Below are 72,089 nucleotides of genomic sequence, written 5' to 3' on the forward strand. Positions count from 1 at the left end.
ATGCAAGAGCGAGAGAGATAGCGCGAGATGACGCGAAGGAGAGCGCGAGAGCTGATGCAGCGAAGGAGAGCGCGAGGTGCACGCGAGAGAGATATCACAAGAGCGAGAGAGAGATGTTGCGAGACGATGCGGTGATGGAGAGCGCGAGAGCTGATGCAGCGAACGAGAGCGCGAGAGGCGGACGCGAGAGAGACTTTTTTTTTTTAATAATATTTTTTTTTTAAATTAATATTTTTAGGATGAGGAAGGGGAGAAGATCTAATCTAAAATAAACTATATATTTTTAATATTTAAAATAATTTTTATTATATAACTATGTGTGTGTGTGTATATTTTACAAAATGTTTGTGTGTGTTTGTGTGCGTTTGTGTGTGTGTGTGTGTGTGTGTGTGTGTGTGTGTGTGTGTGTGTGAATTTAAAATTTAAAATATAATAATATATAAAATATAAAATATAATATAAAATATAATATAAAATATAAAATATAATATAAAATATAATATAATCATAAAATCTAAAATATAATACAATAATATAAAATATAATATTTACGACAGCAACACATGGTTGAGCAATGCCTGTCTGAACGAGAGTGTCTGGATATGTTGAGGCGGCCAAATGTTTGATGCTGCGCGAATCGGCGGGGACTGCTGGGCGGGGACTCCTGCATAACAGAAATTTGTTATTAATTAATTTATAATTAATAGATAATTTGATTTATATTTAATTTAATTTAATTTATAACTTACATGATAATCTCAGCCTTTTGACGTCAGATTTATTGGACGCGTAAATATTAGTCCACCCAATGGAACATCTTCCAAAAAACGCCATGATGAAGCTTGCGCTTTTTTGGAGAACAATATAGGGGATATGTCATAAAACACGAATGCTTGCAAGAACAGGCATTCAATGTTTCCTTTTCACGATCTCGTAAAAACTGATGCAACGATTTTGCATTAGGACTTCGTTGACCAATTTCACGATTTTTTAACAACTTCACTACCGAAGTTACTGGCTCAACTTTATATCTTAATGCCTTTTCACGCTCCATTTCAACGTCTGATATATCATCAACGTTTGATATATCATCAATCACTATCATCTTATCATCATTCACCACATCATCATCATACACCACATCTTCTCTATCCATCACAACTTCTCTAACCATTTTACATTCAAGACTATCAGAAACTTTATGATGGGACACATATTATAATGTTGCTCCCCTCTTGATTTTAATTCTACATCTCTCTTCATCTCTCTGTTCTAACTGGAGTATCATCTAACTCATCATTTTTTGAAGAGTTTTGCTGATAATGCATGTGCACATCATACTATTCATAGACATACTATTCATATACATATAGAACAGGGGCGGGAAAGAAATAATTAAACACACAGTTTAACAGTAAAATAATTTATTTGTTGCAAGCATTATAAATAATTTCATTTATAGCACAAGTTATCAATTCACAATCTATAAGTGATTCGCTATTAAACATATTACTATCACGTATCGCCTTTGCGGCATTGCTCACATCGCGGATATTATCACATTGTAAAATATTTACAAATTGTTTAAATTTTTCATTAACACTATGAGTATTCTCACACAGCCAGGAATACATATGATCAATACATTTGTCGAAATCGAATAAATGTAGTAACGTTGATGGTTTCATGTACAAAGAATTATCAGATGAAGTAATTTTTATAATTTTTGAAGTATACATGTTAACCGCTTCGAGTGTCAGATCACTAATCCATAGCGGAGTTTCAGTTAGCTGCTCAACGTCTGCTCGTTTCCGCATTAGAGATTTCCATGTTTCAATGGGTAATATTATTTGATTGCCTCGATTATCACCGAGAGCCAATTCCACATAGGATATTATTCCGACGCTGATTCCTATTTCCAAATATTTGTATGATGTTGGGGTTAAGACGTATCTTCTTCCAAGTATACGAGCCGCACGATGAATGCTATAAAAATTTTATTGAAAATAATTATTTAACAACAAAAAAAAAGTTGTTTATTGAAAAATTCATTTAACAGATAATATTGAAACTTACTTGTCACATTTCTTCTTGTACAAAACATTGCTCTCTTGTACTGGAACGTAATAATTCATGCTGGCGGAGTACATTTTTAAAAGAACCTTTCACATAAGTGATTGATACAATACTAAATCATTATTACAAGTTTTTATTGATACAAAGCAATGGGGTGGGGATTATTGCTGACACAAAATTATTTTTAACCAATCAAAGCGCCGATGCACGGCTGCTATGACATCATCCTCAATGAAATATTAAATGTAAAATAATGCAACATATCCAAAATTTCAAGCATCAATGCACGACTGCTATGACATCATCCTCAATGAAATATTAAATGTAAAATAATGCAACATATCCAAAATTTCAAGCGTCAATGTACGACTGCTATGACATCATCCTCAATGAAATATTATATGTAAAATAATGCAACATATTCAAAATTTCAAGCGCCGATGCACGGCTGCTATGACATCATCCTCAATAAAATATTAAATGTAAAATAATGCAACATATCCAAAATTTCAAGCGCCGATGCACGGCTGCTATGACATCATCCTCAATAAAATATTAAATGTAAAATAATGCAACATGTCCAAAATTTCAAGCGTCAATGTACGACTGCTATGACATCATCCTCAATGAAATATTAAATGTAAAATAATGCAACATATTCAAAATTTCAAGCGCCGATGCACGGCTGCTATGACATCATCCTCAATGAAATATTAAATGTAAAATAATGCAACATATCCAAAATTTCAAGCGTCAATGTACGACTGCTATGACATCATCCTCGATGAAATATTAAATGTAAAATAATGCAACATATTCAAAATTTTCAAGCGCCGATGCGCGGCTGCTATGACATCATCCTCAAATGAAATGTTAGAATTATTGTCAAGGTCAAAATGTGCAAAATGTAACATATTCAAATGCCAATGCACCGGCTGCTGTCATCCCCCAGGTGTTCAAAATGTGTAAAATTGCAATTTTCAAGCGCCGATGCACGGCTGCTATGACATCATCCTTAATGAAATATTAGAATTATTGTCAAGGTTAAATGTGCAACATACTCGAGTGCCAATGATCTCTACGATTAAATAAAAAGGATGGTAAAGAGGCATACCATGTTAGTATCATTGTCAGAGGTTCAGCAAGAGCATCTCAAAAATGGCACAATTGGAAGCAAGTTTGTTGGAGCAAGCTGCAAGGGTGAATTCGGTGGAAGAATATATTGTGTGGGAGCAGCAATGTGACGAATACATCGAATCACTGGAAGAACAAAGTCGAATAAAACGTCCACGATTACCGATCGGAGTTCGACAATCGCTTGTCTCCCAAATCGCACGTCTCGAAGGGTTGAAGAATTCGGTACGCAGACGTTTTGTACAGGCAGGTGCCGGAAGCAGTTCGCGAGACATCGGATTCATATGGCGAAAGATTGATACGGCGTTCGAGAGCCGCATCTTGACTGGTGCGGTGATAAACAGCAATCACATCGAACCTCGTCAATTTCTAGAGGATGCCAAAGACGTTGTGGTTGAACATGTGCAAAAAGTGTTGCAAAAACACACTAGTGTAAAAGTGAACACTATATTTAATGATGAGTTTGTGTCAGGCGATAAGCGCGCTAATAAAAGTGTCAACACTAAAAACTTTGAAATCTTTCACACCTCCGATTTACATGATTGGTACAAACGCCGCGTTATCGAGCCCACACTAGCATCGCTAGAAGAATTTCAAGAACGTGATAGTGGTTGGGCATTATCGCGAATAAACAATTTAACTGTAAATATAAACAAATACAATCCAATGCGTGCGGGATGCCATGTTAAATTGCCGCGAGAAATAATGAACAAAAGAGCTGTAGTGAACGTGCAATCTAAAGACAATGCATGTTTCGCGTGGGCGGTGGTCGCTGCTCCGCATCCAGTTGCAAAATATAGTGAGAGAACGTCGTCATATCCCCATTATTCGACAGTGCTGAATCTCCAAGACATTGAGTTTCCAGTGACTGTGAATCAAATTAAGAAATTTGAACTATCAAACATTTCGATAAATGTGTCGTTCGATAACTGTATCGAAGAAAAGAACATTGTCCCAATGCGTCTCAGCGAGCAGAAGAAAGTCAGACACGTCAACTTGCTGTACGTGGAAGACATCAACAACATTGGACATTTCACATGCATTAAGAATCTCTCCCGGCTCGTGAGCTCGCAATTGAGCAAACATGGTCACAAGACATATATCTGCGATCGGTATGTATATTTATTACAAATTATATTTATTGTAAATTATATATGTATATAAAATAAAATTATTTATAATTGTAATTTTACAGATGTATGCATTATTTCGGGTCTGAGGACAAGTTGCAGTCACATACGGTAGATTGCGGAGAGATGAATGACTGCGCTATCCGGTTACCGAGCGATAAGGACAAGTGGCTCGCGTTCACCAACTATACCAGGAAAGAACGGCTTCCTTTTGTCGTATACGCTGACCTCGAATGTGTACTGACAAAGACGGAAGAAGAAAAAAACTTTCAACATCACCAAGTATTTAGTATAGCATATTATGTACATTGCTCATATGACGATTCATTATCCGAGTATTATTCTCGTCGTAGTGTAGATTGCGTTTCGTGGTTTTCCGAACAACTACAAAATTTAGCGATACGCGTAAAGAATATTTTGGCAACTAACGTCCCCATGGTAAATTTAACATCAGACGAGTGGGAAAAATTTCATAGCGCGACACATTGTCATATATGTGAGAAACCATTCACGCAAGATGACGATACACGCGTACGCGATCATTGTCATCTGATCGGGCGGTACAGAGGTCCAGCACACTCAAATTGCAACTTAAATTATAAAAACTCTTTTTGTATTCCAATAGTATTTCATAATTTATCCGGTTACGACTCACATTTCATAATTAAGGAAATAGCTACAGCGTTCGAAGGGGGAATCGAATTACTTCCAATAACTAAAGAAAAATATATATCATTTACAAAAAATGTTCAAATTGCCGAAGACAAATCCAGAAATATTTAATTACGTTTTATCGATTCATATAAATTTCTCAATACTAGTCTCGATAAATTGGCATCATTTCTAAGTAAAGATAAACTCAAAAATTTACAATTGAAATTTCAAAATTTATCCACTCACAATTTCGAATTATTGACGCGAAAAGGTGTCTTTCCGTACGAGTACATTGACTGCGTGGACAAGCTGCAGGACACGCGTTTACCGCCGCGCGAATCGTTTTATAGTTCCTTGACCGGTGACACTGTATCAGAGAGCGATTACGCGCACGCTGAGAACGTCTGGAATCGATTCTCCCTTCGAACTCTAGGCGAATATAGCGACTTATATTTAAAAACTGATGTCTTGTTATTAGCAGATATTTTTGAAAATTTCCGCGACACTTGCATCGAGAGTTATGGGCTCGACCCTGCGTATTATTATACTCTCCCCGGGTATACGTGGGATGCGATGCTAAAACATACAAATATTACGTTCGAATTGCTTACCGATATCGACATGGTTATGTTTATAGAACGGGGTATACGCGGTGGTCCAAGTCAATGTTCAAACAGATATGCACACGCTAATAACAAGTACATGCAGTCATATGATTCATCGAAACCATCGTCATACCTTATGTACTTCGATGTAAATAATTTGTATGTGTTAAAGATAACAAAAAAAAGGCTTTGTATTAAATTTAATATTGTTAACTCTCTGTATCAATTTATATCGTCTTTCGTCCGGTTGTTATTATCTCCGTAATTATTTCTGTTTCTATGCTTTCTCATATGACCTTTCGGTCGTCGCGTCATGTATTGTTTAATTCTTCCGAGCGAGCCTTCGACAACGAAAAGATCACAAATCTATCGAACCATCGTTTGTCATTTCCAGTATTCTGACTTATACCTATCGCGGGTTATTATTGTTTTGGTCTCGCAACGGTAGTCTAAATTTAAACCATATATGTAGTGTATTGCGCAGACCACGGAATCCCCGGCTCGATTCTGAGAAGCTTCCAGAAACTCGACAATATATATAAACACGCGAAATGCCCGGCGACTTTGAGACTTGCTTATTTTGTCTGGCTGTTCACGAGAGTCAGTTCAAGCATTTAATCGAGCGAGACGATCAGTTACTTCAATCATTTTAAGAAATTTCCGATAACGAGTTGCGAGTCTAGCGATTCATCGCTCAGTGTATATCTTTTAACGGCGATCATTAAAGATCTCATCAAATCTTCCAAAATTACTTGGTAACAATTTTCACTTCTTCTTTCATTGACATTGATCCTTGTTCATTTCCGATCTCCTTCGTTCGATTCCCATCTCGCTTTCTCGCTCTCTTTCAGTTTACTGCTTCTTTCGTTCTTTCACTCTAGTTTTTCCTCTCTCTCACTCTCTCGCTATCACACGCTCTCCATTCTTTCCCTCTTCCTCTCGCTCTCTCGGAGCAAGCCGGCATCCTCGATTTACACGCGACAAAATTTCGTTCGTGCGTAAACATAATTTGGTCCTTCGAGCCGGATTCTACTGAGGTAATCTGTACGGAATCAAAGCGGAGTGCCGTGTGACCAAAGTGACAGTCTAATCAGCAGAAATGGACGAACTGTACCAACATCAATCATCGCTATTCCATACGGTATCACGTTCGCTCGACAATTTCAAAAAGATCGGAAAGAAAAATTACACGGCCGCTAAAATCCGATCGCGAGTGACCTCGTTGAAGGAGACCTGGACGCAATGTACTCAGAATCACGCTGCTCTTCTGCATGGCATCTCACGGGATAAACGCGACACGATGGCATATTTCCGAGATCAATTGTTCGACGAACACGAGGACGTCTACCAAGAGACGCTGGACTACATGGCCGAGTGTCTCGAGGATATCGAACCACCTGGGGACCCCCTTCAGTCGTCCAGTCGAATATCCAGCCATGGTGAATGTACCTCTTCATTTTCTTTATCGCATTTGCCGCCAATTAAAATTCCCCCATTTTGCGGAAACTACGACGAATGGGAAAGTTTTCGCGATCGATTCACGTCGTTAATTATTGCAAACAAGGATCTCACTTCGTTCGCACGTATGCATTTCTTAGCGTCCAGTTTAACCGGCCGCGCTCTTGAGTCAATTAAAACAATACCTATTACCGCTGATAATTTTGAAATCGCTTGGAAAACGCTAGTTTCGCGCTATGAAAATAAGCGGCGATTAATTGAAGTGCACGTCTGTGCCCTTCAGAATTTACCAAGCGTTTCACGCGAAAACGCAGTTGAACTCAACGAGCTACGTGATAAAGCAAATCGCGCGATAGCGTCTCTCAAAAATTTAGGCCGATCTGCGGACGAAATTCTAAATGATGTATTAATTTACCGGGTGTCTCAGCAATTGGATCATGCGACGCGAAAAGCATGGAAATTAAAAGGATGCGATGATGCGAAAATTCCGACATATGCAGAATTCGATAGCTTCCTAGCGTCACGCGCTCGCGCTCTCGAAGAATTAACCTCTTCCAACGGGAAAGCTGTTCGCTCGACAAAGGTCTCGAGTACCACTGTATCTACGAACAATATTACATGTCCGTTGTGCAAAGCACCTCATTTTATAAATAAATGCGCTAAATTCGTAAAGAAAAGTCCGAGTCAGCGATTAGAAATAATCAAACAAGCGAATCGGTGTTTAAATTGTCTCAGTTCGAAACACGCGGTGCAATCGTGCATAAGTAAATATTCGTGCAGAATATGTCAGAAAAAACATCATTCTATGTTGCATCTCGACTTGACTTCAGCGTCTACCGGAAGTCTTACTGCAACGATGTCGAGCTCTCCGTCGGAAGCGTCCGATACTAAAGCTGTTACTTCGCTCTGTTCAACCGTTCCGTCGCGACCTTCCGTTTTGTTAGCAACGGCTCGCGTCAAGGTCAGCTCATCCGAGGGTCGCACACTCGTCGTTAGAGCGCTGCTCGACCAAGGGTCAGAAATGACCTTTATCACCGCGAGACTCAGCCACGCTTTGAAACTGCAGCGCATTAAAATGCCCATCGAGATCTCTGGCGTCGGCGGCATCGATGCAGGAACTTGTCGTTGGGCGGCGCACATTAAACTCTCGCCGTTCAATAAATCGCGTCCCGTTTTTACGACTACCGCGTCTATTCTAACATCACTGACTAAATATTCACCGGCGCTTACCAGATCGAATATCGCATGGACGCATCTCGCCGATCTCACTCTCGCCGATCCCGATCCGTTAAGTTCCGAAGCGATTGATGTTCTTATCGGAGCCGACTTATACGGTGAATTGCTTCTTGATGGAATACGAAGAAGCACAAGCGGTCAACCGATCGCACAAAAAACAATTCTTGGTTGGGTCCTCTCAGGCCCTACATCGATTCTGTCGCCGTCGCGTCAAACTATCACGGTTCAGCATAGCGCAACTTCTTTAGCGATCGATCAAGAACTTCGCCGATTTTGGGAGATCGAAGAAGTCCCTCGGGTAACCTTGCTTACTCCAGAGGAGCAACAGTGCGAAAATCATTTTCGTTCAACCTATTCGCGCGACGACGACGGGCGTTATATCGTTCGCCTCCCTTTTAAAAAAGGACCTCCGATTGATATAGGCGAATCTTATAATCTCGCGGAAAAAATGCTTAAAACATTACTACGGCGGTTCACTACAAACCCCGCGCTCAAAGCCGAATACACCGATTTTCTAAATGAGTACGAAAAATTAGGACATATGAAAAAGGTAACGCATACATTAGGAGAATCTCAATGCATTTACATTCCTCATCATCCAATAATTCGGGACCACAGTCTCACGACTCATTTAAGAGTTGTATTCAACGCGTCGAGTCGTACAACAAACGCGACTTCTCTAAACGATCACTTATTGATCGGCCCGAAATTACAAACTGATTTAGCGGCGGTGATTCTTCGGTGGCGACAGTATCGATACGTATATTCGGCAGACATCACGAAAATGTATCGTCAGATTAAAGTCGACTCTCGCGATGACGACTACCAGCGTATATTGTGGATCGAGGATAACACAAAATCAATACAAGCATATCAGCTGTTAACGGTTACATACGGTACAGCGTCAGCGCCGTACTTAGCCTTGCGCGTCCTCCACCAACTTGTCGCGGACGAAGGGGACGAATTTCCCATGGCGTCTCACATTCTGCAACATCACATATACGTCGACGATGTGTTGTTCGGTGCCGACGATATTCCTCTTCTACGCCAAGCTCGCAATCAGGTGTGCGCGTTGCTGCATCGCGGTAAATTTGAACTCCGCAAATGGTCAAGTAATTCGTCTAAATTGCTCGAGGACATCGCGGTCGAAAATCATGGTTTAGCATGTAGTAAAGACTTGCGAGTTGACGAGCAATTAAAAATTCTCGGGATCGCGTGGAATCCCTCGTTAGATGTATTTCAATTTCGGGCCTCTCTCCCGACAACTCTTTCAAATACGAAACGATCGATTCTATCTACAGTCGCGAAATTATTTGATCCGTTAGGGTGGTGTACTCCCGTCACAATCTCAGCAAAAATATTTTTGCAACTTCTCTGGATGACTAAACTCGATTGGGATGCACTACTCTCGTCTCATTTATTAGACCAATGGAAAACGATTCAAACTTCCTTAATCGCTCTACACGATTTAAAACTCGATCGCTGGACGTATCACGGGTCTGACACCGTGCAATGCGAGTTCCACGGGTTTTCCGACGCGTCCACCGCTGCCTATGCCGCCGCCGTATATCTTCGCCTACGATCACTTTCTGGCGAAATTAAAGTGACGCTACTCGGCGGAAAATCCAGGGTCGCGCCCATAAAGTCTTTAAGCATCCCGCGATTAGAATTAGCGGCCGCCGTGTTGCTATCCAAATTGATGGAATTTATGCGCACGTCATTGAATTTGACCTCCGCGTCGTGCTACTGTTGGACCGACTCGACGGTCGTATTAGCATGGATAGGACAACATCCCTCGAAATGGAAGACGTTCGTTTCCAATCGCGTGTCTGAGATCCAATCGCGACTTCCAGATGCGTCTTGGCGACACATTTCGACGGACGAAAATCCTGCGGACTGTGCGTCCCGCGGAATTTCGGGAGACCAGCTTTCAAGTCATCATTTATGGTGGCATGGCCCAACATGGTTGCGCCTCCCGGAGTCAGAATGGCCGGCACAATCCTCTGTCTGCGAGCTCGACGTCTCGATTGAACGAAATCCTCGCGTAACCACGCATCTCACACAACCCATCGAGCAATGGGATTTAGCATCGCGATATTCTTCATGGAAAAAATTAATCCGGGTCACCGCATACATACTCCGATATGTTTCGCGACTTCGCTCCCCGACTCATCGGCGCGCGAGTTTAGATAAAACTTCGATCGCTCTCTCCGCCGCCGAATGTCAAGCCGCGCTGAATTTCTGGTTAAAACAGATTCAAGAGCAAATTTTTCCTTCCGAACGGGCTGCGCTCTCACAAAACCACTCGATTCAATCAAAGAGTCCGATTCTCTCGCTCAACCCATTCCTCGGGGACGACGAATTAATTCGCGTCGGCGGGCGGTTATCAAACGCGCCGCTTCCGGATCAAATTAAACACCCCGTGATATTAGCAAACCACCCGTTAGTCACGATGATAATTCGAGATACTCATTTGAACTCTTTGCACGCCGGTCCGCAACTAACGCTGTCAACGCTGCGTCAAAATTTCTGGATTGTTCGGGCTCGCACTCTCGTGAGAACGGTCATTCATCGCTGTATAAAATGCACTCGCGAAAAGGCCGCGTTACCTTCATATCTGATGGGCAATTTACCCGCAGTACGCGTCTCCCCCCCTGCTCGCGCGTTCTTACATTGCGGCCTCGATTACGCCGGTCCCGTACAAATAAGATCTATGTCCGGTCGAGGAATCGCATCTCGAAAAGCATATATCGCTGTCTTCGTGTGTATGGCTACTCGCGCCGTGCACCTTGAAGTAGTGGAAGGCTATTCAACCTCCGCGTTCTTAGGAGCCTTCTCGCGATTTTGCGCCCGACGCGGACTACCGGCAACTGTATACTCCGACAACGGAACCACGTTTGTCGGTGCCGATCGCGAATTAACTTCGGCTTTTCGAGCTACTATAAAAGATCCGAATTTTCTCAATCACGCGGCTTCTCACAAAATCGAATGGAATTTTATCCCGCCATCTGCCCCTCATTTCGGCGGTTTGTGGGAGGCAGGCGTACGAAGCGTAAAATATCATGTGCGTCGTGTCATCGGATCCCATACGATGACGTTTGAAGAGTTCTCTACTCTTCTATGCAACATAGAAGCATGCCTGAACTCGAGGCCCCTCGCTCCGCTCACGGATTCAATCGATGATTGTGAACCGCTTACCCCGGGGCATTTTTTGATAGGCGCGCCTCTCTCCGTCACTCCCGAACCATCGCTATTAGACGTCCACGAAAATCGATTGTCTCGGTGGCAAATGGTGCGCCAAATGACCGAAAGATTTTGGAAACTATGGCAGAGTGATTATTTAAACACGCTCCAACAAAGGGTCAAATGGCGGAAAGCGAACAAAACTCAGATTAAAATCGGTCAACTCGTTTTAGTTCGAAATTCACAGCTTCCGCCGTGTAAATGGGAATTGGGTCGCGTTATTAAATGTTACCCCGGTTCCGACGACATAGTACGAGTTGTAAATGTAAAGACCGCCGCATCCGAATATAAGCGTCCCGTCGTGAAGCTTTGTTTGCTTCCTATCGATATCGAGCAACAATAAATCTCGAATTAGTTGCATAAGTTTCTGTAATTAACATATCCTCCGCCTCGAATCAACGTAATGTTTCTCTCTTTCTTCTTTAGTTGATTCGTTTCTTCGTTCTGATTCGCCTTTCGAAACTATAGTTTCGAGGCGGGCGGTATGTTAAAGATAACAAAAAAAAGGCTTTGTATTAAATTTAATATTGTTAACTCTCTGTATCAATTTATATCGTCTTTCGTCCGGTTGTTATTATCTCCGTAATTATTTCTGTTTCTATGCTTTCTCATATGACCTTTCGGTCGTCGCGTCATGTATTGTTTAATTCTTCCGAGCGAGCCTTCGACAACGAAAAGATCACAAATCTATCGAACCATCGTTTGTCATTTCCAGTATTCTGACTTATACCTATCGCGGGTTATTATTGTTTTGGTCTCGCAACGGTAGTCTAAATTTAAACCATATATGTAGTGTATTGCGCAGACCACGGAATCCCCGGCTCGATTCTGAGAAGCTTCCAGAAACTCGACAATATATATAAACACGCGAAATGCCCGGCGACTTTGAGACTTGCTTATTTTGTCTGGCTGTTCACGAGAGTCAGTTCAAGCATTTAATCGAGCGAGACGATCAGTTACTTCAATCATTTTAAGAAATTTCCGATAACGAGTTGCGAGTCTAGCGATTCATCGCTCAGTGTATATCTTTTAACGGCGATCATTAAAGATCTCATCAAATCTTCCAAAATTACTTGGTAACAATTTTCACTTCTTCTTTCATTGACATTGATCCTTGTTCATTTCCGATCTCCTTCGTTCGATTCCCATCTCGCTTTCTCGCTCTCTTTCAGTTTACTGCTTCTTTCGTTCTTTCACTCTAGTTTTTCCTCTCTCTCACTCTCTCGCTATCACACGCTCTCCATTCTTTCCCTCTTCCTCTCGCTCTCTCGGAGCAAGCCGGCATCCTCGATTTACACGCGACAAAATTTCGTTCGTGCGTAAACAGTATGGATGGGCAATGTGTCAACCATTGCCTTATGCTGATTTTCAATGGGTCGATGACATGTCTAGTTTCAATTTATCATCTATCGCGCTCGATTCGCCTACAGGCTACATCCTTGAAGTAGATTTAGAATATCCACAATGTCTTCACGATGCGCACACTGACCTACCGTTTTGCCCGACACGCGACAAGCCACCAGGCAAGCGGGAAGATAAGCTTCTCGCAACGCTATACAACAAAAAGCGATATGTGATACACTACCGCAACCTGCAGCAATGTACGCGTCACGGCCTTCGCGTTGCAAAAATACATCGCATATTACAATTCGCGCAATCTCCATGGCTTCGAAATTATATCGAACTTAATACGCAATTTAGAACACACGCGAAAAATGATTTTGAAAAAAATTTATATAAATTGATGAATAATGCAGTATTCAGCAAAACGATGGAAAATGTGCGTAATCGGGTTGATGTAAAACTTATCACACATTGAGAAGGAAGATACGGTGCAGAGGCAATGATTGCGAAACCAAATTTCCACAGTAGAAGCATCTTTTCAGAAAATCTAATCGCTGTAGAATTACGTAAACTCGAAGTAAAATTTTACAAACCAATCTATGTCGGCATGTGCATACTCGACATCTCCAAAACATGTTTATACGAATTTCATCACGAGTACATGTCACCGCTATATCGCGACAGATGCAGGGTAATGTACACCGACACAGACAGCCTAATATACCACATCGAATGTGAAGATGTGTATAAGAATATAAAGCGCGACGTAAGCAAATTTGATATGAGCGATTACGCTGCGGACAATGTGTACGGTATACCGCTCGTGAATAAAAAAAGTGCCAGGTCTAATGAAAGATGAAAATAACGGTACGATAATGACCGAATTTGTAGGGCTTAGAGCAAAAATGTATGCATTACGAGTGGATGGTAAGAAAGATACCAAAAAAGTAAAAGGTGTCAAGAGTAACGTTGTCGCGAGAACGATAACGTTTGATGATTACACGCGGTGTTTGAATGAAGAGATTGAAATGACACGTAGTCAGTCATGTATAAGATCGAAATTGCATGAAGTATACACCATTCGCGAGACGAAAATTGCTCTAAGTCCTCACGATGACAAGCGGTATATCATACCTGAAACCACTAATACATTACCATGGGGACATTATAAAATACCTTTGTAAATAATATTTGTTGTAAAATATGTATATTTTGTATATTTTGTATATGTATATTTTGTATAAATATGTATATTATATGTATATTTGTATTTATAAAATTATTAGATAAATATATTGTAAAATAAACAGTGTACAAATATTTTAAATAAATGTTTATAATAAATTATTTTTATGAATCCATGAGTTGTGAGATTTATCCAGTCCCAACCATTTCACATAAACATCATCGCCTTTTTTCCGCAAAGCCTTTTCCACGAGATATACATCGGGATTTGCAACATGATGTAGCTCATACTCGTAGAATCCTCCGGCGACGGAATTTCCGCGCAAATCTTTAAGTATATATGTCGCAGGATTAGTTTTCTGCACTTTGATAATTTTAAATATTTCAGTAGTCCAATTTGGTGTAAAACCTTTTTCGAAGACGGTCTTGAATTTACTCACGCGTACCTGACAGCCTACTTTGAATCTTGCCGGAGCAGCAATTTTTATGTTACTGTATACCGTATTTAAAAGTTTTTCGGCAATCTCCGGAGTAACATCGATAGGTTTCATACCGATAGTGCGATGTTTTCGCGCATTGTACTCTGCAACGAGTCGGGACAGCGCGTCGATCCACTTGTAATTACCATTAAGTGTAAACATTTTCCACATATTGTTCTTTAAAGTACGATTAAATCGTTCCACTATTGAGGCTTTCATAACAGAATATGTCGAGTAATGATTGATGTTGTGTTTTTTTACGAGTTTCTGCACATTTGCATTGTAAAATTCTTTTCCTCTATCGGTTTGTATGTTTCTCGGACATCTCTTGCTATCTCGAATTATCTCAGCGAAAGCGTCAGCTGTTTCGCGTCCGCTTTTATTCTTGAGCGGCAGGGCCCATGCATACTTGCTCAACACATCGATGACGGTGAGTATGTAATTGTATCCTTTGTTGACTCTTGCATAAGGACGCATCTCGACCACGTCAGCTTGCCACAGGTCGTCGTATCCATGTACTATGACACGTCTACGCGGAAAATTTCTTCTCGCTGGAGCGTGCAATTCCTCCATGAGTAGCTGCTTTTCAGAGGTGTTTGATCGAGGCATATTTGTAATAATGTGATATAATTTTCACGTACAGTTCTTTATGTATCTTTTGATGTAGTCTGCGTTACAGCCATTTTATCCAGCGTTAATAATAGCGCCTGCATATTCCTTTCAAGCCTGATTATTTTTTTCTCAATTTCTTTCTGTTGATCTCTCAAAAGCTTGACACTCGCTTCGACATATCATTTGTTGGCTGCATCATTATCATCTTCCGGTTGCGCTACACGTCGTATCTTGCGCGACCTTGCGTCATAGCCGGAGGCTGTTAGACACGGAGTATTATCGCGCACGTAATTTCTTAGTAATCCATCCCATTGATAATATGAATTATTATTCGACGTTCCAAGTGATAATCCAAATTTATTAATCGACATTTCGATACCACTAATATTGACAGACTGACTCGTATCGTGGATGTATAACTTATTTTATAATAATACCAGCTTCGTAAAGTTCCTCGATAATCGATAATATTTCATTGCTGTGGGCGTTGTTGCCGGCTTGACGTGAAGCTTCGAGCAATCGCAGACGATCTACCAACTCGTTGGGATCATTCCAATGCACGTAATCAATCTTATTATTGTTTAAGATCATAGCATGCGGTATACCTTTTCCAGATTTTTTATCAGAGAATAATGGTGCGATTATATATTTATATTTGTATCCCTTGTTACCTAATACAGGCTGATTCACATTACCATTTCGTCTGTGAGCATTTGTTCTTATTAATATACTTTTATAGTTTTGCAAGTCATTCGCAGTATATATTTCATCGTCGGGAATTCTCTTGAAAACCAACTCGTAAAGACCTGCTGTTCCAACGTATTTTGATCCATCGATAATTATATTATCATTTTTATCCACATCGAAATTTTTATTACCGAGCGTCATTCCTTTGTCGATAAATTTAACACCGTATACGTAATCCATCTTGGAATTTTTATCTTGATTCAATATAGCTGCCACATATTTTTGAGCAAGTGGACCCAGGTGATTTCGCAATGAATTTTGACCATCGGATGTTTGTAATGAATGTTGAATTGATGTCACAAGCGATTGAGGTGAAGTCTCGAAAATTTCCTCGATAGGTGTCTTATCATGCAATAATTGCCTTGGCTGTACATCTTGTATCGGAGTAGAAGTAGTTGCATCCAATAATTGTTGCATTCGCCTGCTTTTGATTCGCTTTGGAGTAGAAGTTATACCGCTCAATGATATATTTGATCACTTTGTTTTAAACTCTTTTTTCTCTCCGAGCATACTCAATGGTTCACTCTTTTCTTCACCAGACTCAACACCAACTGTATTTTCAACAAGCTGTTTCAGAGGTTCAGAGATTGGTTTAAAATGCCTCTCCAATGCATCGTCCTCCTCCATTTTACCAGTTTTCAAGAAACGATATTTTTTACGGATTGAATCGCTCGTTTTCGCAATCTCTAACACAATCTTTTCACGATCGTTATTCATCATGTTGCAATTTAGACGTTGCTCAATCAATGCATCGAAAGCGACTAAGTGCTTTGCGGTATTGCAAATTCATTAAATCCTTTTCTGTATCGTCCATTAGTCAGCGGATTGTCCTTGTCAATCGCTGCAAATCCATGTTGCCAACATTTCTGACAAAATGCACGAAAATTATTGTAAGACATATCTGTATTTACGTGATCGTTGTACACATGTTTCAAGTTTGTCCCATCTTGTTTAAATAAAATTAATAAGTTTGCATTGTCACGTACAAGATGCTTAGGTATCTTGGCATACGTTTGACAAAGATAGAAACAGTCGACGCTCGAGTGTCGCCCCATTGCAAAGTACTCTCTTATCGTATCTTGCTTGTCACATGCCACGTCATCAAAGATAAAAATGGAATTCGGAAGCGCCTCACTCGGTGGAATGACATCGCTATTATTAGAGAATGTAAAATAACCAATTTCTTCTATCGGTGATAGCAAATTTTCCAAATATCGATATTTCGGTTGTTGAAGCGATTTCGAGTATACGTACACGTTCTCGAAGCAAACGCCGTGCGGGCTTTCTATCAAACTAATCAATGCGTTAGTTTTACCACAATTCGAAGGACCGCAAATGATTCCGCGTATAGTATTCGGCAGTATGTTTCCATATCTGCGTATTTCTTTATCCGACATCAACCGTGTTTTATCGTCGAAATTTGTAACTTTGATTATCGTCGATTGCTGAACGAACCGCATGTTTTCTCTCGAATGAATGAATGAGTCATGGAGAGCCTATTTATAGCTGCGCGGAACCATGAATCACTCAGTATCGAAAAAATGTTTCTTCTGCTAACAAGTGCTTCCGATATTCACGGTTTAAGCGTCGAACAGCTGCAATTTGTACCAAAAGCATTTTTATTGCGATATGAAAATCACATCCACTACGTGTGGGACAAGCTTCCGGAACACATAAAGACGGATCCAGAGATTCAGACCTGTCGTCGATGTTTCAAACATTACAATCGACCGTGGCAGCAAACGCACATCGACGGTCCAGCGCCAATGATAAAGGATTGCAGCGAATGTCAACGAAAATAGGTAGTGGTCTCTTTAATCGCGCGATAAACGCGCTTCCGATAGAATTACATATTCCCGGCTATCAGTTTTGCGGTCCGGGGACTCATTTGGAAAAGCGATTGGCTAGAGGTGATCGAGGTATTAATCCATTGGATGCCGCGTGTCGCGAGCACGACATTGCATATTCTCAAAGCAACGCCCTCAGAGAACGACACGTTGCTGATAATATACTCGCTGCGAAAGCGCGAAAACGTATTACTGCGAGAGATTCAACTCTTGGTGAAAGAGCAGCCGCTACGACTGTTTGGGCAGCTATGAAAGCAAAGACAAAATTCGGTATGGGGATGAAGACGAAAAAATCTTTGAAAAAGAAGAAGAAACGAATACTGCCTGTGGCGAAGCGTGGTGGTATCTTGCCAATTTTACCATTGTTGGGAGTTCTCGGTTCGTTGGCAGGTGGAGCAGCGGGAGTCGCAAAGGCTGTGAATGATAGCAAGGCTGCGCAACGTCAGCTTGAAGAAATGCAACGTCAGAATCACGCTATGGAAGGTCGTGGAGTTTATCTCGCTCCATACAAACGTGGACAGGGATTCTCAACTAAGAAAAAAAAAACGTCAAAAAAAAAACGCTAAAAATGCCTGTGGGTGTAACAACTAATGTACAATTAGAACAACTGGCAAGACGTATGCATATACCATTCTTTAGAGGTGTTTTTATGCGCAATAATTTACCGATAAACGGTGTGCGACAAAATGAGAGCGGTATCGTCAATTTGGACGACGTTGATGGTCCCGGTACTCATTGGGTAGCATATGTAAAGAGGGGAAATCGATCAATATATTTCGATAGTTTTGGTAATCTACGACCACCCAAAGAATTGGTGCAATATTTAAATGTTATGAAAATAGAATACAATCACACATCCTATCAAAATTATAATCAGAATAATTGTGGACAATTGTGTTTACGATTTCTTCAAAGGTTGATATAAAACCTGTCAATCCATCATCACGATTCAGTTTGACAACATGTCGCTAACACTAACGTTGACTGGCAAAAGTAGCGTTCTCGCTGTAAGCTACTTTCCAGCTATAGATTTATCGAATGGTGATTATGAGCTCGGTTTAACAGATTTTGAAACTTATCATACGATTCCGAATGTAAATTCTAAGAATAATAAATTTTACTTTGATAACGATGACAAGGAAATTACAATACCCGAAGGATCATACGAAATACATGCTCTAGATGAATATCTGAGACGTGCAATTTCACAATATCCTTCCAATAAAGAGCAGAATGAAGATGCAATAGCGCTTCGCGCCAATCATAATACTCTAAAGAGCGAAATCAAATGCATCTATAGAATAAACTTTAATAAACCATACAATATAGGATCGTTGTTGGGATTCTCGTCGAATCGTATATTGCAACCTCACAAATGGCATGATTCGGATTTACCTTATAAATATTAATAGCGTGAATATTATCCGTATAGAATGTAGCGTCACCACTGGTGCGTACAGTAATGACAAGCGCGTACACACGATACTTGAATTTTCACCGAGCGTGCCGCCAGGATATAAGATATCGGAAACGCCTGCACAGATCATTTATCTCCCGATCGTCGTACGGAGCATTACTGATCTAACGATACGCATTGTTGATCAAGAAGGACGATTGTTGGATTTTCGAGGAGAGGAAGTTACTGTAAGATTGCACGTACGGCGTCGACAAAATTAGCGTGTGATGCTCGTGCTAAATGATACGGAGCACGTGAGAGATAATAATTTTACGAGGGACATTACGAGGGACAATACTTTTGCGAGAGCAGCTGCGGCAGTGAGCGACAATAATCAGAGATCTCGTTACACTAAAAAGAAACTTAGCGCATTGAATCGCGAATTTTTAAAATCATTGGGATTCATCGTACGAAAAGATGATTGATATTTTGAATATTGATGGTGAACCAGTCTTTGATGATCGTATCGTCAAGGTTGAGACACATACATACAATCCATATGCTAACACATCGCTTGGACATAGCGACGAGATACGGATACCTATACACCACCAGGATTTGTATACGTTGCCGTGCGAAAGCTTTTTGTATGTCGAGGGAAAGTTGATGACATCTAAAATAGATGCAAATGAAACGATGATATTAACAAATAATTGTGTTGCGTTCATGTTTGATGAAATTCGATATGAACTCAATGGTGTGGAGATTGATCGCAACAGAAACGTTGGAATAACTTCAACGATGAAAAATTATGTTTCTTTAACAACCGAGAGAAGTAAAATCTTGAAGAATGCTGGATGGGATATGACACATAGTGTGTCATGTAATGAAATTTGTATGTTCAACTTTTGCGTTCCGCTCAACATGCTATTGGGATTTTGCGAAGATTACAAACGTGTTGTGATTAATGCTCGCCATGAATTAATTTTGATACGTTCGCGCAACGACAACAATTGTCTGTATGGACCTGCTGAAGCTGCTATTGAATTACTCAAGATACAATGGCGTATGCCTCATGTATTATTGAATGAGGTTAATAAACTGTCCTTGCTACGAGCATTGAAAAGCGGGCAATTCTTAAACATGAGTTTTCGCGCTTGGGATCTATACGAATTTCCTCTGCTACATAGTACAACCAAGCATTCATGGACTGTGAAAACTGCTTCTCAGCTGGAAAAGCCGCGATATGTGATCTTTGCACTGCAGACTGGTAGAAAAAATATTATGACAAAAGATGTTACTGTATTCGATCATTGTAAATTAGCCAACGTAAAGCTGTATCTAAACTCGGAATCTTATCCCTATGATGATTTAAATTGAGATTTTGAAAAAAATAGGTTCGCCCTCTTGTTTGATATGTACTCTCGTTTTCGCAAATCTTATTACGGGTGTGATATTGAGAATGTACTAACTATCGCGAAATTTCTACATTGCGGTCCTCTCGCAGTTATTGATTGTTCGCGACAAAATGATTCTGTCAAAAATTCTACCGTGGACGTGAGAATAGAGTTTGAATGTAAGGAAGATGTACCGGCAAATACTACAGCATATTGTCTCATCTTGCATGATCGTGTTGTCGAATATTGTCCTTTGTCCAACGTAGTTCGTAAAATTACATAATCAGCAATTATCCCCTCCTCCGATGTAATATAAATGATTGAGATTTTTAACAATCGACATCAGTCGTCCAACATTCTTGCAACAAAATGGTTGTACCGACGTTTGTGGATCTGCAAGGATTTATTCTCAATAAACGATTTATCGTGAAGGAAGCGGCGATTCTGAGAAGAGGATTCATTGTTTCACATTATTTTTTCGCATGCCCCGTACCATGGGGTGTGCTCATAAAATCGGAGAGACGTCAAGCCTCATGGTTGACTCGAAATCATCATGGATTGCAATGGGAAGATGGAAACGTTCCATACTGCATGGCTCAGCGTTTGATTACAACAGCTATCGCTGGTATGATACAAGAAGAAGAAGAGACATCCTCTCTTGTGTACGTTAAAGGCCATGAAAAGCGAGAATGGTTGACCAATATAATGGACGATGCGAGAAACGGTTTCATTATTGAGACCTTGAATGCAAACTATGAAGATATTCCTGCATTAAACAACTTAGATACTACCTATAGCCTACGTTGCGATAAACATGTAAAAAATTGTGCTTTAGAAAATGTATTTAAAATATTTAATTGGTGGTCAAATCATCGCAATGATTCGCCACACCCTTTTTTTGAATAAATTAATATTGAAATAATATTATCTTTGTTCGCTCATTTTCCTCATACGCATACAAGTATTATATGTCCACACGTGCTCGTATTAATTTCAGCATGTGACAGCATTCTTATGTTATAATTTTTTAAATGTAGTCGATTGAGGTTTGAATGTGGTTGATTGATGTTCGATCGAGGTACGAACATGTTCGAAAGTGGTTCGAAGGTGGTTGATCGATGTATGTACGTGGTTCGATTGATGTTCGATCGAGGTTGATTGATGTTTGATCGAGGTTCGAAGGTGGTTCGAAGGTGGTTGATTGATGTTCGATCGAGGTTCGAAAGTGGTTCGAAGGTGGTTGATCGAGGTATGAAAGTGGTTCGAAAGTGGTTTGAAGGTGGTTGATCGATGTTTGAACGTGGTTCGATCGAGGTTCGATTGTGGTTCGAACGTGGTTTTATTGATGTTCGAAAGTGGTTTGAAGATGGTTTCAATTTTAAATATTATTCATATGCTTATTCTCATCATGGAATCTTTGTCTCGGACCATCTGTTTTCTTATCTCATGTACTGAGTAAGCGTTTGAGCTAATTCTTATGTCATACATCCCCTACTCTTTTTAACGTCAGCGAGTCTGTCTCCGCGATGTTCATCATAAAGTTTTTAGCGTTTGACGTGTTAGCATCTTAAACAGTTATGGAATTTATTGGAGAGAGAGTGCGCCATGACGATCGACCCAGGTGAGTCGATATGATATTCCGTGACGATCGACCCGATGTATCATGACTTATGGTACGAGTCGGTGCGTGAGGTGGTGACTGCTAGGTGGGTGCGGATAGGTCGGGAGTATGACCGATACTATAACGACCTGCTGTGGGGCGACATAGAGGAAGAGGTCCCTGACGGCGAATGGTATGATGTGTGCTGCCTTCGCCAGTTGTTCGGGGAGGAACCTTATCCTCCCGAACATGTTCTGTAGCCATTATGGGCCTAGTAAGTATTTCTTTTCAATTATAAATTATTAAAATAATAAATTGATTAATAAAATAAATAATAATATATTTAATAAAAATTTCTGTCATGTAGGAGTTCCGCCCTGCCGCCTCGCAGCCACCGCCCCACCGCCACCTCGCAGCCACCACCTCACGCACCGCCTCGTACCATAAGTCATGATACATGGGTCGATCGTCATGGAATATCATATCGACCCATATGATTCGATCATCATGGCGCTGCTTTATATATTTTATATGTATATAATATTTTAAATTTTTAAATTCACACACACACACACATACACACACAAACATTTTGTAAAATACACACACACACAGTTATAAATAAAAATTACTTTAAATATTAAAAAAAAATGTATTTATTTTAGAATAAGTCCTCTCCCCTTCCTCCTATTAAAATCTTATTAATTAAAATTACTGTAAATATTATTAAAAAAAGTCTCTCTCGCGTCCGCCTCTCGCGCTCTCGTTCGCTGCATCAGCTCTCGCGCTCTCCATCGCCGCATCGTCTCGCAACATCTCTCTCTCGCGTGCACCTCGCGCTCTCCTTCGCTGCATCAGCTCTCGCGCTCTCCTTCGCGTCATCTCGCTACCTCTCGTCATCTCGCGCTATCTCTCTCGCTCTTGCATATACGCCTCGCTGCAACACCTCGCGCTTTCAATCGCCGCATCATCTCGCTACCGCTATCTCTCTTTCGCGAACGTCTCTCTCGCGACATCTCTCTCTCTCTCGCGTTCGCCTCGCGCTATCCTTCGGATTCCTCTCTCCCCGCGGACCCCTTACCCAAAAAGTTTCATGCGGTCTTTCGCGGATTCCCCTCTCCCCGCAGACCCCTCACCAACAAAGCTTCATGCGGTCTTTCGCGGACGCCTCCCCCTCCCCGCGGACCCCTCGCGGACCTGGCACCAAAATCGCTGACGCTTCCCCCTCCCCGCGGACGCCACTCCCTCCCCGCGTGACGTCATCCCCCCCCGCGTGACGTCACCCCCGCGTGACGTCACCCCCCCCCCCCCCGCGTGACGTCATTGCCCCTCCCCGCGTGACGTCATCCCCCCTCCCCGCGTGACGTCATTCCCCCGCGCCATGGGTTCCCCTTGCCCCTCACCCCCCTTATTGCCCCATGGGTTAGAATCGGCATAGTATTACTACTTATATATATATATTATTGCTATCAATATTTTATTTTTATTATTATAAAATTTTTTCTTATATTTATTATAATTATATTTTTTTATTACACACAAATCATACTCTCTCTCTCTCTCTCTCTCTCTCTCTCTCTCTCTCTCTCTCTCTCTCTCTCTCTCTCTCTCTCTCTCTCTCTCTCTCTCTCTCTCCCTCTCTCCCTCTCTCTCTCCCTCTCCCTCTCTTCCTCTCTCCCTCTCTCCCTCTCTCCCTCTCCCCCTCTCTCTCTCTCTCCCTCCCTCTCTCTCTCTCTCTCTCTCTCTCTCTCTCTCTCTCTCTCTCTCTCTCTCTCTCTCTCTCTCTCTCTCTCTCTCTCTCTCTCTGTTTCAAATCACTCACTTACAATTATAAACGAGAGAGCCCTACTGATCGCCCTCGTTATATTTAGGCTTTTGTTTATCGCCATGATTCTTTTTCTTCTCGTTGTCGTTCTTCCATCGACGATTCATATTTTCACGCGCGATGCGTGCATTTTCCCGCGTAACGGCTGCGGGCTGCATTTTAATAGAAGTATGACGAGTATGGTTGTAAGCGCGAACGATATCCTGTAAAACATCGATGTAGCGTCGCGTATTTTTATGTGTAAAATAATGCCACATCCGTTCCTTGAGCGTCCTATTAAATCGCTCCACTACAGCTGCTTTAACATCGGGATTAGGGGCTACGCGAAAACGAATGTCTTTTTCTTTTAAGAATTTCTGTACAGACTGCGCTATAAATTCTTTACCTTTATCCGTCTGCAGATAAACAGGTTGGCGATCTTTGTTTTTCAAAAGTACACGCTGAAAGGCTTTTGTCACGCAGGTAGCTGTTTTGTCGCGTAAAGGTTCCACCCAAACGAATTTACTAAGGACATCTATAATTATCAACAAATAAGAATATCCGTCATTATAGCTCTTAAGATTACGAAGATCGATCAAATCTGCTTCCCATAAATCGTCGATATTTGTCACGTTGTAATGTAAACGAGGAAATTTTCGTCGTACTGGTCGATGTAGGGTATACGCATCTTGCGATTTAAGCCATTCGACGACATCGTTGCGCGTAAAATTTGGTTTAGCAGCTCGAGATAAATTCTCCGTCGCGGAATAGCCTGCGTAATGCGAAGGAACGTAATACAATTTTTCGAGTTCCATTATTCGAGTTTACTCCAGCGAAATAAACCCTTCTTTTTCTTAGGCGAAGAATTCGGCACTAATGTTTTATTATCGTCGCTGTCGTCAGTGGCGGATAAATACACCGTGTCTCCTTCGGTCTCGTTTAACTTTCGACCGTATGACTTTGAACGCGACAGTAAAGTTTTCGGAGTGGAGCTTCCACGCGGTAACGTTTTCTCAATACGCAGGGATCTACGTGCGGACGTAGTCAATAAATCGTGATTCCCTATAAGATTGGTGGGTGTACCTATGTCGCGCAGTAATTGCGCAAACTGAAATCTCCCGATTGCTTTTATCGTTTTTCTCTCGCGTATCGCATCGTTTATAAGATCGCTAATATTCGATCCCGCTACAACGACGTCTATAGTCACGAGTCCGCGTTTATCCCAACTAATTTTCGATGACGGGGTATCTAACAAATATTTCAATAAGGCTTTGGAACGATAAGTTTGCGGCACGCTGTTGAGTATTTCTTTGATTTTTTCCGCTGATTGTGCACGTTTCTTCCCGAAACTACTTTCGCTAACCGTATTATCACTGCTGATTGAAGTATTTCCATAAGATTGTATTTCCATAAGTTCGTCATCCAAGGGCATCTCGGTATCTTTATCCTGATCGTCTTCGCCCCCGTCATTGTCAACATTACTAGCGTCGTCGGCATTATTGCGCGTATCGTTGCGCGAATCATTGCGTAAGTGTCTTTTCGTTTCTCGAATAAAGTGAAGATAACGCTGAAGTACTTTATACAATTTCCATCTTTCGCCTTCATCGAGGGGAGTCGCGAGGTTGAGAATACGCCACATTTCCGCGTCGAGTCGCGATAAGGAGGTTCCAGGAGTTCGTACGGTGTTATTATTAGCATTTTCCTCATTCGATATCATTGTATTTTCATTCTTCGGCGAGTTATCCAGCATTGATGTAGTCTTCGCTATTTCCGGTTGTTGTTGATAATGTTGCGTTTGTCGCATTCTTTCAAGATTTTCCGTAGAAATCAGTACCATTTTTTTTGCTCTGTCCATTATTCCATATGACGAACGAGAACGCTTCAAATCTTTTTATTACTTCTTTTCTAGTCACGGAAAAACCAAATATTTGCAGAGTTGTATTTTTTTTTTTACTCGCCGATAATCCGGGATAATACAACGCTGAGCAAAGGAGCAATAAGGTAGGGCAAAAAACCTCCGCGCTGAACCAACAGATTTCTCTTGGTTTTCCAATTGCCGCGTTTTGCAGCGACGCGTCGAAGGATAGATTTATGCTTGACTAAACGTGTTTTTTCGTGATTATTGAGCGGCACGTTGCCCTTAAGAGTATTATAAATACACTCTTGAATACACTTTATGAGATTATTGTCGGCGGTACGTAAGAACGACGCTCTTTGATTTTTCTTCAGATAATATAGAGTTTTCAAAAGGCAGCCGTTTCTCTCACCGATGGAACGTCTGGCGATTTTTATCGCGTCGTCGGATGAATTTTTTGACGTCGTCGACGTCTCTTTTTGCCGTCTTTTTCCGCGTGTTACCATTACGCTAAAGTTGCGCAACTGACAAGTCTCGCATGTAAATGCTGACCTTTTATACATCCTCCGTTACTGCTCGACTAATCGATCTACGAGGAATGTAGACGTAATCCAACGTATTGCTGGGAAAAATGCACGTGCGAAATCGATATTCGTCTGGAGTCGATTGTTTCAGATCGAGCAATACCCGTGAGGTCGCGAGGTAGCTTCTTCCAGAAGTATGCTTCTTCCAGAAATTTCGGATCGTCGGGATATACTTGACGCGCGAGATGACGAATTTGAGCACGATCGCGCGGATTTTTGAAAACTACTATATAATTAGCGTTGAGAGATATATCGTGTTGTCCGCGACCTTGGTGGAAGAGATTTTGCGAGATGAGTATAACGCTAAGATTCTTATGATGGCTTCCTTTGGTAAATAGATTTACGATAGCGTCGCACGATGACGATTCCCTCATAAGATCGTCAATTATCACTAATTTTGGAGATAGCGGATCGTTTGAATAATCTTCCGGACGCGGTAACCCCTCGCGAAATTCGATTATATTTTTCTTTATTTTTAGCAAAGTATCACCGTATCCGTTATTATGTACATCGTTTGTTTCTTCTTCTTTATTTTTACTCGTGTCGCACTGCAGGCGCCGATACGCATCTTGCCATTCGGCGTAATAAAATAAAATTCTCTCGAATCGAACATCGGACATGCCGGATAAATGACGAAGAAAAGTTTTCACGAAAATTGTTTTTCCGCATCCCGTAGGTCCGCAGACGATCGACGTCCACGGATGTTTCCATCGTACGTCCATTTCGCGAAACGATTAATTTAGGTTCTATTCACGAGTTCATAAATGAAAAAGTTAACGCATGCGATTTAGTAACTATTGTGTATGTGTGTGTATGTGTGTGTGTGTGCGTGTGTGCGTGCGCGAGTGTGTGTGCGTGTTAAAAACGTACGCGCGTGTCGCATATATTTTTAAAATATTGAAGAGGTGGGACTTCCGTTTCCGGCAAGTGTCAGAGAGTGATCGTGCGTTTTCGAGTGGGTCTTTAAGAGAGTTTTTGGGAGGGTTTATGAAGGGTGTTTGTGTACGGGTGAGTGTAGAGTGTAAGCGGGGTGCAAGAGGGTAGAGGTGGAGTGAGTGGAGTGAACGGGGGACGAGGGATAGCTGTAGAAAGAGGTCAAATTAGGAGGACAGGGAGTTGGAGCTAGATAGCAGGGTGTACTGTGTAGCGAAGGACGGTCCGTAAGGTGCTGCCGCCTGTAGAGGTTCTAGGGAAATAGGGCCTAGGGATAAAGGAGGCGCGAGATTTGGAAGTAGGGAATGGCGAGTACAGGGGAAAAGAGTGGAAAGGGAGGTAGTGAGGTAGCAGGACGGTCTATTAAGGGGTGAAGGGAGAGGGGGGAAGCTTGGGTAATATAGAGGACTTTCTTAAGAGGAAAAGGGAGATAGATGATGATTTAAAGACTAGAGTCAGTAAAAAGGTGGTGAAATCACCGGATGGAAGTGGAGAGAGGGAGGGGAGAGACTAGAGAAACTCTTGAAGGATCTGATAGAGGAATCGAGAGACAGATGGGAAAAAATGGAGTTTAGCTTGGGGGAAATAAGAAAAGATTTGGAGGAGGGGAAGAGAAGAGAGGAACGTTGGATTTTAGAGAAGGAGAATTTAAGAGAGAGGATGGATATGTTGGAGAGAAGATGGGTGGAGGAAGGAGAGAGAAAGATAGAAGAGGTTAGGGAGGGGGTTAGAAGGATGAAAAAGAGGATGGAGAGAATGGAAGTGGGAGAAAGGCTGAAGGGGGGTGAGGAAGGGAAGCAGAGGAGGGAGGGTTGGAGAGGAGAATTAGGGATCTAGAAAGAGTACTAGAAAAGAAAGAGAGAGACGAGAGAAGAAGAAACATTCTAGTAAAAGGGTTGAGGCCTGGGGGAAAGGATATTGAGGGAGAGATAGATGAGATTTGTAGAAAATTAGAGGTGGAGGTTCACGTGGAGAAGATAAGAAAATTAAAAGGAGAGGGGAAGAAAGAAGGGGAGTCAGTGATAGTGAAACTAAAAAGTGAAGAGGAGAGGAGGGAAATGTTGAGGAGGAAGAAGTTGCTTAGGGGGGATAAGATATGGCTAGAGGAGGATTTAACGTGGAAAGAGAGAAAGATGAGATGGGAATTGAAAAGGCTAGCATGGGATATAGAGAGGAAGGGTGGGAGAGCTTGGGTAAGTCACGATAAAATAAATATAAATGATAAGTGGTGGTTTTGGGACGAAGCATTAGGAGGTATAAGGGACTGGAGAGGGAACAACTGGGAGGAGCAAGTAGGGGAGATTGAAGGATCAGGAGGGGAGATGGACAGTGACCAGGGAAAAGGGGGAAAGGAGAAGGAGGGGAAGGGGGAGAGGAGATGAGAGCGAAGGAAGATGGAGAACGGTTGAAAAAGCAGGAGGTAATGGTTGGGAAGGGAAAGGTTGAGGGAGGAGGGTGGAAGAGCGAAAGGAGTGTGAAGGAAGAGGAGGTTAGTGGCGTGAAAAGGGATAGGGGGGTTGGATGGAATGAGGGAGGGGGGAGTATAGAATTGGTTATTGGAATGTAGCAGGCCTAAAAAACAAAGATAAGGACTTTTGGGTTGGGGGAATGGGATATTATGTTTTTGATGGAAACTTGGTTGGACGAGAAAGGGTGGGGAAAGATGAGAGGGAAACTACCCTCAGGATACAGGTGGGAAGCGCAGCACGCAGAAAAAAAGAATAAGAAGGGGAGGGCGATAGGGGGGATGTTGTTGGGGATAAGGGTGGGGATAGAGACAGAGGGGGCATCAATGTCAGATAGAGAGGGAATAATAAATTGTATAGTGAAGCTGGGAGAAGAGAAGTGGAGGCTATTAGGGGTTTATATAAACAGAGATCTGGAGGAGAAGCTGGAATTGATGAGCGAATGGATGGAAGAGATAGGGAGGGGGGTAAAGACGTTGATAGGGGGAGATTTTAATGCTAGGACGGGGGAGTTAGGAGGGGGAAGTATAAGGGAGGAAGGGGATGAAAGAGGGAGGTGTTCAAGAGATAAGAAGGTGAATGGGGACGGAAGGGTTTTAGTGAACAGGTTGGAGGAAACAGGGTGGGGAATTATGAATGGAGGAGTTGCGGGAGATGAGGAAGGATGCTGGACTTATGTGGGAGCGGTTGGACAGTCGGTTATTGATTATATAGTGGGGAACGAGGAGGTAAGGGGGGATATTATGAAGTTAGAGGTGGGGGAGAAAGTTAATTCGGATCATCAACCCTTAACGGTATGGGTGAAAGGGGAGGGAGGAAAGAAAGGGGGAAAGAAGAGGAGATGGAATTGGTCGCTGGAGGGAAGGGAAGAGTTCAGGGAAAAAATGGGGGTGATACAGGGTAGAAGAGAGAAGGTAGAAGAAGAATGGGGATGGATGAAGGAGAGAATTGAGGGAATTATGAAAAAAGGGAATGAAAGAGAAGAATCAGAGAAGAGAAAAAAACGGGGGTGGTTTGACGGAGAGTGCAGAGAGGAGAAGAGGAAAGTGAGGAGAGAATTAAGGAGATGGAAACGAGAAGGAGGGAATGGTAAAGATTATAGGAGGTTGAAAAAAGAGTACGGAGTATTGTGTCAGAGGAAGAAGGAGGAGGAAAATAGAAGGTGGATAAAGAGAGCACAAGAGGCTAGAACGGAGGGGGATGTTTGGGAGATCGTTAGAAAGGAGAGGGGGAGATGGTATAGAGTAGAAGAACGTATAGAGATAGAGGTATGGAACCAATATTTTAAGAGTTTGTTGGGAGGGGTGGAGGGTAGGGTGTGCATGGGTTCATATGGGAATATTTGGGCGGATGAGGAGGATTTACTGAGTAGAGAAGAGATTAGGAAAGCGGTAAGTAGGATGAAAGATGGAAAAGCAACGAGCAAGGATGGGATTCCGGCTGAGGTATGGAAATATGGGGGAGTAGAGATAGAGAGCTGGATTTGGGATATGTGTAATAGGATATGGAGAGGAGAGGGGTGGATAAGGGAGTGGAGTGAGGGGTTGGTGATCCCGATTTTGAAGAAAGGGGAGGGAAGGAAGGTGACAGAATTTAGGGGGGTTACACTGACCTCATCGTTATACAAAGTGTATGCGGCAGTATTGGCGGAAAGGCTGAGGGAGGAGATCGAGGGTAAGGGGTTGATCCCACCGAATCAAACGGGGTTTAGAAAAGGGATGGGAACTATAGACAATATCTACGTTTTAAATTATCTAATAAACAGAAAAATACAAGAAAAAGGGGGGTATAGTATTATTTTTTGTAGATTTAAAGGCTGCGTTTGATTCGGTGGATAGAGCAATATTATTAAGGGCGATGAGGGAAAGGGGAGTGAGGGAGAGTCTAATAAAAAGATGTGGAAATGTGTTGAGGGAGACGTGCTTTAGAGTAAGGATAGGTGGGATGGAAGGAGAAGAATTCTGGACGGGAAGGGGGGTGAAACAAGGGTGTCCGTTGAGCCCCTTATTATTTAATATGTTAATGGCAGACCTGGAAGAGGAGATGAGGAAGGTGGGTTGGGGAGGAATAAAATTGGGGGATGAGAGAATTTGTTCCCTGGCGTATGCGGATGATGTGGTCTTGCTAGCGAAGGACGAGGGGGAAATGTGGAGTATGATGGGAAGATTGGAGGAATATCTAGATGAAAAGGGGGTGACGCTCAACACGGACAAATCAAAGATAATGAGGTGTAGGAAAGGGGGGGAAGATTTAAGAAAATAAGTTGGAGATGGAAGGGGAGAAAGATTGAGGAAGTTAAAGAATATAGATATTTGGGATATGTGGTACAGGGGAACGGAAGGCAGGAGGGACAGATAAGGGATAGGATGAGGAAAGGGGCGATGATAATGGGACAAGTTTGGGGGATTGGAAAGAGGGGATTTGGAGGGGACTGGGGCAAAAGGCTATGGCTTTTTGACTCTTTGGTGTGGTCGGTGATAGGATATGGGGTGGAAATATGGGGGTGGAAAGGGAGAGAAAAACTGGAAGGGCTACAAGATAGATATCTGAGGTGGGTACTAGGGGTAGATCGGGGGACACCGGGGTATTTGGTGAGGGAAGAAGTTCAGAGAGAGAAATTAGAAGGTAGAATGGGGAGAAGGGCATGGGGATATGAGAGGAGACGGGAGCAGGGGAAAGGAGGAGCTATAGCGAGGAAGTGTTGGGAAGAGACAAGGAGGAGGGCCAGGAAAGGGGTGTTTTTATCGGAATGGGAGGAAGAAAGGAGGGATTTTTTCAAGGAGAGAGGTATGGAGTTAAGGGAGATAGAAGAAAAAAGAGAGAAGGGGGAATTTGGGTGGGAAATAGTAGAGGAAATAGATAGAAATAGACAAAGGGAGGCTAGAAGGAGCAGGATTATGGAATCGAAATATAATGTTTGGTATAAATGGGTGAAAGGGGAGGGGGTACCGGGGTATTTAAAAAAGGGATGGGGAGAAAGTAGATGGCAAAGAATGGCGAGATTTAGGCTTGGAAGTGAGATGAAGGGGAATAGATACTGGATGGAAGAGAAGGAGAATGTATGTAGGGTGTGTGAAGGGGGAGTGGAAACATGGGAACATGTTTGGGAGGAATGCAGTGGGGGAGGAGCAGAAGGAAGTTGGCAGGAAATGGTGGAGGAGGTACTGAGGGAGAAAGGGGAAGGGGAGGAGTGGTTGAAGAGTATAGGGGGTAAGGAGGGAGAGAGAAAAAGGTATGGGGTCCAAGATGGATGAAGGTGTGAGTGATAAAGATTGAACGTTGGGGAGTATGAAAGGTGAGAAAGGATGGGATGGAATGGAAGGGGCGTATTGCGGTATAGGGGATGGTACGTAAAGGTGTTGAAACCAGTAGACCGATTGACACTGAAGGAAATGGAGGTCCCAGGCGAGGAGCGTGCAACTGTAGATTATAGTTGTTTCCGAATGAGAGCTTGAGCGTCGGTTGAAAGGCGTATGAGTGCGCAAAGTTGCTAGTCGAGATAGTATAATTTTATTTTCTTTCTTTGTATTTTATTATTTGTTAATTGTAAGTAGTTATATATGCGTAACATTTGTATGCGATGTATCCCGGGAAACGGCAGTCCTTGTAACCCCAAGGAACAATAAAGTATCAATCAATATTGAAGAGATGGTTTTGTCCGTGTCATAAGCTTATCCTCGCGTTTCGGGGACCACATCCGCGGCGGCCGCAAGCTCGCGCTAGCGTTTTCTTACACGCGTACGAGCGAAGAGCACCGCGGCCCATTTAGCCGATACGTTGCCGCAGGAGCGACGCGAGTAAGCGTTTCCGCGGAGATGCGCTCGCGCCAGCGTTTTTCTCCGAGCACCGCTACTTATGAGCTTATGTACGCGGTGCTCTCCATGCCGCTCACTCGTGACGGAAATAATAAGCTCGTTTAACGTTCGAGGATCAAACTATAATTTACGTCGCAATGTTCTACGCTCGCAGTAGGCACAAGGAGGCAATATTATAAGGAGGATAAAAGAAAATGTTCTGATTGAAGATAGAAACAATTTCATTTATTAATAATAATTTTTGTTTTTTATAAAATTAAGATTCGCGTTTTAGCAAAATAATACGAACAATTTCATTAAATCGAAGCGAAAGTAATTCTACAAATACAATGTCAAAGTAAACATCTAAAAATGTTAAGTTATTTATTTGCGTTTGTACATTACGTGCAATTTCCTAATAATTGCCTTTGACAGTAAGTTTTATAATTTCGCGATCAATGTAAGACAAGGGAAGTTTTAATTCTATTTCGTTAATTAAATATCTTGCAGTTACATTAACAGTATCGACTATAGAAACTAACTGCGTCAAATGCGCATCTACGCATTTTCTAATATTTTCCAAGCCGAGGAAAGTAGTTTTCTGCATCACTATCGCAACGGCGTAAGTTTTTCGTTTCTTCAACGGCGGCTGCGATTCTTCTTCCACCTTATCATTCGCAACATGATCCTTGTTTTCCTTGTATGTCACCAGTACAGCCCTCGCTCCGTAAGCAGTAGTGAAGTTGATCGAAATATTCTCGATAATAATGGGATCAGGTTTAATCTTTTGAGTCTCATTCAAGTATAGATTCATATGCTCCATATTGGCTTGAAACTTCTGCCACGTGTCGACGTCGAAGCAAATTCCATCAGCATAATTGCCTGATAATTTAACAATCGGTACGAAGCCACCGCCGTCGTTCCTCGATTGCAAACCAATGTGTATCTTCTTAGTGTGCGAAGAATTAAGTCCATACGTTGTAGATAACAATAAATAACGTTGCTCGTTTCTTCCGGCGTTATCGATGTCGATGTTGTCGTTATTATCCGTCTTGCGAATATTGCGATCGCGTTCAGATTTCGCAAAATTAGTTACTTCCTTACGTGTGGCCATTGTTTTCACTTGTAAAACGACACGAATAGTCACGACACGCGGCAAAATGGCGAAATCACGTGGAATTCTTTCTTCGTAGCACAAACTTATGTTTTCGTACGCTCGAATTCGAATGAATACGGAAGAGCGATTTGTCGATGTGCTTATATTGCCAATCTCCCTCTCTCGCAAAAATTTAAAAAATCAAAGTGGGGAAGACATAATTTATACGTGAAAAATCAGGATTTTTCATGTTCAGACCTGTGCGTTAAAAATAAGAAACTTCTAGAAATATTTAGAAATTTCTAGAGATGAGAATTGAGACGCACGTGTAACGCGAGAAGAGGACGAAAGAAAAATTTGTATATGTAAGTGAATAAACGAAAAAATCAATTTTTCATGTCAAATCGAATTTTTATGTTTAAACAAAACTCATTAAACAAAAAGAAAACGTATGAGAGATTATATTTTATTTGAAAATATTTTTGTTCTTTTAAAATATAGCATGGGATTTAGAAACTCGAGAACACAGGATTAGGACGAAGATTAGTGTAATAAATCGCCTGTAATAAAAGTAAAATAAATGTTTGAAGACAAAAAAAAGTAAGGCCGGTGATTTAGATCACGCAACATTATATGGTAGGATAAAAAAACAAGGTTATAGTCTACACAGCTATTTTTTTTGTAGCTGAAAAAATAAGAGCAAATGATTTTATGATTTTTCCCGATGCTGCTAAGGAAATAGTTGCAAAACTCAAACACCAGCTAGAATATTCGTCAGAAAAAAAATCGACGTTCGCCAATTAAATAACTAAAATCTTTTCTGCCACGCCTAGATGTTAAGAAAAGCATCATCCGATAGGTAAGTAAAGTAGATTAAGAATGCTCTACGTCCGTTCTTCTCGAAAAACGAAATAACCGCTAGCGAGAAAATTGAAAATTTTTCGAGCCTCCCATTCTTTTAAAATATAAACGAAGAAAATGTTGAATTTTTCAACGCCTGCTTTTTTGGTGGGCGTGGATATAAAGTATAAATTCTTCGTAACGTAATAGAAAATGCACATTTTGAATTTGACATCATCCGTGCTACGCAGCTTCGTGAACGCGTTTTCACGTATCGTGTTATCGTCGTGTGTTGTGAGTTACGTGTAAACGTTTAGTGCAGCGAGAAGGAAAAAATGGCAGCTCTGAAAAATTTAATATCGGAATGCGTAACTTTGGCCGCGAATTTAGCGCCGACGATAAATGCTGCGTCGTATTTATCACGGCTGACGGAAGAGCAGTGTAATAATTACGATATTTTCATGAAATTCGCGGGTTTGATCTCCAATTCTTTACTAGGAGTGCTATATAGATTGGGGCATTTCGGCGGTGATAAAGAACTATTAAACGCCGCCGCAGAAATAATATTAATGCGCGAGGCTTTTCAACACGAAGAAGAGGATGTGGGTGGGTATGTAGCCTATCTACTAGTAGCGAATCAACGTAGAATACAGTTAACAGGTAATTATTTTATTCCGTTCTTTCGACGAGAAAAAATATGAGACCGTGATTAAATTATAAACCTAAATTTTAAATCGTTTTTAATTATTCCTAGCGCGGAATACTTCTGTAAAACTCGCCGTAGTACCCCCCACCCGAAGACGTCGAGCGGAAGAAGAGCCCGAGGCAGGACCTTCGCGTAAGTTTACAGGGCACTAAAAATATATAATAATTATTTGTAAAAATATATAACAGTTACTGATAAAAAATTAAATATTTTCAGGAAGAGCACGAATACACCCACCGGAAAATGTTCCGATTGCTGTTATTGATATTTCTGGTAAGTTCACATTTTTAGAAAAAATAATAAAAATATTTTTAAAAGAAATATAAAAAATTTGTAATAATCTTAATATATAATGTATTATTTTAGACGACGAAGATGATATTGTAGTCGTTAATAATAATAATAACATCGAAACCAACGACGTCAATGACGACGTTGACGACGGCGACGACGACGACGACAACGATTCTATCTTTGGCGTAAGCTCAGCGGATAGCGAAGTGTTCACACAAGGTAAGACGATATGTAAAAATAAGTACAAAGCGCTGAAATTTGAATATACGAAGTAATATAAGACTTTATAATTATATATTATTTTTATAACAAAATTTCAAATATTAAAAATTAGAAATGGACCAGGAAGAGGAGCAAAAAGACGAGGAGGAAAATGACGAAGAGGAAGAAGAAATGGAGGCAGAAAATTATGAGCAGGACGAAGAAGGCGAATACGATCCCCGCGTGGAAGGTAACGAAGTTGTTTTACTTTTTGCAAAATTTTTATGTTCGAATTTAATCTTAAACAAATTTAAAATTTTAGCAATTCGTCGCTTGCCGATTATCTATTCTCCGGAATATTAGCGGCAGGAGAGCGGGATGCGTTACTCGAGATACGACGATTATCACCACGAGGTGAGTTATCTCGTTGTAATATAACACTAGCGGCTGTGCAAAGATTAAATTCGAGCATAAAATAAAAGCAATATTATAGTATTTTATACAATTTATATTCAATTTTACAATTTTCTTTTTTCGATAGTACAAAGCGGCGGAGGGGGTAGAGGATGTGGAGAAAACAACGCGTCTGAGAGAACATTATTATCACACTCGCAGAATAATGAAGAAGTAATCACGAGGGGGGAGAATGAAGAAGAAAATCTTGATAATACCTCGTCTGAGACGGAAGATGGAGAAGAGGAGGTGGAGGAGGAGGAGCAACGACAATCGCAACAGCAACCACAACAATAGCAACAGCAGGTCGGCGATAATTTTAATTATATAAATTTGATTAGTGAAAATGCCCGTAGATTTAGGAGATTTGGGGTAATCGGTAGAGAGGCGAGTTTCGCGATACGTCCATTACCCGAAGGCGGAGATATTTATCGTTCTTTAGAAAATGCGTTTCGAGAAATTCACGAATATGCGATAAATTCGAGTGAACCGGGTGATTATGTAGGATTATCGTTCGATTCGTCGAATTTATCACACGGACCCGCGGGTTTATCCTTTCGTCCAGTGCGTGATTTGACCCACGGGGATATTTGGGACCTTGTGAGCGCGGTAGCGCAGAGCGCGGGAGGACTCGATATCGCGGAACAATTTAATGTACTTATTTACAACATCTCTGTTCCTTTGGGGCGCGGGCGTGTCGCATTAACGCGAGAAAATATCGCGAAGCGCTCAATAGTCCAAATAAATAATTCCGACAACTTGTGTTTTCCCCGGTCTCTCGTAGTAGCGCAAACTTATTGCGAACGCGGTAACATTCGTACGGGAGAGTTACACGAAAAATGGAATAGAGTAAGACATCAGCAATCGGCGTTACAGTGCGAGTGGGCGTTAGAATTAACAAAAAGTGCCGATGTAATAATATCCGAGGAGGGATGCGGGGTTTATGAAATTGAGCGCTTCCAGCGATATCTCGCCGCAGACAATATCGTCGTATATAATTTTAGTACTTTCGGTCGCAGTGAGAAACCGTTCTATGACGGTACAGCGATACTCGCTTCTCTCGGACGTGAATCCTCTTATCCGCTAAATATTATGTATTATGAGGATTCACGTCATTACAGCCCTATATTAAATTTAAAAGCCGCCTCGGGTTCTCGTAATTATTGCGTAGCGTGCAATGTAGGCTTTCGAAACGATAGAGGTAGCGGTCACCGATGCTCACATAAATGCCCGCGTTGTTTTACCGTGCCGGCGTGCGATCACTCTGACGTACGAAACGTAAAATGCGGCGCGTGCAATCGGACGTTTTACGGTGCAACGTGTTTCGAGCGTCATCGTAGTGAAAAATCATATGACGGTAGATCGTCCGCCAGTGTTTGTAGTGTCCTACGATTTTGCGATAAATGCGGGTGCGTAGTTAAAGCGAAAGCGAAACACGAATGCGGAGTTTCTTACTGCAGATTATGTCATTCCACGCAACCTCGAAATCATTTATGCTATATAAGGCCTCTTCGACGCGTCGTTAATTCCTCTGCCGGACCATCGTCGTCGACATCGCCTCCGGTAGTAGAAGCGACGACAACGTCAGTAGATACAGCCGTCGAGGAGGAAAAAAGCACAATTGATAATGAGGAAACGAGCACATTTTCATATAAAGACAGAAAAGGACGCGTAGCATTTGTGTTTTACGATTTCGAAACGCGGCAGGACGAGACGATCGAAGGTACGACGTCAGTAAAAAAACACGTTCCGACACTCTGCGTCGCGCAACAAATTTGCGAAGCGTGCGCGCGAAACAATGACATGTCCGTGCGTTGTCGCTGGTGCGGAGTGCGAGAGTTCGTGTTTCGTAATGATCCGGTGAAATATTTTGTCGATTTCGCAACGCGAAGGACGAAATATTTCAAACAGATCATATGCATAGCGCATAATGCAAAAGCGTTCGACGCTCAATTTATTTTGAAACATATTGTGGAAAATAGCGTCAATCTCGTGCCGAAAGTTATTCTGAACGGAACTAAAATCGTCGTATTAACGGTTGGACATACAAAGTTTATCGATAGCGTAAATTATATGCCGATGCGTTTATCCGAGTTGCCGAAAACTTTCGGGCTGGAGGATACAGTGGATAAAGGCATATTTCCGCACTTATTCAATACTGTCAAAAATCAAATGTATGTTGGACCATTACCCGCCGCGCATTACTACTCTCCCGAAACCATGAAATCGAAAGAGCGCGAACGCTTTCTCGCGTGGCACACTGACATGCGGCTAAAAAACTCTGTGTTTGATTTTCAACGCGAGATAGTGCAATATTGCCGTACCGATGTTGATATACTTCGACGAGCGTGCATGGCGTTTAGAAAAATTTTTATAGATCGCGGAAATGTATGCCCGTTCGAGGAATGTACAACTATTGCTTCGACGTGTATGACAGTTTTTTGGAAAAACTTCTTACACACGAATACGATAGGTGTCATTCCAGCAGGCGGCTACAGAAAAGCGAACACGCATTCGCGTAAAGCTCTGCAGTGGTTGATATGGAAGGAGCGCGAGCTCGGTCATCCTATAAACCACGCAGGGCGTGCACGTGAATATCGCACGAACGACGGCACACTCGTCGATGGTTATTATGAAAAGACATCGGAAACGGGGATAACATCTCGTCACGTGTTGCAATTCCACGGCTGCTTTTGGCATGGATGTACTTCGTGCTTTCCGATAAATCGCGATAGACCGCTTCCGTCGGCTATGAAGCGTAGAGACACGATTGACTCGCGATACGAGCGAAGTCTCGCGATCACGTGGCGACTTCGACAACGGGGGTACTTGGTGACAGAAAAGTGGGAGTGTGCTTTCGATCGAGAAACGCGGGATAATCGCGAGATGCGCGAATTTCTCGAGAAGCATCCGTTGCTGGAAACAGCACCGCTCGATCCTCGCGACGCATTTTTCGGTGGACGTACGGGAAATATCGCGACACTTTACAAAATTTCGGGTGCGGAGAAAATACGTTACGTGGACGTATGTTCTTTGTACCCGTATGTATTGAAGACGGGTGCTTTCCCTATCGGCCATCCTGTCATTTATATCGGAGATGAATGCTCCACTTTAATCGGAACGGCACCGAATTATAATTTTGACTCTGTCGAAGGCCTCGTACGTTGTACAGTACTTCCACCGCGCGATTTATTTCATCCGGTACTTCCGTATCGCTCGCACGGAAAATTGTTATTTGCCTTATGTCGCAGTTGCTGCGAAACATTTTCGCAGTCGGCGTGTACGCACGAGCGTCCTAGCGAACGCGAATTCGAGGGCACGTGGGTGTCCTGCGAATTACGCAAGGCCATCGAAAAGGGTTATCTTGTGATAAAAGTAAATGAAATTTGGCAATATGAAATTAGTCAATATAATTGCGAAACACGGCAAGGTGGATTGTTCGCCGAATATATAAACTCATTTCTACAACTTAAACAGGAAGCAAGTGGGTGGCCGAGCGAATGCGAGGACGATGACGCTAAAGAGCAATATCTGAGGGAGTACGGGGAAACCGAGGGTATTGTTCTCGATAAGCGTAACATAGCGCGAAACCCTGGTTTACGTTCGGTCGCGAAGCTTTGTTTGAATTCATTCTGGGGAAAATTTGGCCAGCGATCCAATTTGTCGAACACCGAAGTCGTTAAAACGCAGCAGCGTTTTATGTCATTATTAACAAATCCCGAGCACGAGATAACCGATATATTACCTGTAAACGACGAGGTAATATATGTTTCGTGGCGATTGCGACGAGAGGCTGTCGTACCCTCACCGATAACCAACGTAGTAATAGCTGCATATACGACCGCGCAAGCACGATTAAAATTATACGAATATTTAGAGCGTTTAGATCGCCGCGTGTTATATTACGATACCGATTCCTGTATTTATGTGAGCACCGGTGATCCGCATGAATATGAGCCGTGCACGGGTAATTTTTTAGGCGATATGACCAACGAGCTCGAGAGCTACGGTCGCGGTAGCTACATCGAAGAGTTCGTGTCCGGTGGCCCAAAATTTTACGCCTACATTGTGCGAACACCCGGGGGCTGTGAATATGAGACTTGTAAAGTTAAAGGAATAACCCTTAATTACGAGAATTCGCGGCACGTTAATTTTAAGAGCATTAAAAAATTATTAGCGCGAGAAAAGAATCAAGAAAAAGAAAAAGAAGATGACGTAGGAGAAGAAGAAAATGAAACTACAATAAATCTACGTTTTAGAGCAATTCGACGCACCGCGTTTCATGAAATTGTAACGCGGGACGAGACGAAAATATGCGCACCAGTATTGGTAAAACGTAGATTTATTAATAGCCGCTACTCAGTTCCGCACGGTTATTTATCATCGGAATAATAATATTCTTTTCTCGCGTATTTTCTTCGGTCTTCCACGTCTTTCTTTCAAAGTAGAATATAAGAATTTTATACATTTTTTAGGAAAGTAATGTAAATTATTGTAATAGTTGTAGTATTTGTATATAGTATTAGTAATAATTGTAACAATAATTGTAACATTTATAAAATGTTTTGTTCCTGTAATTTTAAGTGTAATAAGCTATAAAGAAAATATATATTATGTATCACGTCTATGTAATAATATCAATTTTATTTAAAAAGTAGCATAAAGTAAAATTTTGTACTTCAAATTGTCTAATATTTTCCTTCTCTCTATTCTCCCTTTACTTCGAAATAATTTTATTCTTTTCAGCAATAAAACCTGGACATAGCGTTACTAAATACGAACTCGAACGCACGTGTTTTCTCTTAGGCCTCCTTTGTGACCTGAGCTGCCAATAATATCCGACAATGCGACGCTGAGTAAGCGATTAGTCGAAATTGTAAACGGACGCTGGCCAGATGTATTTTTTACTTATTTTTTGTTTCTTTTGTTACCGACGGTGTTGACGATATTTGACAATACGACACTGAGTAAGCGGTCAGTCGAAATTAGTGCATGCTCATATTTTTTATCTTTTTTCAGCACTATACATAGTCACCGGGGCCTATCCGCTCTATCGCTACAGGTAGACGTGCGACGTGCGAAGTGTCATAAACGCCACGACGGCAGCGCTATACCTCGATTTTTTTATCGCCATATTGTTGGCTTTTTTTCAGAAACCCTGTCCGCTCTCCCCTTCCCCACCAAATACAAAAATCAACCAATCAGCGTGCCGGGCCACTATAGTTAGAGCCTATCATAGACGGTCGGGGTGTCATAAACCCCCACGCCGGCTTCGCTATACCTCGATTTTTATCGCCATTTTGTCGGCTTTTTCCAAAACCCTCCCTACTCACCCACCATCTTTCCAAAAAAATTCAGCCAATCAGAATGCTGGGCCACTACCCAGACAGCACACAATGTCCATTGGACGTCCAGTTTTGGTTTTTATTTAGTCCGAACATCCATGGACATAATATGAACGTTTTAAGAATATCCATTATTCGACGTTCAAAGTATATTTATTTTAGATGTTTAAAAAATGTTCATTATTGGACGTTAAAAGTATATTTATATTTAGACGTTTTAAAAATGTTTTATGTATATATAAAAAATGTTCGTCGAAATTTTGTCTGATCTTTTGATTGCGTTCGGGAACCACACGCTCTTAGAGCCAGAGTGTCGTTTTCTATCTTTGTTATTTACGAAAAGGTGAACTAGGACAGAAACACACTCAGAGTGCTAAGAGCGTGGGTCCCGAACGCAGGCCTGTGAACATTCTTTCGTTAAACGGAGTATACATACTCTGTTTTACTTGCCTCGTGATTGAGGATGCTTTTAGATCCGCGATAGATCTAAAAAGAATATCTCGTGAGCATTCACTTGTTTATGATGTTTTCTGACCGAATATTACGTGCATGTGATATTCAATTTTTCTCGTCCTTCCCGCCTTCGCCAGTTCTCGAAGAGTGGTGCTGCGCATATACTAGAAGGTAATCCTTATTTATTTCATTATTATATTCATTAATAAACTTTATAAAATTATAAATTAATTAGCGTACATATTTTTTCATATATTTTTCATATTTTCCGTGCACTTTCTTGTAAATTCAATCTTTCGAAAAATAGTAAGGTTATGGTAACAAAATTCCAAATAAAATGAAAAATATAATTAATCCTAAGGCATATCATTTCATATGACATTCTGAAATGCATTATTTGAATTCTTTAATCGTTTTTAACAATTAACACATTGATTTTTATTAAAATTATTGTCTATTGTGAACTTGGTTCATTAAAAGAAGTCAACTTTCATTACGTACCTTGTTATTATAATTGCAATATTTAGGGCTAATTATAATTTTATTGTTTCTTCATTAAGTTTCTTCATTTTAATATAAAAGTTTATTAAAGTTCATATACATCCCATCCATGCATAAAGACACCTTAAAATGTTTTATCGCAAAACATTTATTTAAAATTTTGAATACATATAGTATAATTCTGGATTTTTCTATCGCATCTTTTTCTTGTAATTTAATCAAGTTTTATATTTCAGACCATCTGTTACGCATACAGTGGAGAAACGTTACAAAGAACATCTTACACAACATTTTGTTTTATCTGGAAGTCAACATTGGTAACATCTAGTACTGTTTTGTCTGGAAGTCAACATTGGTAACATTTGGTACTCAACATTGAATATAAGGTAAAATATAATTATATGTTTATAATCTTTGTGCTCTTGAAGCAATTTTTGCTTTGATTATTTGCTCGCAATGGGACAGATGTTTTTCGCTTTTAGTCTTAACGTCATAATTCAACATGTCCATAGTGATAGATCATAAGCCTTAAAAAAATGTAATAAGTTTGCAACTTCTTGATGATTATTTTTTAATTTTTTAATTAAATTTATTTTTTATTTTTTAATTTTTTAATTTTTTTAGAAATTATGTTTAAAATATATATATTCTCATCATGTATCATCATTAAAAAATATATTAGTATTTATCAAGAAATATTTATCAAAAAGACGAAAGAATCAACTGATAAATTGTGAAATATATCGTAACAGATATCTAAATATATGAAGAAGACATTAAAAGTAGAAAACATAAGAAACATTGCGACTAATGCGGTGAAAGAAATCATTACTTTGATATATAATAATATATATCAAAAGTTATATATACAGGGTATCCGGTAATAGTCGCATCAACCGTCGTGTGCAGGTAGAGCTAGTTAAACCGAGTAGAAAAGTCCTCTACCATTTTGCGATATTCTCAATAATAAGAGAGAAATAAATTAAAGAAAATCAGCCAATTCGCGCGATGATAAGCGTGCGGCGAGAAGAGACAGCCCACTCGGGGGTCCAGAGTTAGCGCTACTCGTATGGAGTTACTGTCTTTTGTAAAGCGCTCCTCCCCGCTTCATCGCGCGCTTAGCAACCGTGTAACATTATACTGTTTCTTTTCGCCGCATGCTTAGTAACGACATAAAACTGGGCTGTCTCTTCTCGCCGTCGTCACACGAATTGGCCGATCTTTATTAATTAATATTTCTCTTATTATTGAGAATATCGCAAAATGGTAGAGGACTTTTCTACTCGGTTTAACTAGCTCTACCTGCACACGACGGTTGATGCGACTATTACCGGACACCCTGTATATATATATATATATATTACTTAATATATATATATATGGAGGGGTAAAAGCCATAGTGGTGTAAGTCAAATTTTTTAGAACATTAACTTGTACATTAGATGCAATTTATATATTGTATAGAGTGCATCTATGCACACGAGTCAATATTTTAAAAAATTTGACTTACCCACTATGGCTTTTATCCCTCCATATGTATATATATATAGTAAAATGATACCAAAAGTAATATATATATATATATATATATATTTATATATTTCTTTCACCGCATTAGTCGCAATGTCTCTAATGTATTTTACTTCTAATGTATTTAGATATTTGTTACGATATATTTCACGATTTATCAATTGATTCATTCCTTTATCTTTTTGATAAATACTTCTTGATAAATACTGTATACTGCTTTTTGATGGGATGATACATGATGGGAATATATTTTAAAAAGACACAATTTCTAAAAAAACTGAAAAAATAATCATCAAGAAGTTGTAAACTTATTACATTTTGTTAAAGTTTATGATGTACCACTACAGACATGTTGAATTATGACTATGAATTATTAAAAGCGAGAAGATTATGTATCTTAATTTGTATCTTAACATTCTATAATACAAAGAGAGATCTTACGTCTGAAGATTATATTAGGGAATATATATTGATAGGGGAGGGTATCTACAATTCTTCCCTTTGCGAATATTGCGATTGATAGCGAACGTTTTATGAGACGTAACGATACGAAAGCGACGCGAATGCTTTACTTAAAACGATAATTACGCAAAGCCGCGTGGATAGCGAGATTAAACCAATACATATGCAATTAATGAGCAAAGGTAAGCGACTCACCGTGCGATGCGTGCCTCGTGGTTCTCAAGCAGATCTTCCAAAGCTTTTTCCGTGCAGCATGCAGTGAGCGTTAAGCTATAAAGCAGTGTGCGTAAGAGAGAGAGAGCGAGATAAGCGTGCCGAATGCAGTTCCTTCCATCCAGGCAATTTCAACTCCTGCAAAGGGATGAAGTCTCCTCTCTTCCAGTGAGGTATGAGCAACCAGTCGTGTAGATACTGAGCCAGTATTCGAACAAGTGTTCCGGAGCGGATCTCGTGAGCAAGTGTCCGAGCCTTCTTCCTGTAAGGCACGGCAAGCGAGTAGTGTGCTCCCACACTCAATAATTTGGATCGATGGATAGCGATGGCAGCACCGTTTAGTTAATCGATTACCTTTGGGCTCCGATTCGCTATCCATCGGCAATACGTTACAATAAAGTCAAAATAATTTACAATAAGCATTCGAAACGACAAACATGTTAAAGAAAATATAACTATCGCGATAACAATAATAGACAAAACTAACATACGACACGAACAATTGGTGAGCGCCAAACATACCGCCCACCAAATATATATATATATATATATATATTTTCAATTAATTATCTGGTGGACTGCCCTTCGGCAATGGGCAGAGCTTCACCAAAGGACGTGTTAATGAGCCATTCGTTGTTTTTACGGTGGCTACTCGCGGAACTCCGTCACTACCGGGATGCAATTCTGTGATGCGTCCTCGCTTCCAATGCAAAGGAGGGACGTTATTCTCTTTCACCAAGACCAACGAACCCTTCTCGATCGGATCGATTTGATTGAGCCATTTTGGACGTTGCTGCAGGGTATGGAGATACTCCTGATGCCAACGCTTCCAAAAGTCCTGATGCATTCGCTGCGCCAGTTGCCATCTATCCAGTCGATTCATCGGCACCAAGGTCAAATCAGGACTCGGAATGGACACGAGTGGTTCCATGGTGATGAAGTGACCCGGCGAAAGTACCGTGAGATCGTTCGGATCGGAAGTCGTAGGACAGAGAGGCCTTGAATTCAACACGGCCTCTATCTGAGCGAGCACCGTACTAAATTCCTCGAGCGTGAGGATTTGATCGCCTACTACCCGTTTGAGATGGGTCTTCATCGATTTCACTCCCGACTCCCACAGTCCTCCAAAATGAGGCGCGGATGGAGGATTGAAAGACCATCTTATTTTCTCGGTCTCTGAAGCGAACCGCATGTGATCGACCAGCTCTCGATGCGCACCAACAAAATTAGTTCCGCAGTCGCTAAACAGTAACGAGCATCTTCCTCGCCTGGCCACGAATCGGCGCAAGGCTGCTAAAAAGGAATCCGTGGATAACGAGAAAGCTATTTCCAAATGAATAGCCTTGATCGTGAAGCAAACGAACAAGCAGACATAGACTTTGAAAGGTGTTATTCCGCGAGCACGACGATTAGTTACCAGGAAAGGTCCTGCATAATCAGTCCCGGTAACAGAAAAAGGCTTTACCTGAATTACGCGCTCCGAAGGTAGATCAGCCATAGGCGGCTGCGCAAAACGAGGATTAGCGCGAAAGCACTTGTAGCACCGGGATAAAACGCGTTTTATCGCTCGATGTGCTCCTAAAATCCAAAAGTGTTGCGCTAGCAAGTACTGCATCGCGCGTCGACCTGGATGTAAATGTACCTGATGAGTATGCTTAACGACGAGGTCCGTGAGCCTATGCTTGTTAGGTAACAACGCTGGATGTTTAGATTCATAGGGTAGCACGGAATTTACGATCCGACCGCCCACCCTGAGAATCCCCGCGGTATCTATGAACGGTCTAAATTTATGCAAGGTCTTGGGAATTCTTTTGCCTTCTTTTATTCGAGAAATCTCCTTAGCGAAATGGCGTGTCTGTACTGATTTGACCAGGACAAGCAATGCCGAATGCATTTCCAACTGATCTACTGCTACAGAGGCTGAAACTGGCTTCCCTTTTGACTTAGCGATAAAGCGTAAACAATAAGCCGCTATTCTGGAAATTTTATTCAACGAAGAGAAACGATCTAGTAACGACATGAGCTGATTCGAGTTTACGACACAAGCAAAGGTTAGAGTTCTGGCTTCTTCCTCCACCAGAATATTCGATTCGACAACGGATTCGAGGTTAGACTCGACAACAGATGCGGGTTTGGACGCGACGGCAGATTCAGAAGGAGACTCGAAGTCCAACAACCAGTCAGGGCCATGCTACCACATAGCACAGTCCAGCAGCTCCTTCGGGTACAAACCCCGTGAGCAATGATCCGCCGGGTTAGAATTAGTGTCGACGTGCCCCCAGGACGAGATTTGTATCTTTTCTTGTATCCTGGCCACTCGATTACGTACGAACGTCTTCCATCGATGGGGAGCGGAACGTATCCACGAAAGCGCGACCATAGAATCGGACCAGGCATACACGCTGTCAAGTTTCAGATGATCCTTGAAGACTTACTGGAGGTATGCGATCAGATCCGAGAGCAACACCGCTGCACAGAGCTCCAAACGAGGCAAGGTGATAGACTTAAGCGGAGCGACTTTAGATTTGGCGCTAAGCAGCCGAATGGTTACGCCATCAAGCGCGACAATGTGCATGTAAACTACGGCTCCATAGCCTTGTTCACTAGCGTCACAAAATCCGTGTATCTCACGGCGAACTACGTTATTTCGAGCTAAAGAACGAGGTATGCGAAGCGAGGTTAAAACTGAGAGCTCAAACCTATACCTGTCCCAGCGCTGACACACCTCCAAGGGAGGTGTTGTGTCCCAATCTAGCTTCAAGGTCCACAAGAGTTGAATTAACCTCTTCGCTGCGAACGAGAGAGGCGTCAAGAAACCCAAGGGATCAAATATTCGAGCTAGTTCTGAGAGAATTGTACGCTTGGAACAATCTCTGTTCAAAGTGTTGACTTGAAACCCGAAGCTATCTGAACTAGAGTACCAACGAAGTCCTAATATTTTGAGAAATTGATTCTCTTCTGATTCGAACGACATCATCGAGCTACTGCAGTACTGAGGATCCAAATCGGCTAACACTTCTGGATGGCTGCTTGCCCACTTCCTCAGTTCGAAACCGCCACTTTGAAGCAACAGCTGCAACTGATTCTGCAAATTGCGAGCCTCTTCCATTGAGTGTACACTAGTAACTATGTCGTCCACATAGAGAGAAGACATGATCGTAGAAGACGCCATGGGATGACTATCTCTACCGTCCTTCGCTAGTTGGAGCAGACAACGAATTGCGAGATAAGGAGATGGAGTGACCCCAAATGTTACCGTTTTCAACCGGTAATCGGATATCTGATCCTCCTCGGAGAAGCGCCATATGATCCGTTGGTAGTCGCATTGGCCAGGCTCGATCCATATTTGTCGAAACATCTGCTTGACATCCGCAGTTAGAGCCACGAATCCAGTACAGAAATGAAGAAGAATCGCCATCAAATCTTGCTGCAGCTTGGGTCCACTCAACAAGGTCTGATTCAATGACGATCCGTTGGTACACCTAGACGAAGCATCGAAAACGACACGTAACTTAGTGGTCTCACTGTCGAATTTTATTACTCCATGATGGGGTAAATAATAAACCGGCCCGTCTGCTGGATAGGGCTGTTTAATTAACTCCATGTGACCACTGTCGAGATAATCTTGCATGAATTTGCAATAATCTGTTTTGAAGGTAACGTCCGCTTTGAAGCGGCGTTCGAGCGAGCGAAATCTATTAAGCGCGATTTGACGAGAGTCAACGAAACAAGGGAGATCCCTCGAAAAGGGATACGAGACTATAAAGCGACCTGAGTTCCCGCGACGAGTAGTCCGCTCGAACAATTCCTCACAGCGCCTATCGTTGTCAGAACTTGAAGTACAATCTGGAATTTCCTCCAATTGCCAGAATCTACTTAATGTGTCATCAATCGATTCTATGGTGGTCACACATGAACGCAGGTTTCTCGGAGAATGCGAGGAAACCGCGCCCATCAGAACCCACCCGAAAATAGTGTTGAAGGCATCCGGATCTCCGAAGCTTCCCTTACGACGGCCATCGCCAAGAATAGAGACGAACATTTCAGCTCCCAAGAGGATGTCGATTGAACAAGGAAGATGGTAGTCCGGGTCGGCGAGTGGTAAACCTTCCAAATGCTTCCATGACTTCTTCTCAACTTGAATATTTGGCAAGGGAGAAACGATACACGACAGCACTGTAGCTTCAACAGGCAATCGAATATCAGCCCGATTAGCTACTTGAAGTACGAAAGAGGTCCTACCCTTGGCGGTGGCGGCCTTGACATCATTCACGCCTAAGACCAGCATGCGATGCTTGGTGCGGTTAAATCCTCCTCTTCGCAGGCAACTCTCGGTGATGAAGTTTGATTGACTAGCGCTATCCAACAAAATACGAACCGGGAAGGTGTTGCCGTGAACGTCCAGAATCTCGGCCTTCACAGTAGACAGTAATATTACCGGTCTGGATTCTACCACGCTAGTCAGCACTACGGCTTGAGAGCCTTGTGACGAAGCAGCCATCTCAGCATCCTGTGTCGGAGAAGCCGGGCTGGCAGTAGCGACTGTTGAGGCGGCACTAGGGTTTTGATCAAAGTGCAGGAGCGTGTGATGCTTTAATTGGCATGACCGACACGTCCAGGTAGAAGGGCAGGACTTCACATTATGACCTACACGAAGACAATTAATACACAATTTCAATTTCTTGACGAGAGAAAATCTGTCCCTAATCGCGGACTTCAAAAATTGAGGACATTTTGTAAGAACGTGTTGCTCCTTACAAACCAGACAAGCTGCTGAACTGGTCACAAAAGACGATACCGAAGCTCTGGATTTGAAGGATGAAGTATTGTACTTCGCGTCCTTTTCTCCTGGTTTGTTCGAAAAATCCGAGGAAGGAGCCATGACGGCAAGAACCTTGCAATACTCCTGCAGGAACTTTATTAGCTGCTCATATTGTGGAACCTCGGTCTTGCGATGTTCCGACTCAAACTTCTCGCGCAAAAACGGTGTGAGTTTATCCAGCAATAAATTAAGCAGTATGAAACTCCACGATTCCTTCGGAAACTTCATCAATTGCAACGCTCTTATGTTCTCGCGGAATGTATCCAGCAATGCAAGCAAAGAACTTGCCGAATCTTGCTTCAAGGGCTTTGCCTTAACGATCGAATTCCAATAGTGAGTGGCTAACTTCCTCTTGTTCTGATAGCGGCCTATCAACGTATCATACGCGATCGGATAATGGTCTTCGGAAAACGGCAAATTTTTTATGATGGTCAGCGCTTCCCCCCTCAACGACGACAACAAATATTGATATTTCTCCATGGCGGAGATTTGCTTGTTTTTATGAATCGACGTATTGTAAAGCGCAATAAATGAGGGCCAGAGTGGTAACTCTCCGGAGAACTGAGGGAGCGTTATCTTCGGCAACCTAATCGTCGAGCTGTGAGTCGAGTCACGAGTGGATGATGTCGCCGGTCGAGACAGTTCCGTCATCGAGGAATGTTGAGCTTTTATCGCGTAATGCATCTTGTCGAACTGGACTCTAATTAGATCCTCCTTATCAAAATCCGTCGCTTCATGAAGTAATTTCAAATGCACATGCTCGAATTCGTCTGCAACTGTCTTTAAACTAGGATAACGGGCAAGAAAGAGCGATTTGTCTTGTGGACTGGAGTCGGCTATCAAAGAAGCATCATAAATCTCCTTCACTCTCCTCTTGCATAACTCTCGTTTGGCTTGCGCGATCCTCGGCATCTTAACTTGAGTGTAGCGAATTACTAAATATACAGAAAGGATCGAGAAACGAGGAAGAAATACGAGCGAAGGAGAAGGGTAACAAGAGCGAAATGAACGAAGAAAAGAGAAAGCAGAGACGAAAACAATAGAGGATATGAAAGAAGCTAAATGAAAGAAATATGACACAAAAGGCGACAACGGATGATGAACAACGGGTGGAGAAACGAATGATAGAGGCAACGGACCGCGTTTTCTTACTATAGTTTCGTGAAAGCTCCGTTTAAAATATTACCTTTATGTATTATTGTAGTGATAGCGACCGATAATAATTCCGATTCGCATAATAAGCGATACGAGATTGAAAGTTAATACAATGTAAGGCAATACACGAGCGGCTCAATACCCGAGAACGTCCTTGTATACAAGACAGACAATGAGATAACGACCGCTGACGGTAATCAACAACGTATGGCTCAGTAGCACGTATCCTTGGAATTTGCCTCTGATATTACAAACCTGTAAATGTGCTGAAAATAATATGTCCGCTGACAAATTAACAACAATGTTAGCACAATGTCAAGTAATAAGCAAATACAATAAAGAAGAGAATAATAAGCGCAAATTCAAGTATAATATTGATCAGTAACTGAAAGAAAATATAGAAGTAATAAGCGCAATATAAGTATCAATGTTCAATAAATTAAATATGAAATAGCAATAAGAAATAATATTTGCAAATAATAAGCGCGAAATAATAACGAAATTAATTGCAAATAAGTGTAGCGAAAATATTCAATAACGAAAAGATAATACTAACTCGAAAATTAAGGATAACATGATAATTGCAAATAGTAACCAAAATAGGCGCAATGGCAAATGACAAATAATAGTAACAAAATATTGTAATAATAAGGAATAAAAATGATTGCAAATAGTAAGCGCAAAATAGTAACAAAGTACTCGCAAATGATAAACGATACAAATAATAGTAGCGAAAATATTCAATAACGAAAATATCGCAATAATAAAGCGAAAGTAATGACTAAATACTTGCGAATAGCAATCGCAAAGTAATAACGAACGTAGCAATGAGCACAATGTTCGATTAACAAGTGCTGCAAATATTTGTTTAAAGTACAACGAATTAATTCAACGCAATCAATATTAGCAAGATTTCGAAGTTTGAACGAATCGAGTATAGTGCTCACGAGATACCGACGCGTAGACAAACAAGCAAAAAAAGGGACTATGGAATGTCCGCAAAAAACGAGAGAGAGAGCGAAATGTAAAGAGAATACGACAGAGCGATATCGAAATAACGAAATAACGAAATAAATTGATGATCGAAATCTTACTAAATTTTTAATGTTAACGTTAAATTAACGGTAATCCGGCTCGAAGGACCAATGATAGGGGAGGGTATCTACAATTCTCCCCTTTGCGAATATTGCGATTGATAGCGAACGTTTTATGAGACGTAAGCGACGCGAATGCTTTACTTAAAACGATAATTACGCAAAGCCGCGTGGATAGCGAGATTAAACCAATACATATGCAATTAATGAGCAAAGGTAAGCGACTCACCGTGCGATGCGTGCCTCGTGCTTCTCAAGCAGATCTTCCAAAGCTTTTTCCGTGCAGCATGCAGTGAGCGTTAAGCTATAAAGCAGTGTGCGTAAGAGAGAGAGAGAGCGAGATAAGCGTGCCGAATGCAGTTCCTTCCATCCAGGCAATTTCAACTCCTGCAAAGGGATGAAGTCTCCTCTCTTCCAGTGAGGTATGAGCAACCAGTCGTGTAGATACTGAGCCAATATTCGAACAAGTGTTCCGGAGCGGATCTCGTGAGCAAGTATCCGAGCCTTCTTCCTGTAAGGCACGGCAAGCGAGTAGTGTGCTCCCACACTCAATAATTTGGATCGATGGATAGCGATGGCAGCACCGTTTAGTTAATCGATTACCTTTGGGCTCCGATTCGCTATCCATCGGCAATACGTTACAATAAAGTCAAAATAATTTACAATAAGCATTCGAAACGACAAACATGTTAAAGAAAATATAACTAGCGCGATAACAATAATAGACAAAACTAACATACGACACGAACAATTGGTGAGCGCCAAACATATATATATATTTAAACTATTGTATTGTTTAAATTAGTTATATGAATTTTCTTGATAAAATATGAAATATTTCGTTAAATATTCATTTTTCGATGATTTTATTTTAATAATATCTGATTAATTCTATTTATAAAACTTACTCTTTTGAAATTATTTAAATATAACTTTTAAAATGAGACATTGTATATATGTTTATATACGATGTCCCATTGAGTAATATACAGGGTGTCCGGTAATAGTCGCATCAACCGTCGTGTGCAGATTCCTGGGATCATTTGGAGACGATTTTTCCTCAGCAAAAATGTCGAGACACCAATAATTTTCGAGTTATAAGCGATTGAAAATAAAGGGTTTTTCGCAAACTAAGCCTTGTGGAAATAAAATAATAATAAATTCACATTCTTCAGTTAATTTTAGATAGAGTTTACTTTAATAGAATTTTAATTTAAGGCTTAGTTACAAAGATACATGATGGCAAAAATTGAAAACATGCAAAAAATAATGACCTCCCTCGACATTTTCGCTGAGGAAAAATCGTCTCCAAATGATCCCAGGAATCTGCACACGACGGTTGATGCGACTATTACCGGACACCCTGTATATGTATATATATATATGTATATATATATATATATATATATATATATACAGGGTGTTGAAAAAAAGGGTAAAATATTTTAAGAGGATTTAGTATGTCCAAAAACAAGTCGAAAAGTCTTAATAAACATGAGTCCGCAAATAAATCGTTTTTGAAATATTTTTAATTTTATTTTTTTTTATAATTTATATTTTTTTGTTTTAAATTATTTTTATTATAATTTATGCGAAAAAATAAGCTGGTATTTTACCTTATCTTAAAGAAGAAATATTCATGTGAATATAGGTAAATTAAATTAAATTATAGGTAAGTTAAGTTATATGACATATTGCAAATATCTCAAAAATGACTTCTTTGCGGACCCATGTTTATTAAAACTTTTTAACTTATTTTGAGGCAAACTAAATTCCCTTAAATTATTTTACCTTTTTTTTTCAACACCCTGTATATGTATATACACATATTTTGTATATATATAAAAGTTATATATATTATTGTATATGTATGTATATATGTATATATATAAGTTATACATCAGCATCTCAGAGGTAAACTGTATATTAAATCATATTTTTCGAAAAGTATGCAGTAAAACATTTTCCAATTTAAATGTAACTAAAATTTACCCATAATCCATAATTATGTCACTTATTGAAATATCTTTGTAAGTGTTGCAAATTAGCATTGAAACTAATAAAAATTTCAAACAGTCTACTAAAAATTTACAAAGTGACTTAATATAGTTTACCTTTAAGATGCTGATGTATGCTGATATATTTCATATACATTCATATATACATTCATATATGGCACATTATTTTAGCAAGGCAAAATAATTTTGTTTATAGTGTCAAGATGACAGATTTTCTAATACTAAAAGTGTTATTTGTTCAATTTATAACTTTTTCTTGTCGAGCGACAATTTAACGTTTTTCTACAAACAAAAAATATCCAATAGATACTTTTTAAATTAAAATTTGAGATAAATAATTTTAATTTCATTGCTAGAAAAAATTTCAAATTTTAAATAAAACTTAAGAAATAAATTTGTTTGTATTAAATTTAATTACAAAATTAGTTATAAAATTAACCGTATACAATATTTTTTATATAAATTTAGATTTTATTTTTAGTTCTGTGAATCTGTCATTCCATCAGCATCTATTTTCTCATCTGTAAGTTGAGAATTTAATAATGTCCGAAATTAAGAAATATTATATGAGAGCAAAGAGAAAGCGTTTCCAAGAAGAAGTCTTTTCTGATCCTGAGCCTAATCCTCCTAAAATTATTACAAGATCCTCTGAACCAACAAATATAAGTATCCTACCAACAAATATCTCTACCAATGACATACAACCAGAATCGCAACCAGAACTTTCTGAAAACATTTTAGAATCAGATTTGTTCTTTTATGAATCTGATAAATCAAATGAATATCTTCCACTTTTCTCCCACTCACCTTCAGATTCAGTCAATTCTGATATATATAAGTATTTTTCTCATGACGGTACTAAAGAAAAAATAATTCAGAAGAAAATATACAATTAAATTTAAGACAGTGGTCATTGACGCATAATATTTCGCATGCAGCATTAAGTGATTTATTAAAATTATTAAAAATTCGTATTCCTGAATTACCCACTGATGCTCGAAGTCTTTTAAACACTTGTCGTACAATTGTAAGTAAAGTTATTGAACCTGGGCAATATTATCATTTCGGTGTAGAGAATTGTATAAAAAATCTTATAAATTACTCTAATGATTTTTTTAAGAATACTGGAATTATAGAACTTGCAATTAATATAGATGGTCTGCCTTTGGCAAAAAGTTCTGGAAGTCAAGTTTATCCCATTTTATGTCGGCTTGTCAAACATCATAGTAATGTAGATATGATTGGCATTTATCATGGCTATGAAAAACCTAAAAACGTTAACTGTTACTTAAGCGATTTTGTTGAAGATATATCAATTGTTATTAATAATGGAATTGTTATCGATACTAAACATTATTCTGTCAAAATTTCTCATTTTATTTGTGATGCAGTAGCGAAAGCTTATATTACCTATACAATTGGTCATATGGGTTATTGTTCGTGTACTAAATGTTATGAGGAAGGTACTTATATTAATAATCGTGTCTGCTTTCCTAATACTAATCATTTACGTTTAAGAACAGATAAAGATTACAGATTAAAAGTTCAAGAAGATCATCATAATGGCACAAGCTTATTAGAACAGATTCCTGGTCTTGATATGATTAAATCTTTTCCCTTAGATTATATGCATTTAATTTGCTTTGGAATCGTAAAAAAACTAGTAGTAAATTTTTGGTGTTTTGGAAAACCTTCCGTAAAATTATCATATCGGGATATTGCAAATATATCTTCTAATTTAATTAATCAAGCTAAAAATATGCCAATAGAATTTAACCGTAAACCTCGATCATTACTTGAAGCAAAAAGATGGAAAGCTACTGAGTTTAGGCAATTTTTGTTTTACACTGGTCCTGTTGTACTTCGAAAAATATTAAATAATGATAGATATATAAATTTTCTTTGTTTACATTTTGCAATAATTATATTAACGTCTTCAAAATATTCATGCTTTATTGATTATGCTTCTAAACTTCTTTTGTATTTTGTGAACACATTTAAAATTTTATATGGTGCAGAAAATATATCTCATAATGTTCATAATTTGTTGCATCTTTCTGAAGATGTAAAAATTCATGGCCCATTAGACAATTTCAGCGCTTTCCCATTTGAAAATTATTTACAAAGTATTTTAAAATCCATTCGTAAAGGTGAAAAACCGTTAGCACAAATAATTAAAAGGAAAAGCGAACAAAATTTTCATCAAGTTCAAATAGTAGAAAGGACAAATAAAAAATATCCTATTTATGAAAAGGAACATTGTGCTGGTCCGATTCTTAATCTTAACATTTGTAAACAATTTAAAAAAATTATTTTACAAGACTTTGTGTTGCGTATAGATCATCCTAATAATTGTTGTACTCTTATCAATGGAGACATAATTTTAATTGAAAATATTGTGCATTGGAATAATGACTTTAAATTAATTGGCAGAAAGTTTTTGATTGTTGAAAATTTCTATACGCGTCCCTGCGAATCAAAAGATATTGGAATCTGTTCTGTTGACAATGTTAGTCTTCTTGAAGTATTTAATGTAGCAGATATTTCATTTAAATGTGTGATATTAAATTGGGAGGAAAAACATGTAATATTTCCATTAATACATTTATGCAAACATTAATTGTTAATGTTATCATCAACGATTACTATTACTTTTTTATTGCAGAAAAACTTTTTCAAATTTATGAAAAAGAGTTTTGTTTTTATAATTTTTTGTTCTTTTTTCAACTTTATTTAAAACTGATTTAAAAATTACATTGACTTTTTTAAACTGATTTTAAACTGATTTTTAAATTTAATTAATTTTAAAGATTTAAGCTTTTCCTGATCTTATATATATTTCGCAATTACCAAAATTGTTTAATATATATTAACTATTATATATCCTATTAACAAATATTTTTTATAAAATTGAAATAAAAAATGTTGCATTGCCTATAATTAATTAAGAAAAAAAGTGGGTGGTTATTCTTTACTTTTTTTCTTTTTCTTTACCATTAAAATTATTGAAATGGTTACATTCTTGATTACGAGTTGTTTACGTTTAAATTGTTTATGTTTTAGTTGTATATGTAAAATGTGTGAAAAAACGTGGACTGTTATTCAATTCAAAGAAGATTGTTCTGTGGAAGCGGTACCCTCAATATGGATACAAGGGCAGTTTTGCCATTGGCCTACATATTCACGGGAAAAATTAATGACTGCAATAAAAAAGCATGAATCTTTAAATACATGCTGGCCCAGCTATAAAATTAGAAGCTTCAGAAATTCTACTTTTGGTGAGTTCTTATATTTAAAATAAATGTTACATTGAAAGGAAAGGCTCAGATAAAATATCATTGATGTAGTAAAACGCGCTACATGAGAGTCTTGCGCGATAATAATGCGCGAAGTATTTATAATAGATATTTACTTTATTATTTGTACGCGTTTCGGCTCTTGTTCGATTCTTTAGCAACAATTAAACAATAATCAAATTCTACACGCATTATTTATCGCGCCTTACCAGGCTTTATAGCTCATATATTTACTATACCTAAAATGTATTTACTAGTTTTTATATAATTATATAAAATTAATGCAAAATAGAACAAATATATTTTTTAATTTTTTAAGATGACTATTTCAAAGCACGCTCAAAAGCACGTACCGCTGAAGTGACAAGTGACTTAAATTCTGAAATAGAAGAGAACGCTAAAAGAAAAAGAATTCAGAAAACGTTTACTTCATCAGAAGAGGATTTAGAAACCTCATTATTATCAGAACCACCAATATTAAAAACGAAAACTAAAATACAGCAGAAAAAATGTAGTTCTTTAAGAAAAGAAAGTTCTACATCACTTAACGTAAATCAGTCTACATATGATGAGTCTTCATACAATACAGAAAATAGTAAGTTTTTATATTTATATATTAATTTATATATTAACTAATCGTATATTTTAATTAACACTTGTGCATAATATAAATATTATATATACTATATATTTGTTTGTAACGCATGCAGTTATCTCGTAAGGTTAGCAATATGGCAAAAAAAAGGATACAAAAGTTGTAGGGGTCAGAGGGGAACGTCTTGTGTCGTAAGCATGATCTTATTCTAGGTGGAGGCATTTTTGAGATTTCGAGATCATCATTACTTTTTTAAACGAAACCACTATAATTTTCTTACATAAATCGATTCCTCGTAAATTTGGCATAAAAAATTGTTTCCAACTCTTCTTTCCATCTTTTTTTATCTTTATAATTTCTATATATTTTCTGCATCTCTTTGTACATATAAATTTATCCGGTGTGGATCTTCTCTTCCCTTTCCAGATATTTATTTTAATCGTATTTCTTCTCTTCTTCGCTTTTTCCCGAAACGGCGGTATCACACGATTGTGTATATGAGAGAGGGAGCAAAAATGTAGAAAAATATATCTTGAAGAAGGCTTTTCCTTTATATATATAGACGCAAAACTAGTTTTACAAATAGCTTATTCTTTTATCGTTCACTTTTACGCTTTTCCTCTTTCGTTTTTCTCTCTTTATTCTCCCTCCCGCCGATATACTCGATGTTTCACGTGATTTCTGATAAATTTTGAAATTGAATAAGAAAAGAAAGAAAAAGAGAAAGAGAGAAAGAGTATGTGTGTGATTATTATTAAACAATAATATAATAAATTATATGAAAAAGGAATTTTTTAAATAAAAAATTTTATATATATATTATACACTTGTATTATATATATTTGCGTTTCTCTCTCTTGATTCGCCGAAGAGAGAGCCCTTTATCTTTAATCACTCATAACTCGAAAATTATTGACATATCGATATTTTATAATAAAAAATTTTTTTCCAAATTTTTGTTCCGCAGAATCTATCGTTAAAATTAAATTAAAATTAAAATTAAATTAAATTAGATTAAAATTAAATTAAATTAAATTGAAATTAAACGCAATTGTCTCGTGAAACACCGTGTATAATTACACGATATCAATGCTTGTAACTGCGCATTGATAGCATCCTTTTTTTCTTCACTCGGTCGTCTCTCACTCTCGTTAACATAACGCATTTTTATCGCGTAATTAGAGTCCACGATATATTTGCGACTACGCACTATCGAAGCTGCGATATGCATATTAGTTGCGCATATTTCTTTTTTTTTCTTTTTTTACCAAATTATATATATTATATTAATTTTTCATAATTGTGTTTATTGTCTTCTACCATTACTAAATGTTTATATAGCATTTCTAATCTGAACATTCATATAAAAGCAGAAGTATCAATTTGGATTATTTCCGACTCTTATCCGAATACCAACTTCATACTTTCAGCATTTTTAGTTTTTATGTTAATTTTTGAAAATATATCAAGAATAGCTTGATAGTGCAATGACTTCGTAGTGTAAAAGCATTTCAAATATAATATATTTCGTTGGATAGAATGATAGATATTCTTGTTAATGATAGATATTCTTTAAATGTCATGTGTTTCGAATATTTCTATGGTTGTAGGATTGTCAATTTACTTGTAGAACATCCATAGTTCAAGTATTGATGATGGAATAATTCATTTTGGGAATAATAAGATGATTCACATGCCGTGTCTTATTTGTAAGAAATCGATTTTATATATGTTCCTTAAATAACTCATTTCTTTTAATATGTGTTATATATAATATATTCTAGATGTAACAACGTGCACAAAATAATATTCCGTCTTAATTGTTTTGTAATTATTATAAGCATATACGGAATAATGCATTGTAATGTGTTGATAAAAATTAGAGATGTTTTATTATTTATGTTTGCATTATTTGAAATAGATGCAATTATTGTTTTATAATATGCTATAAATAGAAACTACTTTAAAACAATAATAAAACTTAAAATATATATAAAATTAAGTTTACTACTAAATTTGTTCTTTCTTTATTAAAGGTTACTACTAAATTTGTTCTTTCTTTATTAAAGTTCAATTTTAATGCTATATATTAAGAATTTAATTTGTTAACAGTTACAATTTTTTGCGCAATTAATAAGTTGCTAACAAGTTAACTCTAATTTACATTAAAAATGAACTTTACCTATATACCTACCTAATATATAATAAAAAATAATGCACACGTTCAAAAAACGTTCAGAAGACATCCAGAGGATGAAAATTCGTCCTCTGGATGTCCTCTGAACGTCTTTCGAACATGTGTGCTGTTAGGAATAATAATAAAAAATTCGTTTAATGTTCGAAACAGGTCCAATTTTAGTCCGTTCAGTCCTTAAAATGGACATTTTTTGATTGTCCAAATTAGTAACACTGGATCTCTTTAAAATGTCCGAAAGATGTCTGCGGATCTAATCTGGATGTTTTAAATACGAAACGTCCAGCATGTACCTTTTTAATACGTTTTTAAAACGTTACTGTGCTGTCTGGGTATGGAGAGAGCCTATCAGAACCCTGGGTCTAATGACCCCAATAAACAAATAGACCAATCAGCGATCGAAAAGCCGTGTCTAGCCACGCCCTTCTGGCGCCAGCGGCCGAGTGGTGGGGGTTTGTTTTGACTCGCTATAGTGGCCCATATCTACTCATCTATAACAGAAGAAAATTATTATGTTAAAAAAATGTTAAAAATATTATATATTTTACTAAAAGTGTTAATATTAACGAAAATGGGATTCTCGAAGAATCTGAAGGATCTTAAAGTTTCGGTGAGTTCTCCAGAAAAAATATTCTCATATATTTTGGTCTAAATTTTACATAGATAAGAGATTATTTTCATAAAGAAAATTGAAAGTTATATTGCAAATAATAGATTACAAATAATAGATTTCAGATAAATTATATATTTAATTATAAATTTAATTTAAACTGCACAATACATAGCGAAAGAGTTTTGATGCTATAAAAAATATATTGTTAGTTTTGCGTCATACATTTAAAAATCGGTATTATATACTACAAAATTAAACTTAATATTGTTACGATACCTTAAAACTTAAACGAAACTCGTATTGTTATATGTAATTGTTATATTTAAAAATAAAAATTTTTAACGTTAATGATTCTGTTGATTTCATTTATTCTCTATGCTACATTGATGAACAAATATGTAACATTTTGCTTATTTATATGATTTACATAATTCTTCTATAATTTTTAAAACATCTTTACTTTTCTAAATAGTTATATGTATTAATTTTTGTATAAAACTTACAATAAATTATTTTTTATATAATAAAATAAATATAGAACATTTTTGAGTTAAATTAAGTGCACGCGTAACAAAACGGCTACTAAATATCGAAATAGATGATTGCTACAATGAACTTCCGTACAATAAATTGGTCTCAATGATTTACAATTAATCTCAAGGCCTGTAACATGCACAGTAGTTATCATTGACATGTGCCATTGATATGCTATTTATCACTCAATGTATAATGTATGTACCCGCTAACAAATATACTACAAAAATAAATGATATTTTTATCATCAAAATACAAATCGGATGTTTATTTGATTGTGTTCTCCAGAAAATTTATTTGCATTCAAAAATATAACAATATAAAAAGAGATTTAAGATTTTTAAATATAAAAAATTTCTATAACTACAAAAAAAATAATGATAAAAATAGATTTATTGTTGAAATATAAATATAGTTAAAAACTATCAATAATAACAAACGCACTCATGAAAAAGGAAATCGAGTTAAAAAATAGAGTCGCTTTTCTTCTTCTTAGTTCAACCTCGTGTCCGATGTGTGGTTATGACTTCTATCATTCCCGTTCCATGTTTCGGATGGCTCTCCGTACAACGTGTCCCCATCTTTGCCGATCATCCGCCTCATGGACTGCAGTCTCCAGCTTTAGATCTGTTAGCTGGGAGATTAAGTTGGTCCATCGTGTCGGCGATCTGCCTCGTCTACGCCTCCCCGGAGCTTGCCTTGAACTACCAACTTTTCTAAGTTATTATTCCGAGTAATATGTCCGAAGAATCTCAAAATACGACTGTATGTTATTGCTGATAAACGTTGTGCTGGCTGGATCTCGTTCAGGATCGAGACGTTTGTTCTTCTTGCCGTCCAGGGTACTCGCAGCATCCTGCACCAGCACCACATCTCGAAGGTATCTATTCATCGCCTATCCGCAGATCGTATCACCCAAGTTTCCGAGGCGTAAGAAAAGATGGGAAAGACCAGTGCATTCACCATCCCAATCTTAGTTGTCCTCGTTAGGTTCCTATCTCTCCATATTTTGATAAGCTGAATCATTGCTGATCAGGCTAGAACAATGCGTCGTCAGATTTCGGGCTCGCAGCTTCCAGAGTTGTGTAGAAGTGAGCTTAGATATAGAAACTGATCGACCACTTCGCAGTTTCCAACTTGTGCGGGTTTTCTTCTTTTTTCATTCTCTTTGTGGATTTTACATTTTTCTGAAAGGGTGTTTGAACCCTTATAACAAAAGAGTTCGCATCGTACAGACTCTTCAGAAGTTTAATCAGGTGTATTGGTACTCCCATCACTCGCAGCACATCCCACATTTTCCGCCACCAGACGTTGTCAAATGCCTTTTGGTAGTCAACAAAGCACAAATACATAAGCGTGTAGTACTCTCTGGCCTTCTCGATAAGTTGTCTGGTGTTAAGTATTTGTTCGCGGATTCCTCGTCCCCTAAAAGTCTGCCTGTTCTGGTGCAATTTGATGAGCCAAGAATCAGAGCGTCGAGAGCGACGCAGCATGGAAGGCGGTCGTCTCCTTCTGCGGCAGAGTCATGCTGCAGAAGGAGGCGGCCGAGCGCGAGCGGGAGAGTGCTCGTGACGGAGACGACGAGGAGGACGATGATGATGCCAGAGGCGGAGGAGACGTCGCCGAAGGCCCCGTCGTCGGAATATAAATAACCCCCAGCAGGGGGTGCGACATTAATGAGGGGAGGCAGATTTCCCCCCATAAACGTCGAAGGGAAGGGGAAGGGACCCGGAGAATACTTGGGGTCGCTTCCAGATATACACTCGTCAACAAAATTAACGCATATGTATTTTAAGTCAAAATTTCGCATAATTTCAAATAAACATAACTCCGCTAAAAATGATCGGAATGAAAAATTTTTTTTCACTGTCAAGCTTGAAGTCTCTACTTTAAAAACCATTCGTCAGATTTTTAATTTATTTTCCTCCCCCGTACGCCACTGCTTCAAAAGTAAGGACGTGTTTTGTCTAAAAAAAATTGCGTACTTCGACGCACTCCACGGGGTGAAATAAATTTTTTTCGCAAATCTTATCATAACTGTCGTAAAATGTGGACTTTTTACTACAAATTTAAAAAAAAAAGCGAAGTTCGTACGATTTTTTTTCGCGGAGTTATTACATATGAAAGTTACCCATACATTTTTTCCATTTAATGACTCCAAACCCTCTCTGCTGTGTGTGTGTATGTGTGCGTGCGTATGCGTGCGTTACACACCAAAATGTAACACAACACACACACAAATAGAAGAAAATAATGTGTAGATGGTACAAGAACGTTGATGGTAAAAATGGTATTAATTGGTGTTACAGACTTCAAAACACGTCCGTTTAGCCTAAAATCACCTGATTTCAATAGTTCTTACAAAAATAAAACGTTTCTGATATTTTAAAATGAAATTCAGAGGGGGCCGAAAACTGGCCTTATTGACCCTCCCCCTTTAAATTTTAAAAAATTTAAATAAAAATAAGAAATTTTATAACAATTTTACTTATATCTCTATACATATCATTTATACATATAATTAAAAGTATCGAAAACAGACATCTATTTAAACAACTGATAGTCGCTTGATTCTTTTTAATTTTTCAGTGCTAGAGGAGGAAGCAAAAAAGTGTTACAATTTTGTAATTATGTCTTTTCTGCTACATATGTTAATAATAATAAAATGATATTGTATAGTCATAAAGTATGGTAAGCGAGTAATTGATTTTTAAAATTAATTACTATTTTTTTATTAAAAATAATGCATCACATATAATATTTATTTGGAAATATTTTGAAATAAACAACTCTCTCTCTCTACACACACACGCACGCACGCACACACACATACACACAAGATTTTAGTAAGGTTCTTAATGTAAAACATATATTTACACTTCAACGGCTACTAAGAGCCAGATGGTATTGCGTTAGTTTCAAGGAAGAATTGAGATTTATTTAATTTCTTATTGTTAGTATCATATCAAGAAAAATTTGTGTCCTGCGCGTAACTAATCAGTTTCAAAGAAAATTATTTCTTTCTTGAAACTGACGCATTACGAACCGCGTCTGGCTCCTACTAGCCAATGAAATTTATATTTAAAAATTTTTTATTAAATATAAAATAGGTTGAATAAAAATGAGAGGATCGAAAGTGAAACAAAACAATCCACGATTTTAGTTGGATCATTTACAAGTTTAATGCGTTCCATTTCTAACAAAGCTAGAAAGTTGCTTTGAAATGTTAAGAATAACATATATTTATTTATTTTGCTATTTGTAACTCTGCTTTTATTTTACGTTTTGATTTTTATTACAACGACTTATATTCATCAAATCATCTGCGAAATCTATTTAATCGCACATACAGCCTGTATGACGGTTACAAACTGATAAATTTTTGATTCATGACATTTTTTGTCAGATTATTGTAAGTGCCCTAAAAATCATGGCGATCGTTATGAGAACCATCCTTATAATAAGATTATGTGAAATTAAAGTATAATATATCTCGTAAACTATTTACTTTTTGACCATCCTACCCTTATAATTTTTTATGCAGATTATTGTGAGGATTCGATTTATATAAAAAAATATAGTGGTTCCATTAAAAAAATTCAAGGTGACATTGATTTGTTTATAAACAAGTTTTTTTTCAATTTTTTTATTGCATGTTATATATATTGCGTAAAGCAGATTAATTTTCACGGTATAAACTTTTTTTTAAACTGGCGGAAATGTCTAAAAAAATCGTGGCGACCGTTACGTGAACCACCCTGTTTACTTTTTCATCAGGCGATTCGATGAGATAGTACACTTACGAATTATAAAATATATATTTATCAATAGGAAATCTCAAGCGAGATCACCAATAACTACATATCATAAAGCATCGCGTCCGTCCAGAATTATTCTGACAACGTGACTTTGAGAAATGAAGTTGGTAAGATTTCATTTGCAAACATGTCTACAATCGCAGAATCTAATGATAAGTTGCAGGGACATGTACAAAATGTATAATGTATGTGTATATAATGTATACATATATTAAACGTTACCAAAATCAAATCACAAAAAATATAAAAATAATATAACTTTAAAGAAAACGAAAGTTAAATCTATAATAAATAAATATCTCTCAACAAACAAGAAAAATATAAACATAAATTTTATTCAAGAAAAGAGAAGAAGAGAGAGAAAGAGGGACAGACAGATAGAGAGAGATGCAGGTACTGTACATGAAAGTTTAAGTAAAATCAATCTCATTTTTTTGCTAACTACGTCGTTTTTAAGTAGTCGCAAATCTTATATTTCTAAATCCTTAATCAATAATAGAAAAATTTCGAAAAATGATAAACTCTCTATGACTATTCAATGATTTTATTTATTATATTTATAGTTTTTGCTCAAAATTGCTGAAAGATTTCTATTATATTATAAAATATTCATCATTTTTATTCAGGAATAGTAATTATGTTTCTAATTTTCAAAATACAAACATTATTTTATATTTAATTCATTATTTTAAAAAACAATATTGGCAACGTTAATTTTCATATCTTAAAGTTTATTTATCTTTCTTTTATTTAGAAATTCCCGTTATCTGAACTTATTTCATATGCTATTTTTGTTGAAAAATTAACAATTTAAAAATTTATCTTATTTTACCTTAATTTCTTTCATTTCATAAGAAATCATTTTTATATATACCTAATTTTATATTTCAGTTAGTATGATTATGAAATTTCTAGAAAGATTTCAGTATATGTACTCAATTTTTACATTATTATAAATGTTTCTAAAAGCATTGTATAAAAACTTTATATTTCCAGAAAATTCTAAGTAAATCAACATTTCCCAAGAATTCGACTAAACGAAAAAGACATTTTTGTGATATTCATGTATTTGCGATATACATTATGATATATATTTACTTTAACAATGTCTTAAAAATTGTTTTAAATTAATAATTAAATATGTTCTAGAATAAAAAGAAGGAATTTAAAAATTGTACTCTGTATTATGTAACAAAGGTAATACATCAAAGGTTCCAAACGCTCCTGGAATATCTACGGTAACGATACTTCCAAATTTCACATATCATTTAAAATGGAAATCTGCAAAAACTCACAATTCACAAGTGACTTTATATCGACTGAAAGGTTTAATTGTCGACAACAATTACAAAGATGTCAATCGACAAGCACGTACATTGGAATTTATACTATAACGGAACAAATGATTACTGGATAACTACGAGAGACATGAATCAGAAATATCAATTTCGCGTGCAGGCTGAAAACGGTTATGGCTTTAGAAAATGGGGTGAAACAAACGCAGTCGATGATTTAACAGAATCTATCGAAATATCAGCTCCGCAATATTATCTACTACTAATTACTAATGCTAAGCCTTATAGTTACCTTTGTAATCTGTAATGTTTACTACTGTTGTAAGTATATTTGACATAAATTTCGGACTTTGATTACAAATTATTTTTTATTTTATTTGTATATATGTAAAGAGAGAGAGAGAGAGAGAGAGAGAGAGAGATTCTTACATAAAAATTAGTTTACTCGTTGAAAATATTAAGTCTATTATATAACATTTTTCTATCTAACAGTATACCGAAAACGCCAAACAAGCAAGAAAATAATTTCCCCTACATTAATAATCGATATCGAACCATCAACTCCAAACAAAACACATTTCGAATATGTTCAATCCAACATTGTATATCATCATAAATCGCAATATAATCTGCAAAAATTTACTGCACTGACCATAGTCGAAAGAAAGCAAATTATCCTAGGAGAAATTTTATGCAGTTGCAATTTCGGAAAAGTAAAAACTAATTCCTTATCTTTCTTAAAAATATTCTTAAAGACTTTCCATATTTTTTTAATGAAAAAATTTTGATATAAAAACACATTTTTAATAGAAGTATTTATAAAAATCAAAAGTTTGTAACGATAGCACCGTTACTTAAAATGTACATATTCTTTCCCTAACTAACCGTTTCTTTCTTCCTAACCTCTCTCTATCGCTCTGTCTCTCTCGCTCGTTCGCACACTCGCTTTGTCCCACTCGCTCGTTAACCATCTCGCTTGCTCTCTATCTAGCTTTCTTGCTTGTTCATCCCATCTCATTCGCTCGCTTCGTCTCGCTCGTTCGCTCATGCTATCTCGCTCATGTCCCACGCCGCCAGACTCGAGAGTGGGGCGGCCGGCCAGGTATATAACGGCGCCCGGCTGGCACACCGACACCAGATCCTATCCTGCGATCCTACCTGGCAGACGCTCCAGAATACAATACCGGGCTAAGGCGTTTCTTAGCTCAGCCGCGTCTTCGGCATCCTGACACCTGTCCGGGCTAAGGGGTTTCTTAGCTCCGCCGAGTCTTCGGCTTCCTGCTACCTTGATCGAGCTAAGGCATTTCTCAGATAGGCCGAGTCTTCAGCTTCCTGGTACCTTGATCGGGCTAAGGCGTTTCTTAGTTCGGCCGAGTCTTCGGCTTCCAGATCAGGACTAAGGCGTCTCTTAGCTCCACCGGGGGTATCCGGCATTCTAAGACCCGCTGGAACGAGGCGTTTCTCGGCTCCGCCAGGAGACCTGGCCTCCCCCGAAGGGCTGACGTAGCACTCAGTCCTTCCGAGCCACCCTGTATATCGCCTGCGCTTGGCTTTTGAGCCATCTTGTATATCGCCTGCGCTTGGCTTTCGGGCCACCTCGTATGTCACCTGCGCTTGGCCTCCGAGCCATCTTGTATATCGCCTGCGCTTGGCTTCCGAGCCACCTTATAATTATTCACCTATTCATTGTAAATATTTTATCTTACATAAAATAAAGACTGTTTTGCCTATAACCGAGGAGTTCTGCAAGTTTGAGTCTCCCCTTCTCTTGAACCCTGACGCCGGCGAGTCGATCCGCGCGCTCGAGAAAGGTGTCCGCGTCACAACTTTTTAATAAAAACTTAAATAATATAAACATTTTTAGCATGCACTTTATCAATTAGTGTTGATTATAAAATATACATATGTCGCAGGTATATCAAGAAACCGCCAAAAATTTAGAAGACTCGGAAACGACGCCATAAAAATGCTATCCAGAAATGGTTCTTCGAAAGAGAAAAATGAATTCTTGAAAGAGGCCATTCTTATAAGCAACTTTCGCCATAAACGTGTGCTAAGATTGTTGGGTATGTGTTGACACAGATTTACCATGGCTCATATTGAAATTAATGAAAGCTGGTGATTTATTATAATATTTAAAAGACAGTGCTACCACCAGATCCGCAAACTTTACGTCTGAAAGACTTGATCGCCATGTGCAAAAAAGTTGCTCGGAGTTGTTGCTATTTAGAAGAATAACATTTCGTGCATACAGATCTTGCGTGTCGAAATTGCTTAATATCCACGAGAGATCAAGAACATCGTATTGTCAAATCAGCGACTTTGGACTAACGAGAGATATTTACAAAAAAGACTATTCTCGCATGGTAAATGCAATTATTTATTTTTTTTCGCATTGTTATAATATTATATATATTTAAAGTGACTAGAATGTAAACAAAAATATTATAATGTAAAACTATTTTTACATTTGCATTTTTTATTTGTATCTTATACTTTTATATTTTTATTTTGTATATGTGTATAAAAAGAAAAGTAGATAAATTAACCTGCACACGTATAACGCTTGCTTAAAAAATGAATGACTTTGGTAAAAGATTTAACTACACTAAAATTGTGTTAGGAAGGAGGAACTCCGCTTCCTATTCGCTGGATAGCACCGGAATTTGGAGAATTTGAAAATTTACTTCAAGAAGCGATGTTTGGGCATTAGGGATAGTAATGTGGGAAATTACGTCGTCAGGTGCTTTATTTTGAGAAGAGTAATTTTAAATTTTCAAGTATGTCAATTTGTGTGTACGGGAAACAAGCTATCGAAACCTCTCGACTGTCCACCGACATTGTATCAGTTGATGCTAAAATGCATGTGACGACGAAAAGGCCAAAATTCAAACATTGTCTCCAATTTATCGAAATCCTAAGAGATAAAATAGATGCGCGATGCTGAGTTCGGTGGATATTATCAGACGTATACAGGTGATTCGATCGATAATTGTTTTATGCATATTATTGCATGGAGCAATAAATTTTCGATATAATCGTCTAAAAAATATTTCATAAATATTGCTTTTATTCTTGCTTATATTTTACAAGACACTTAATATTATTTTAAATCATTAATTTTATTAATTTTAACGTGATTACGTTAGTCAGCTTAAAATATAATGTTAGTGTGGTAGAAAATGATAGAAAATGTTAAAAAATGTTTCTTTAACATACAGACATGAGAAATACTACAGCAAGTCAGTGGCAAGTCATAAATAATTTATATTTATTATAGCTAATTTATGAAAAGAAATGTTTTCGCAAATTAATAGTCAAAGATGCAAATTGATAACATTTGCTTATTTTTTTCAATTATGATCTAATTTTTTATATTACGTGTTAATTATTTTACTATGTCTCTTAATTGAAGAAGCCACACCAGACTTGATTATAACAAAGAGGATTTATTACTAAATTAATCAATTAACAGAGTATGTGGACTAGAGCGTGAGCACATTGTCTGACTCCTGACTCGCCGGAAGGAGGACGAGAAGTACCCACGAGTAGGAATCGGAGCAGTATACTCTGCTCCGTTTTCTTACCCTAAATAGCGCCACGCAACGGCGCAACGCTCATCAAGCGCGAAAGATATAAGCAATATATAACACTACGAAATAATCATGATTTTCACATGGTTATATGACTTGACATCGTCATATTATGTAATACTGAAAGGACCACGCACTAATTATATGAAAAAAGTGGCCGCCGTTAAAATCGACCAAAAGTATGGAAAAGTGTACTTTGTGTGATGCCGATCAGAAATTCAAATAGGCACGACCATCAAAATATGCTAGTTTTTAAACTATGAGCCCATAGTTTTCTATTTTGTGTCTAAAAATGAGCAAAAATATTACATTTTTAGGCTTGTAGCTTAAAAACTAGCATATTTTGAAGGTCGTGCCTATTTGAATTTCTGATCGGCATCACACAAAGTACACTTTTCCATAGTTTTGATCGATTTTAACGGCGGCCACTTTTTTCATATAATTAGTGCGTGGTCCTTTATGTATTGTATAAGCTTTATTTAAGCCATACACATTATGACCGCGGATTCGAAGTTTTATTAATTTATATCCGGAGGGGGTCGATTTCGACGACCCGCGGTTCACCTTCAGCGCGATATCTCGATGGCTCACAAAAGATTCTAAATTGCTACTTGTCAATACAAGAAGATCGTGGACGCCAGGTGCGGATTACCGCACTACTCCAAAAATTTGACACGATACGCAGAACAGGAAACTAAACGAAATCCGCAAAAAATTGCATCAAGATATCACGACGGAATATCGCGCGGTAGCTCAGTTGCGAAGGGGTTCGTGAACGTGGCAAGAGGGATCGAAAAGGACTAGATTCATTAATATGAAAATATAATAATATATTAAAGAAATGAAAGAGTAACAACATACATAAGAGTCAATGAATAACATATGATAATGCGCGCGAACATACGCCGCCGGGCATGGAAGAAGTTCGCTCCCTAAGACCTCTGCTCCATACGCACGTTCGCCGAACAGTGACGATCGGAAGGCCCGCAGGAGTCACGCCGACGAATTAATCGCGAAATAGGCCACGTGTGGCGCTATCGGGGTCAGGACCGTCGCGCGGCCTTGATGATCCTTTGACCGCCGCGAACGTATAAATTTTTGGGCCCTTTTAATTTTCTGCTTCGCTGTCCTTTCCTTTTAGTGCGCCGGGATTGGTCCTCTTCGGAAACGTACAGCGGATCTGACCCGTGTTTTCGTGACGTTGGATGACTTCCTTGTCGGATCCTATACCGATTTCGGCTCGCATCCGAGTTCGGGTGCCGGGCTCGCCTCGGATTTCGTACCGCCGCTCCGTAACAAGGCTCTGGCGCGCCTTGCGCTCGGCGTGCCTTTCCCTTTTCGCGTCTCCTCGGCTCCTAAGTATCAGATTAATGTGACATCATTCGTAATCATTCGCATCCCTCTCATCTGTCGTGCTCTGTGTCCACGTGCGGCCTCCTCTCGTCCTGCATCTTCTTTCTCTTTCTCTCTCCGGATCCACCACCGGACAAGGTCCCGCCGAACATCCACCTCGCCGCCACGAAACGCCAAAAGAATTACGCTAAAACGTCACTAGACTCCAACAGTACACGCAATTAGCGCAACGCAAAACAGCGGGATCGCGTCCGACCCCGCGCTCGGGTCGCTCTCTCTCTTTCCTATCAACTCGAAAGAGCAGAGGCGCCTTAATCCTTCCCGGTCGGGTCATTCGGCCCTTGTGACGGACATTCTCAAAATGTCATGTCACAACATACACTTTTTTGAAGTGAAACTTCTATGCGCGCGATTCGGCGCGGGAGCGTTACGTTACGGCCGACCGTCACGAAACGTGCAAGCAAGTTAGCGGGAGCAAAAGAAGGGTGGAGGGCAAGGAAGGAGTAAAGAGGGAAGAAGAGGGGAAGGGTGGAGGGGAAAGGATGATGGGGGAAGGGGGTAGGGGTATGGAATAAGGGGTAAGAGATATGGAAGGGAATTATAAAGGTCAGCGAAGTAGACTACGGAGGAAGGGCACTTGCGTGCAGTCGGGGACCCTCAAACGTATGCTCCAGCAGGACGTCGGGGGTGCGAAAGCGCGACCTGAGATTGGGTTGCCTTAAAGGGAGCGATTTTTAGTGGGTGCAAGCCCCACATAACCCCTGGACCGGCCCTGGGGTATGCGTTTTTTACCCGCATTTTTTAAAAATCGTTTTTAATGTAAGAAAATAATTTTTGACTTTCAGTTTTGTGTTTTTAGGCGACGCTGAGCAGTTGTATTCGTAATGTTAGCCAGTGCTAATTGTTGAGAAATCAACCTTTATTGTAATTATTGTAATTAGCCGATAAATTCGCGTAATAATTTAATAGCATCTTGGCCGGCGGGCTCGCCCGGAGAGCGGCCCGCTCCTGACACTAGCGCGCGCGTCTACGTGTC

At 39.1% G+C, this 72,089-nt stretch overlaps 5 protein-coding genes across 5 annotated transcripts in view; 2 read left to right on the forward strand and 3 right to left on the reverse strand.

The window, feature by feature from the left end:
• The window catches only part of LOC145947369 (uncharacterized), a 4,121-nt gene extending 2,947 nt beyond the window's left edge, over positions 1-1,174 (reverse strand). The window contains exon 1 of the mRNA XM_083057170.1: positions 1,016-1,174. Within this exon, the coding sequence (XP_082913296.1) occupies positions 1,016-1,174 (159 nt within the window). The remainder of the gene's footprint in view (positions 1-1,015) is intronic.
• Positions 1,175-6,698: 5,524 nt separating this feature from the next.
• On the forward strand, positions 6,699-11,879 carry LOC145947370 (uncharacterized). The gene has a single exon (XM_083057171.1). The coding sequence runs from the start codon at positions 6,699-6,701 to the stop codon at positions 11,877-11,879; it is 5,181 nt and encodes a 1,726-aa protein (XP_082913297.1).
• Positions 11,880-36,515: 24,636 nt separating this feature from the next.
• Positions 36,516-41,235, forward strand: LOC145947372 (uncharacterized). The gene is made up of 3 exons (XM_083057172.1): positions 36,516-36,541; positions 37,174-40,271; positions 41,189-41,235. The coding sequence occupies exons 1-3, from the start codon at positions 36,516-36,518 to the stop codon at positions 41,233-41,235; spliced, it is 3,171 nt and encodes a 1,056-aa protein (XP_082913298.1).
• A 4,000-nt stretch (positions 41,236-45,235) lies between these two features.
• Positions 45,236-46,693, reverse strand: LOC145947373 (uncharacterized). Its single transcript, XM_083057173.1, has one exon. It carries the CDS (start codon positions 46,691-46,693, stop codon positions 45,236-45,238), a length of 1,458 nt encoding a protein of 485 aa, XP_082913299.1.
• A 411-nt stretch (positions 46,694-47,104) lies between these two features.
• On the reverse strand, positions 47,105-50,407 carry LOC145947374 (uncharacterized). The gene has a single exon (XM_083057175.1). The coding sequence runs from the start codon at positions 50,405-50,407 to the stop codon at positions 47,105-47,107; it is 3,303 nt and encodes a 1,100-aa protein (XP_082913301.1).
• Between the last annotated feature and the right edge of the window lie 21,682 nt (positions 50,408-72,089).

The sequence above is a fragment of the Prenolepis imparis genome, unplaced genomic scaffold, assembly GCF_030444845.1.
Source record: "Prenolepis imparis isolate NDT839.2.m4 unplaced genomic scaffold, iyPreImpa1.0 SCAF_70, whole genome shotgun sequence".
Lineage (NCBI taxonomy): Eukaryota > Metazoa > Arthropoda > Insecta > Hymenoptera > Formicidae > Prenolepis > Prenolepis imparis.

Coding starts and splice junctions, on each gene's coding strand:
- LOC145947370 (XM_083057171.1), top strand. CDS start 6,699: ATGGACGAACTGTACCAACATCAATCATCGCTATTCCATACGGTATCA.
- LOC145947374 (XM_083057175.1), bottom strand. CDS start 50,407: ATGCCGAGGATCGCGCAAGCCAAACGAGAGTTATGCAAGAGGAGAGTG.
- LOC145947372 (XM_083057172.1), top strand. CDS start 36,516: ATGCCCGTAGATTTAGGAGATTTGGG. Junction 36,542..37,173: donor GTAGATTTAGGAGATTTGGG/GTAATCGGTAGA, acceptor ATATAATTTTAG/TACTTTCGGTCGCAGTGAGA. Junction 40,272..41,188: donor GGGCTGTGAATATGAGACTT/GTAAAGTTAAAG, acceptor ATCTTTTTTCAG/CACTATACATAGTCACCGGG.
- LOC145947373 (XM_083057173.1), bottom strand. CDS start 46,693: ATGTCGTTACTAGATCGTTTCTCTTCGTTGAATAAAATTTCCAGAATA.